At 45.5% G+C, this 69,584-nt stretch overlaps 1 protein-coding gene and 1 long non-coding RNA gene across 6 annotated transcripts; both read right to left on the reverse strand.

The window, feature by feature from the left end:
* Positions 1 to 668: 668 nt before the first annotated feature.
* On the reverse strand, positions 669 to 58,472 carry LOC142588274 (uncharacterized). 5 transcript variants are annotated; one of them, XM_075699847.1, is made up of 17 exons: positions 56,439 to 58,472; positions 56,162 to 56,361; positions 55,888 to 56,084; positions 52,980 to 53,187; positions 51,855 to 52,051; positions 51,580 to 51,779; positions 51,307 to 51,504; positions 51,030 to 51,229; positions 50,755 to 50,954; positions 50,482 to 50,679; positions 2,724 to 2,923; positions 2,451 to 2,648; positions 2,174 to 2,373; positions 1,899 to 2,098; positions 1,626 to 1,823; positions 1,365 to 1,550; positions 669 to 1,286 (listed from the first exon to the last, which is right to left on the reverse strand). In XM_075699847.1, exons 10-13 carry the CDS (start codon positions 50,498 to 50,500, stop codon positions 2,260 to 2,262), a joined length of 531 nt encoding a protein of 176 aa, XP_075555962.1. In that variant the 5' UTR covers positions 50,501 to 50,679; positions 50,755 to 50,954; positions 51,030 to 51,229; positions 51,307 to 51,504; positions 51,580 to 51,779; positions 51,855 to 52,051; positions 52,980 to 53,187; positions 55,888 to 56,084; positions 56,162 to 56,361; positions 56,439 to 58,472; the 3' UTR covers positions 669 to 1,286; positions 1,365 to 1,550; positions 1,626 to 1,823; positions 1,899 to 2,098; positions 2,174 to 2,259. The 5 variants fall into 5 exon arrangements, 3 of the variants coding, with proteins under 3 accessions (XP_075555962.1, XP_075555964.1, XP_075555963.1); XR_012829699.1 differs by lacking the exon at positions 51,307 to 51,504; XR_012829698.1 differs by lacking the exon at positions 50,482 to 50,679.
* On the reverse strand, positions 22,077 to 33,854 carry LOC142587239 (uncharacterized). Its single transcript, XR_012829407.1, has 4 exons — positions 33,371 to 33,854; positions 33,229 to 33,296; positions 32,947 to 33,146; positions 22,077 to 22,235 (listed from the first exon to the last, which is right to left on the reverse strand). It is a non-coding gene; the product is annotated as an uncharacterized LOC142587239 (long non-coding RNA).
* Positions 58,473 to 69,584: the final 11,112 nt, after the last annotated feature.

The raw sequence follows: 69,584 nt of genomic DNA on the forward strand, positions 1-69,584 counted from the left end.
AAGGACACCAAAAAAATTGAAAAGCGAGCCCGGTGACACTTACCACCAACCAGTCTTAAAGAAGAACGTCATTGTCTGCATGAGCAAATCAGGAAATTTCCGTTGGTGAGAATAACCACCCTCCCCTTTCCCATTCATTGACATTGTGTCCTTTTGTGGTGGCATGTTATTCTTTTCGAGTCAGTGATGAGCGACGTGGAAGAACCGAAAATGTGTGAAGACCGTTTCTGGCACGAGAAAGACGCCTGAACAAAACCGCTGAATGCTGAAACGAGCACAGAGATCAACCCAAGGACCAAAGCCAAAGAAACCAGCGGTTCGACCAACCCAAAAGCGGATGTCCATAGACGATAATAAACCATCAAACCAGGAATCTCTCAACAGGAATATACCGGGAAAAGTGAAGCAACTGTGACGCTGGAAACGCTACCAACATATGAAAAATTCGAAGTGCGCCAGCTAGCCGCTGAGCCCGTATCATGCGTTCTCGATCGAAAAAGAAATGGAGCACGGAGTAGGCGACACGTGTACGCAGGCAGGCAGGCAGGCAGGCAGGCAGGCATTATTATTTGTTTTGAACACATATACACATATATACAGTTAACAGGAAAGGGAAGGCGAGGAGCAGGCTGGCAACTGCCACCGGAAGGGGCACAACGCCTGCAGGCAGGCAGGCAGGCACACACACACACACACACACACACACACACACACACACACACACACACACACACACACACACACACACACACACACACTACTATAAAAGTGCACAATGCCAATGAATGTCCATTACTCTCGCCACCAAAAATTTACAGATCGGCTCATGAAAACATTGACGTCCCTTATTAAGGACTAAGTAGTGTCCACGTAACCAGACCTTTTTCTTATTGTTCTGCTTCGTATTAACCCGATTCCCGCAAGCGCCGTCATTCGCAGAGCATCGTACCCCTCTTCCAAAGCGGAAAAGCTTGCTACGCTAAACTTCCTAAATATGCCTGTGCAAAAGGCAACAACTGCAGGAGCACATCCGATGGACAGTCGCGGCACGGTGACGACACGCAGTCCTTCAGAGCATGAAAACGCCGTCCACACAGTGCAGGACACCGCCATGACAGACGCGCGACGCGTTCACGATTATGAGGAAGCTTGCTTGTTGTATAGAGGACGCGGCAGGACGCCCTTGCTGAAGATGGTTGCTCGTGAGGCAAGGCCAGGGATGTTCTGGTAAATGAGCGTGCTGGAACATTTCTCTTGCACCACAAGCGACAGCGAACACTGGGAACCTGAAACGACACAAGCCCTGTTTGTTGGTCATTCGAAAACACGTAGGTACAGTACAGACGTGTACACGCGATATTTACCGGAATTAAGTGCAAGGGCGCCAGGCTAAGTCCGATCTGCCAGCAAGACCCGTCCGCGAGAGAACGTAGAAGCAATAGCAGTCGCTCATGGAATGGCTGATGCTGGTGCCCGAAGTAAACTCTGAGTGCAGAACAGAGAGTCGATGTGCAGGGTACCCACCGCAGTCGAAAACGGGAGCGCCGCATCTGTAACGACACAGTGCCCATTTGTTAATCTCTGGAGGACAGTTCTAATACGAGTCCCGTGTAAACGAAACTTACCAGTAGTAGTGCAGGGCATGGAGACAAGTCCAGTCTACCAGCAGGACGCCACTGGCGACCCAATGTAGAAGCAGTAGTGGTCGCTCCTGTAACAGGTGACGCTCGTGGCCGAAGTAATCTTGTGGCGCTGACCGTAGAGTAGTGCAGGGGCACGCTGGGTGAGCTTGCGGACCGCAGTTGAAAACTGAAATGCAGAACCTGTAGCGGCACAGTGCTTATTTGTTAAACACTGGAGGACAGTCCTAATACGAGTCCCGTGTAAACGAAACTTACCAGTAGTAGTGCAGGGTGTGGAGACAAGTCCACTCTACCAGCAGGACGCCCCTGGCGAGCCAATGCAGAAGCAGTAGTGATCACTCCTAGTGCAGCTGATGCTCGTGGCAGACGTAATCTTTTGTCGCGCTGACCGTAGAGTAGTGCAGGGGCACGCTGGGTAGGCTTGAGGACCGCAGTTGAAAACGGCAATGCAGAACCTGTAGCGGCACAGTGCTTATTTGTTAAACACTGGAGGACAGTCCTAATACGAGTCCCGTGTAAACGAAACTTACCAGTAGTAGTGCAGGGCGTGGAGACAAGCTCAGTCTACCAGCAGGACGCCACTGGCGACCCAATGTAGAAGCAGTAGTGATCACTCCTAGTGCAGCTGATGCTCGTGGCAGACGTAATCTTTTGTCGCGCTGACCGTAGAGTAGTGCAGGGGCACGCTGGGTAGGCTTGAGGACCGCAGTTGAAAACGGCAATGCAGAACCTGTAGCGGCACAGTGCTTATTTGTTAAACACTGGAGGACAGAGTCCTAATACGAGTCCTGTGTAAACGAAACTTACAAGTAGTAGTGCAGGGCATGGAGACAAGTCCAGTCTACCAGCAGGACGCCACTGGCGACCCAATGTAGAAGCAGTAGTGGTCGCTCCTGTAACAGGTGACGCTCGTGGCCGAAGTAATCTTGTGGCGCTGACCGTAGAGTAGTGCAGGGGCACGCTGGGTAAGCTTGCGGACCGCAGTTGAAAACTGAAATGCAGAACCTGTAGCGCCACAGTGCTTATTTGTTAAACACTGGAGGACAGTCCTAATACGAGTCCCGTGTAAACGAAACTTACCAGTAGTAGTGCAGGGTGTGGAGACAAGTCCACTCTACCAGAAAGACGCCCCTGGCGAGCCAATGCAGAAGCAGTAGTGATCACTCCTAGTGCAGCTGATGCTCGTGGCAGACGTAATCTTTTGTCGCGCTGACCGTAGAGTAGTGCAGGGGCACGCTGGGTAGGCTTGAGGACCGCAGTTGAAAACGGCAATGCAGAACCTGTAGCGGCACAGTGCTTATTTGTTAAACACTGGAGGACAGTCCTAATACGAGTCCCGTGTAAACGAAACTTACCAGTAGTAGTGCAGGGCGTGGAGACAAGCTCAGTCTACCAGCAGGACGCCACTGGCGACCCAATGTAGAAGCAGTAGTGGTCGCTCCTGTAACAGGTGACGCTCGTCGCCGAAGTAATCTTTTGGGACGCAGGCCGTTGAGTCGATGTGCAGGAGCGTGCTAGATACCCACCGCAATCGAAAACGGGAGTGCAGAACCTGTAACGACACCGTGCTTATTTGGGAAACACTGGTGGAGGTAGGGGACAGAGGTGGCCGTCCATAATGGCCTAGCGATTTCCACATTGTTCATCGCGTTCCCACCACATCTAATGACAAGAAAATTATCACCGCTTGTTTCCATTAAAGAACTAAGAAAGCCGACTGTTAGTAAAGCGCGCGAAGGCAAACATTGTCTTATCGACATTAGATTTTGCGGCTCTTCCAACAGTTCAGAACCGAGCCATCACGCTTTTCTAATGCCTCTCCCTTACTGCACGAGAATAACATCCTTACTATTTCTGGGCTCACTAAATACAACCTAGGTATTTCTTCCTAAAGAGTTCTACGTAATGAGCTACCATCGATCACATTTTCACCACCTAACCTGACAATTCATAGTAACACTAGATTCACGTTGAATAACGAGTTTCACCAACAATCCGCACTAACTACGGTAAACAAACGGTGGAATTCTTCCATGTTAGTATGGAACACTTCCTCTCATTATGAAAAGCAAAAGATCTGTACACTAATTCAAAAAGGAACACGCATTTATTATTGACAGACTAATGAAAAAACTTACTGTAACCATTTTCTGTCCGTTCTTTTTTCTTTTGTTTTTGTAGATAAACTACCGGGATTTTATTCCCATACCATTCTTGCTACCGTGAGATAAACTAAACCTTGTTATTTGCAATGAATTCTGTATTTTGGCTTTGTTCATGTTCATTTCCTGTTGCTTGTATACTACATTATATGCTACTGTTTGAGATCTCAACTATCGTAACTTTTCTTGTACAGAAGGTCCCGATACAGTCTGGCTATGGGACCTCCTCGTGCATACTAAATACTTGTAATGTATCCCAACTTGTAACAATTCTGATTTAGACAGCCGTAGTGCGAGTGCCAAGCAAACGACATTTACCAGTAGTGGTGCAGGGCGATGAGACAGCCAGTCTTCCAACACGGCCGCCACTAACGAGGGAATGTAGAAGCAGTAGTAGTCGCTCCTGTAACAGGTGATGCTCGTGGCGGAAGTGATCTTTTGGAGCGCAGACCGTAGAGTAGTGCAGGGGCACGCTGGATACGCTTTGGGGCCGCAGTTGGAAACAGGATTGCAGAACCTGCAGAACCTGTAACGACACAGTGCGTATTAAACAGCCGTAAACGAGACACAGGACACAGCCGTAATACGAGTCCCGTGAGTTTTCACGTGATTCACTGTAAATATTTGTTTCTTTTTTTCATGGCCTTGCTCTACCCCGTTGACGTAAAATCTCGTCTTACCGCAAATAAACGATCACTCATTCACTTCAATGCTCGTAGCCTTCGTAAGAACATGGATGTAATTATAACTTCATTGCCTCACTTCACCATGTCTTCACTTTGATCTGTATCGGAGACCTTGCTTTCCGATTCCGAGAACAACATGAGCGGTTTTCCATCTTATCAACCCGAGTATTGTCATCGTCCAACTTAGTCATGGAGGCGCCGCCATTTTTGTTTCACAAGCGGTCACCCAGGCTCGCAGACTTGATCTGGCACTTAACGTGAATCATTGCGAGTCAGTGTGGATAGAAGTCGACCGGTCATTCCTTCAGAATAAGCACTTGATCCTTGGTTGCATTTATCGCTCACCGTCATCTTCCCTTAACGATTTCTTGCTTTCTCTTGATGCAGTGTTGTCCAAGCTAGCTTTTGAAAATAAGGATGTGGTGATTGTAGGTGATGTTAATATTAACTTACTTGACACTGAAGCTACCTCGTACACAACTTAGATTGTTTTGCTGGATTCGGTTTTGAATCACTCATTGACTGCCCAACTAGAGTAGCCTCTCGTGGGAGCAGTACGCTAATTGATCACGTGTTATCTAACATATCACCATCGCCTTGCTCCGGGGTTATTAATACTAACATAACCGATTCAGTTTCCTGTTTTTCTTACATTTAACAATGAAATACATGAGAGCGATAATAGCTGCTTCACTTCCGTATTTAGTGCAGATACCTTTATTGAAGCCATCAGTGAAACTTATTGGTCGCCAAGTAATTCTATGTCTGATCCCGAAGAAGCACTAAACAAATTCTGTACTTTATTTTTATTGACCGTTTCGACTGATACGCGCACTATAAAATGTGGGAAGAAGTATAAATATCCGCGCAACCCATGGATGACGGACGGTCTTCTAGAAAGTTGAAGAAGGAAAACATGTACAAGAAAACTAAACGTCAGCCCTTTAATACTGGACTAGCTAGACGCTATAGTAGGTACTGTAAATTACTGAATGTTACTTAAACCGGCGAAAAAGAAAAGGTACTACGAAAATAAATTTGATCAGAATAAGGATAACCCCAAAAAGCATTGGCAGTTATTGAACTCTTCTTAAAAAAATCGTCTGTTAATGCCTCTATAACCAAAATAAATTACAATAGTCTCGCTCTTTCTGAGCCCAACGAAATTGCTAATGCTTCTTCGGACTACTTTTCTTCTGTTTACACTAATAACATACATATGCGCAGTTGCATAATACTTTGAGCCGTACGACACAATCAATCTTGTTACCAGCTACACCAAATGAAGTGTGCTCCACGATCGCCAACTTTAAAACACAGGGCCTGGCTTAGACAATATTTGTGTCAGGCATTTAAAACTGGTTGCGCATTTAGTTTGCGACACGCTCTAATATTATCAACCTTATGTTTAAAGAAGGTGCATTCCCTTCATTTTTAAAGAATGCCAAGATTATTCCTGTTTTTAAAAAAGGCGACAAACACGCAGTTAATTACCGATCAATTGCAATTCTTTCCTGCCTTAGTAAACTCATTGAGAAATTATTTGTTAAACGTCTTGACAACTACTTAACAAAGTTTAACTGGCTAAAGAACAATCAATTTGGCTTCCGCCCTGGAAGTTCCACGAATCTAGCTGTTCTATCTCCGACTACATAAAAAAATTATTGATTATTACTTCGCGCGTATAATAACCGGCCTATTAATAATTTGTTCCAGTTTAACATACTCGTCTTACTTCACAAGTTGCTTCACAATAACCTTACGTTTCCGTTCATTGCAGTCGACCTTTTGCAGATGAAAAATATGACCAGATTTGCGACTAACAACAATTTCTCCTTACACATGGTTCATACCAATTACGGCAAAAAACATCTTCCTTCGCTGCATTTTCTCTTTGGAATGAATTGCCATCAACCATAAAATCCTGTACTTCTCTTGCAATGTTTAAATTAAAAAATTAAATTGTGGGGTTTTACGTGCCAAAACCACTTTCTGATTATGAGGCACGCCGTAGTGGAAATTTTGACCACCTGGGGTTCTTTAACGTGCACCTAAATGCAATTACACGGGTGTTTTCGCAATTCGCCTCCATCGAAGTGCGGCCGCCATGGCCGGGATTCGATCCCGCGACCTCGTGCTCAGCAGCCCAGCACCATAGCTACTGAGCAACCACGGCGGGTTACTCTTGCAATGTTTAAAAATCACCTTAAGCATCATCACCTGCGATAACTTGACTACGATCTGGCGGTGTACCTTTGACTTATCTCACATGTCATTTCTTGTATTACATCCATGCTTTTTTTCCGACTTTCTTTTATAACGTGAGTTTTCGTGTTTGATTGTAAATGACATGTCTAATGATGTATTTGATCTGTAGATGTTTATAATAACGCTAATTTGCTGACTATTGATATCACCATCAATGTCATTAACCGAGGGTCCTACAACAGTTCTCTCACTTTGGGACCCTCGTCTGTATATTTGTCATATAAATACTTCTTTTTTGGAACCAATAAATCTGGAATCTAAACGACACTTACCATTAGTAGTGCTAGGCGAGGAGACAAGTCCTGTCTACCAGCAGGGCTCCACTGGCGAGGGAATGTAGAAGTAGTAGTCGCTTCTATAACAGGTGATGCTCGTGGCTGAAGCAATCTTTTGGAGCGCAGACCGTAGAGTAGTGCAGGGGCACGCTGGATACCTTTGAGGACCGCAGTTGGAAACAGGATTGCAAAACCTGCAACGACACAGTGCGTATTTGTTAAACAGTGGAGGACACAGCCGTAATACGAGTCCCGTTCAAACGACACTTACCAGTAGTAGTGCAGGGCGAGGAGAGAAGTCCAGTCTACCAGCAGGACGCCACTGGCAAGGGAATGTAGAAGCAGTAGTGGTCGCTGCTGGAACAGGTGATGCTCGTAGCCGAAGTAATATTTCGAAGCGCAGACCGTAGTGTAGTGCAGGGTCACGCTGGGTACGCTTGAGGACCGCAGTTGACAACAGGATTGCAGAACCTGTAGCGGCACAATGCTTATTTGTTAAACATTGGAGTACAGAGTCTTAATACGAGTCCCGTGTAAACGACACTTACCAGTAGTGGAGGTGAGGATGAAAGCCCAGTAGGAAGACGAAACGAAGATACAATGGAAAACCGAAAATGCCCGACTGGATCGTGCCTGACCCATGTGGTGTAAACGAAAGGCTAAACTCGCCATGGTTCTTGACGCCGCAGAAGCTGGCGACTTCCATTTTGAACTTTTTGATGGTGGAATATACTGGCTTAGCTCCTCAGAAAGAAACGATGCATGAAGTGGACTATGTGGTCACAAGGACTGTACAGAAGGATACAGCAAGTTAACGTGGAAATCGACGAAGTAGCAATCGGAAGACGATCTCGAAGACAAACGAATTCAGTACCGAGATAAAAATACGGCTGTTCAATGCGAGATGTTTCACGCTTGGAATGGAAGAACGAGCGTGCTCGGAAGAATCTGAACAATAACTACCATATCACGCCATGAAGCAATTCGAAAAGACCAACTAGCAAGAAAATTAAGCGTAGTATTTGACGCATCGTGATTAAGATCAGGAATGTTCTGAATTATTATCTTCAGACAGGAGGAAATTTGAATGCAGATGTACCAACATTGTTAATGAATTGTCGAGGAAATTCTTGTGATGGCAGCAAACGTAAATGAGTTTGCGTTGATGAAGTTATGCTTGGAACATCATAAGAAAACAGACAGAAGGCGTGTACATAGAAGCGAAAAATTTCACCGAGCTGCAATGAATATTTTCAAAGGGACATCAAACGGTGATGAAATGAGAATTTATATGCGCATCAAGGTGCCGTTCTCACGTGATCAAGCCAAGCCAGTGTTCTAGGAATGAACTGGGACACGGCCGACGGTATTCTGCTATCATATCGATACGAAGACTCGAGTGAAATGCCAACGAAGGGAAGACTACTTCAAAGCCAGGGCAAAAATATTCGGTTGGTTGGAATTTCTAACGTCCTGCACTGTAACAGCTAATATCGGTATTCAATGACGGGAAAAACAGGAATCTTGGGACAACCTTCTCCCAGACGAACGTAATTGATCTATGGAGAAATATACCTTAGAAGATAAAGGACTGAATGCCTCAAGAGCGCATCGACAACAAGAAAACGGAATGTAAGCACCGACACTTATCGGATGCAAGCGCGGTGGTGTATTCAAGTGCAGCATTCATGGTACTGTTATATCAGAGTGGAGACACTGCTGGTCCTGGCAAAGAAAAGTAGCTCTAATGAACACCGTCGTCAGTCTCGCAAATTAGAACCTGCAAGCAACAGTAAAGTACTGGACCACTTGTACAATCGTGCTGCATTGGAGAAAAAATGCGTAAAGCACCCGTTGAACACAGAGAAGAAAAAAAGACTTATTCAGTAGAACAATGGGGATACGTCAATAGTAGTGAAAAATCGAGCAGGTATAACCAGGAGTGAACGCAGAAAAGATGTCGTAGTGAACAATTTTGTAGAGATCCCAGTTGCTGCAGGCAAAATAGCCGTTACAAAATGCCGGATAATAATGAAAGGAAAGGAGATGATTCTCGTGTCAGATATACGTCGAAAAGGATCTCAAGACAAGGCACTGAAGTTGACAAGTTCGGCAGTTACTTGAATATTTGGAGAGGAACAACGTGAATGTTTCGTTCCGTGAATATTAGATGACAAGTTCTACGGTCCACTAAAAGCAGAAGAAATAAATACCGACGAAACCTGTCTGATTTGGCTAGAACAAAGTGTGTATATTGAAAAATTGCAGAAATTCAGCAAGCAAGCGAATGTGCAGACAGTAGGCGAACACCAGGTATATTAAGATAAAGACCCAATGAGACTTCAAGGGCGCTTTCGGTAGGGCCCGTATCACAAGACGAGCAGCACCCCATCCCATGTAAATGGAATAGTTCGTTGACTATTAGTGCGACGCATTTATGAACAAACTTCACGGTGGAGTACGCGGTACACTGTCGCGTATACGTGAAAGATAATACGACAGTGCGTTGTGTGGCGAAGATACAATTCCAGATCGTCGTAAGAGCAAGTACTTCCTCTTGAGGGGGAGTAACGAAGACCACATTGTCTGAAATATCTGGTCTGTTTCAGCGGTGCGCTGGGAGCAACTACAAAAAAAGTAAGGAGACATAGCCATACGTTGTGTACCAGCTTTCACATTTGCCGTGACAAGAGGTGTACATTGCGAAACTGTTGGAGACGCTTCACATCTGTTTTCTGTATTATTTTCGGCGTTTCTCAGCTCTAACATAAAGGTGCTCAGCAACAATGCAAGACTTTCAGGAGAACGAATAAGGTATTCAATGCGGTCACAGTCACATCACGTCGATAACAACTGAACAATTTATGACCTATCACAAAGTAGAAATTTCTTCCACAAAACACCTTGTGGGGGAGGTTTCTGTGAAAGGCTCATCAGTAGTTTTCAAGTCTACTACGGAAAGCGATCGGTGGATGTGTACTGCATAATGGAGAACTATATACCCGAGTATGCGAAGTAGGTGGTATCACAAAACAATCGTTCACACAAGTTCACGATGGACTTGGAGAACCTATTCCTCTAACTTCTGCGGAGCCGATGGGCGGAACCAGAAAACTGGGAGGAAACATTGAATAGGACGGCAACCTTCGACAAAAGTGAAGACTACGTGGAGTTACCAAAGCATTGTGAAAAATGTGGCACTCCGAGTAGACGAAATAAATTACGGGTGAGGAAATGAAATCAGCTAAGAAATATAACCAGGAACGGAAGAAATTCAACGTCGTCTTACTGGGAGAGCGACATACAAAAGCCTTTTGAAAACTTTGTGGCGAAGTTTTCCGAAGCATAAACCTAACCTCGAAGGTCTGCGTAATACATTTGACAGCAAATTTCATCAGAAGCCCACAAAGTTTGTGTACTTGCGGAACCGGCAAGGTGTAGCAACAGGATTAAGACAAGGAGCACTGAGAGAACACTTACCATAGCCGTCAGAGGAAAACACGGCTTCATTCAAAAGCAGACGTTCGGAACCTTAAATGCCACAGGGCTTATCCGTCACACGAGAAAACAACCGTAGTTCCATTGGAGTGTATAGATATTACTTGTCAGAAGTAGTGCAGGGAGTTTAACGAATCTGCGTCTCCCAGCTGAAAGCCACCAGCGAGAAAAATGCAGGCGTAACACGCCCGGAGACTAGATGTGCAGAACCGCCCGCTGGATATGCTTGTCAATAGCCGCAATGGAAAGCACACGGTAGGAACGAATGAAGGAAAAGTGGAGAAGGAAGGCAGGGAGGTTAACCAGATTAGCTTAATCGGTTTGCTACCCTACACATGGGAGCGGGATGGGGGGGATGGAAGATGGGGAGAAGAGAGAGAGCACATAACACGGCACACACATACTTAGTCTGTCACTCTTGCGCGGTACGTGACATCCCTGTCACAGCCGCTTGTCCAAGCCCGTCTCCTTCATAAACCGAAGTAATCCCTTCGTCACCTTCAGCTGCGATGTCTTCTGTCGGCGATATGTGAAAATAGTTGCAACAACAATAGTCTATTCTCAAGGTGCGCTAGAACGGACGCCAGCGACTGTCTCTGAATATTATATTGAGGACAGTCGCCCAGAATGTGTTCCAGCGTCTCCTCGCCAAGACAGGCATAGCAGAGAGCATTGGCCATTCCAATTCGAAACGAGTAAGATTTCGTGAAGGCCACCAACAGCCATAAGCGATAAAGCAGGGTGGCCTCACTTCGGCGGAGCCCAGTTGGCATACAGTGATGCATCAAAGATAGCAGGTCGTGTTGACGATTGCTCCGGTTGGTTTGGCTGCTTGGTGTGCACCATAGAGAGCGTGATCTCGGTGCAAGCACTCGAAGTCTGCTGGCTGCGTCGGACCGTGAAGGTGGTATGGCCTCTTCCTGTGTGTTCAAGAGCTGTCCGAGCGGCTTTATCGGCGTCATTTCGTATGACGCCGCAGTGACTTGGCAGCCACTGAAACGCCACGTGCTGTCCTTTCTCATGTGATGTATGGAGTAGGCATCTAATATCAAGCACGAGCTGTTCGAATGGCCCGCGACGCAGGGCTGGTAGCACAGATTGTAGGGCTGCCTTTGAGTCACTGAAAATTGACCATTGTGGAGATTGTTCCCGATTGACGAAACAAAGTGCAGCGCGAAAAGCAGTTAGTTCCGCTGATGATGTCGTTGGGTTGTCAGTCCTAAAGCTGATGGTAATACCTCTTGCTGGGACGACCACAGCACCGGAAGAACATTGGATGTGTGTGGAACCATCAGTATAAATATGTGTACTGTCCGCGTACCTCTCGTGCAGAAGAAGCAGAGACAGTTGTTTCAGCACAGGCGACGACAGCTCAGACTTTTTCCCGATTCCTGGTACGCTGAGATGGACTGTGGGGCTGACAAGACACCAAGGGGGTATCGATGGTTTAGATGCAGAGGTGAAGCCCGAGGGAAGTTTGTCTTTGTACTTGACGATAGTTTTAGAGAAGGATGATTGGTGCCTGTCTGAAGGTAGTGTTGCAAGGTGGTGATAGGGGGCACGTGCAAAATGTCTGATGTGCGTTCTCAGGGCTTCCACCGTGATGCCAGTTTCCATTGGATGGTCCCGAGCAATCGCAATAGCCTCTGTTGACGTGTATCTGGGCAAACCAAGGCAAACTGAGTGCTTGAGCTTGTGCTGCCTGCAGAACACGAATATGTCTTGAAGGTGTTGTTCACTACAGGTATAGACTATATGTTAAAGAACCGAGAAAGAGCTCTGTAGAGTTATCATTGCGTCAACTGACATCCCCCACGTCTTTCCTGTCAAGTAGTTAAACAACTGGGAGGTTGCTGTCAGGCGCCGTTTCATGGAAGCCACGTGCGGGCTCCAACAGAGGTCTCGGTCGATAATTACGCCAAGAAATCTGGGCTCCGCCATAGGAAATGGTCCGCCCATTGATTGAGGTGACAAGGCGTCATTGGGTTGCGAGTAAATGCCACTAGGGCGCATTTTTCTGGTGATATGCTGAGACCTTGTTCACAAAAGTAGCTCGCTGTCAAAGTAGCCGCTCTTTGAAGCCGTGCACGTATCTGAGGACGTGTGACTGCCGAAGTCCAGACACAGATGTCTGCGTATATTGAAATGTTGGTGGTAGTTGGCAAATATTAAGCAAGCCCAATAAAAGCGAGGTTGAATAGCGTCGGGCTGAGAGCACCGCCTTGAGGAACGCCCCTGCTGGTATAGCGTCGCGCCGTTGGGCCATCGTCAGTTAACACATGATCTTGCAGATAAGTAACTTGCAATCCACAAAAATACTCGACCAACTAGGTCAACCGTCACAAGAGCGTCGAGAATGGCCTGATGTAATACGTTATCGTATGCCCCTTTCACATCTAAAAATAAAGTTGCAGATAAACGTTTTCGGGACCTTTCGTGCTGGACATATGAAACGAGATCAACTACATTGTCGCGGGAAGAGCGGTCATGTCGGAAACCAGCCATGGAATTCGGATAAATTTGTATTCAAGGTACTATTCCAGGCGGTCAAGGATAATCCGTTCCCTTATCTTTCCTACACAGCTGGCCAACGCTATTCGGCGGTAAGAGGTGAGCTGTAGCGGGGATTTGACCTGCTTCAAGATTGGCACCATGCGGCTGACTTTCCATTCGTCAGGAACATTTCCCTCTTGCCATGAGGTGTTGTAGAGAATGCTATCCGTGCGGATTCTCCGAGATAGCACAAGGCTCCGTAGGATATACCATCTGGACCCGCAGATGATGAGCGCCTGCAGAGAGCTAGTGCCGCCTCGAGCTCCTCCATTGTAAAAGGAAGGTCCATGCGGCAATCAGGGGAATGGGGGACGTCATCTCGGGCTGGAGGATCTATACGTGTCGCTTGGTCTGCCATCCGCGCACAAAAGTCTTCTGCGACATCGATGTCTTGCCGCCCTTGGAAAAGCGCGAGCGCCTTGAATGGAAAACGCTGCTACGGAAGGTAACGCAGATCTTGCACCCTTTTCCAAATGTGAGACAGTGGCTTGCGGGGGTCGAGTGTCTGGCAAAACGTTGCCCAACATTCCGACGCTAATCTATCCATTCGACGCTGAATCTTCTTTTGAATCCTCCTGGCTGCCCTAAGGTCATAGATTGATTTTGTACGCAGATATCGACGTTCCGCGCGGCGACGAAGTGCTCGAAGTCGCTCTAATTCTATGTCTAAGTCGTTTCACGTGTAAGAGATCGTCAGCGTGCGAGTGGGGTTTTGCATCGTATTTTTAATTGTTTGCTCTGACCCAGAGGGTAGGCCCTCGCGGCAGGCATATCTTCCATATCAGATTTGAAGTTGACCCATTGAATCGTCCGAATGGTATTCCGTGGGCCACATCTAGATGACAAGCCTTTGATGTTCAGATAGGTGGGAATGTGATCACTCCCATGTGTCTCAATATCTGGAAACCACTTCATACATCTGGCGAGAGAGTTGGAGACGAAAGCAAGGTCGATGCAGCTGCCGTATGTCACGCCTCGAAGAAAGGTGGGGTTACCATCGTTGAAGAGAGTAAGGCCATAGTTGTAGGCGATGCTTGCTAATCTTCGTCCTCTTGCATTTGTCTTTGTACTTCCCCGTGCTGGATGGTGTGCATTGAAATCTCCTATGATGACCCATGGGGTGGGACAAACACTCAAGATATCCGCTAATCTTTTAGTATGGAAATTGCTGGAAGGCGATATATACACGCCTATGAGAGTAAACAAGAGTGTTTTTAACTGCGATGCATATATATTGATTGTTGTCGTGGGGCGCAATTGGTTGCCAAACATAGTCGAGTTCACGACCAAAAAAACTGATTTTGCTGCATGCACTATTTGTTGATGACATGATACGTTCGTATCCTGACAGTTATTGGTTTCGACAAGTTTGGCTCACAAATGACGATGAGTAGAAACACATTGGTGCACACATACTGACGGAAATCTGAAATTCGTGATTTGTCGGACGCTGCCTTGACTTCTTTTCGGAAGGATGGGGTATGGGCAGCCATTTTTCTAGTTGAGGGTTTCGAGCATTGGGCTTAAGGCGTCCAGCACTTCAATTGCGCTTCGAGCAGACGGTGTCCCCATGCCCACTAAAATCATTCGGATGGCCTCCATTAGGGAACGTAGCACCGAAATGACTTGACGATCTGTCTTAGGTGACTCATCAATGGCCGGAGAAGGCTCCGGTGGGGCCGCGACCTTTTGAGGTTCCTTAGCAAGGAAGCGGCTCGGTATCATAGGCCATTCCTCTAAAGAACTAAAGAGTTATCTGATTCCCTCGTGGAAATGTTGGGCCCATTCGCGGCGCGACTAAGTGGTACCGTAGTGAAGCGGGTACTATCGCTTCGCGCATGCGCCTTCTTTGAAGACGTACGATGTCGTCGACGTCGACGCCGGACTACTTCGGCTGCCTCCCTGTGAGCCGTATTGTCTCTGGCCATTTGCTTCAGAACCACGCGCTCCCTCTTGATGTGGGGACAGTCTTTCGACGAGGCTGCGTGAGGGCCGCTACAGTTGGCGCACTTCAGAAGCAGACGGTAGGAACCTGAAATTAGGCACGGCATGTTAAACACTCGAGAGCACAGCCATACTACGATTCTAGTGTTCATGGTACTTGCCAGGAGTAGTGCCGGGCGAGGAACGAAGTCCAGTCCACCAGCAACACTTCCCCGCCGAGGGAATGCAAAAGAGTTAAGACTGTCGGTGACGGCACGAGTGGTGATCAAGGTCATCATCTGCGACGCAAGGAGGAAAGTAAACAACCAGAAAAGAACAGCGGGAACCGCAAAGAAATGGACCACTCACCGTAGCTGCTGCACGGCCGGGCTCCGCTCCAGACCGTGGGCGACGTAAGGTCGCCGCAATAGCTAATAGCTGGCGAGGCAATTTCCGAATGGCGTTTGCTTCCGTGATTCCACATTTCGCTCGATAGCACTGACGCGCCCGGGCTACCTTGTCACGAAATGGTGGGGTCGGGTCGCAAGGCCATTCGGAAGGGTCCATGTCCCTGACGCACTCGTAGAGGACGGCTATCAGCTGTAGCCTGCGCAGTATGAGCTAAGCTTTATATCCGTTAAAACCTGAAGCTATACGCTGCCACCCCGCAATACGTGGCCCGTCCTCTTCGATTCCGGCACGGAGAAGACCCATGTGGCCGCAAGCCATGCCCACGAAACCTCGGGCTTATAGCTAAGCAATTTTGTAATGTAGTTATACATTACAAAATTAAAAAACAGTTAACTTCCCTAAGGCGTGCGCCACCCTCGCCAGCTTGACCATCTACAATATGCACAAAGACCACCTGATGAGCGTTTAGGACGCCCGATGCGAAGCTCGCAGAGACGACGCTCGCCGTGACGAGGGGTTGCTGCGCAGGTCCTGGGGTTAGTGGCCACACTCAGACTTGGGTGTCCAGTTGCCGCCGATGTGCAAACTGCCACAGCCGTGGAAGGATAGTTGCTCAGAAGCATCTGATCTGGAACGTAGGCAAGAAAACACTTGGAATTTCCAGCAGGAACCAGTGCTGCCAAATAGTCACGTGTAATATTGTCACATCTGTGGGCGAACATTTTCCACACGCCAGGACCAAATATATTCAGGAAAGCATCTATACGCTGCGAGGAAGTCCCTTGCTGGTAACCTGCGCCCAAATTCTCTGCAGCTGACTTAACTAAAACCCATTCAACCAGTCCAAGTTATGTGCGTCTGAGTGGCCGGCGCTTGAAAAAAAAAATATGGAAGTTTCGAAACCAGGTACAGCGCCTTGATAAAATGCCTTTCAAACCTCGGACATCGAGTTCAAGTGTCAGCTATTCACGCGTTCAAGCAATATATAATATCAACCAAGAAAGTCATCTGTAAATAAGAAGCTACACTTCCCGCTCCTCATCGTCATGTTTCAAGCATCATATTCGGCTTTGAAAATAAAATTACACGATGTTCAGTTTGGCCACGTTCTTTCCGAACATATGATGACCCAAAACGTACGAAACTGGTGGTCATCACACCGTAGTGGAGCAATTCAGTGCCCTAACGAAAGCGCTAACCAGCTTTGCTGAAACCATCAAAATTTAGTCTTACTCGCACTGGAGACGCAAAAAGTGGCCGAGCTCGGTTACGTGAGCCTTTGGTAACGCGTGTCATTGAAACTTGCAGTCAGCTGCAGAAAGCGCAACCGGAGCTGGCCATCCATAAGATGAGATTCAGAAATCTCGCAAAATAGCATCCGTGTAATAATTCAGGCATGTCGCATTGACTTCAGCTCTCTGCTAATATAAACAACTATTGCCCATATTTGTACACTGCATTTTTTTAGGCTTGTAGCGCAGCTCAGAAAGAGCAAAAAGGAAGGTGGAAGGGGTAATGAAAGGGAACGGAGAACAGAGTGAACGTTCCCTTTCATTACCCCTTCCACCTTCCTTTTTGCTGTTTGAGCTGCGCTACAAGCGTAAAAACGTCATGATATAGCAACTCGCCCAAACTGCCACGCTTTTTTATACTGCAGCATGTCAAAGCGAAAAAGCACATCTCACGTCAAAAAAATTTCACACGTTTTTCACTGCCAGAATAATATTTCCCCCGAGATCTCGGACATATTGTCCACAATATGTAAAATTTCCCACCTTTTGGCAAAACTGCCTCGGACGTTCTCCTCGCTGACCACCATCCAGAACGATCATCTGCAAAACGAGAACAGCAGCGGGCATATTGTTGAGCACTCGAGGACAGAGCCGAAGTACGAGACGTCGGTAGGCGATACTCACCAGTAGTGGCGGGCGAGGAGCAAGGTTCCGACTGCCAGCAGGAGGCCATGGGTGAGGGAAGGTAATTTAACAAGCACGGTGCGCCAGAGTACGAGTGTTACTCTAGACTATCTCCCGAGGGGAACGTTGAGAGGATGCCAGACGGGGAGCAGCCCACTGGATAATTTATGGGCTTCAATCGAACGCAGACGTCGGGATCCTGAAAAGACAAGATTCCGTACTGAGCATTTCCACTAAAACATCCCAAAGCGTTTTGCACAGAAAAGATTTCTCGGTTTCTTGAAAAAGCACGAAAGTGGTCTCGCGACACCAGTGGAGTTTTGAGCGGGACAAGTTAACTGAGCTACCAATGTTGCAAACAAAGGAAGCAATAATAAAATATTGAACGGTAGCTAGAATGCAGTATGAATATAAATTTATAAATATAAATAAAATAAAATATATATAATATATAATATAAATATATATATATAATATATATATATATATAATATATAATATAAATATATATATATAATGTATTAATATAAATATAAATATATATATAAATATAAACTTATAAAATGAAGTCAAATAATAAGCACTCTTCAGGGAGTTTTCTTACAGAATTAGTGGGTGGGGGCTTAACCTAATTAGAAGCTATCTCCGTAATTGTAGCAATGTGTTTCACAGGTGCATCTATCTCCAAGCTAATGTCAGTGAATAAAGGTGTATCACAAGGGCATTTTAGGCCAGGTTTTATTTTTGCTTTATTGTAAATAATAACGCTAACATTGCACCAATAGAAAAAAAAGTTTTGTACGCGGATGATATGAGGCCTCATGCTAACCTTCAATCTTCATCAGATCGTTTCACGCCCCACCCGCTCACAGGGAAATACTCGGAACATATTAGATCTAATGTTTTTCAGTAACCACTTCGACATAAATCGCATAAAAACTGATGTAATTCATGGTATATCAGACCACGACGTACCAGTGTGCACCGTGCTTCTTGGTGGCAGCATAACCACTCATTCTTCTGTATCTGCAGTAACAGACTTCGAAAACCCTGACGATAATAGCATACTAATGCACCTCGCTCATGAATTCCAGCAGTTTTCAGAAATTGGCTCCGATGCTTCAGTAGATGTAAATTCCCTTTGGTTTCACTTCAAACCGGTTGTACTTTAATGCATTACTCATTACGCAACCAGAAAAACAAAGCGTCCTCCAAAAAATAATCCATGGATCACGCGAGAAGTTATTCAAGCAAAGCGAGGTTTGAAAACATTACGTAAGGCAATAAAAACAAAAGGCAGTGGAGAATCCAGAAATTACCGGACGCCATCGCGGAATTCAAGCTTAAAGCTAAACGTGCAAAACAGCAATACTTTGATGTAACACTGCCTAATTTTCTTGTTGATAACCCTCAGAGGTTCTGGAATTACTTTCGTACTAATAAAAATGCTACATCACATTCTCTTCCCGAAGAAAAAACTGCCAAGGCTAACGCATATAACGATTTTTTTTTCGGTCAGTGTTTAATATAGATAACATTATTCCGCCACTTGCAACGCAACATCACGCGAAAATCGCTAAACTAGACATGACGGCTGCCGGTATTTTCAATCTACTGCTTAAACTTGACCCTAAGAAAGGTAGTGGCCCCGACGACGTACCTAATACTTTCCTCAAAAGATATGCAGAGTGGGGCAGTAAATATCTTGGCCTAGTTTTCCGGAAATCACTTAAGACTTCACAACTACCTCATGATTGGAAAATTGCAAAGGTAATCCCGATCCACAAGGAAGGTGACACATTACCTTCAAATTTCAGACTCATTTCACTAACTAGCACGCCATGTAAACTTCTAGAACACAATACTGAAGCACATGACCGTATTCCTAGAGCACATTAATTTTTTTCTCACCCAACCAACACGATTTTCGCAGTGGTCTATCGACAGTAACTTAACCAACGGAACTAGTCCACGATCTTGCTGTTACAGTTAATAACCGCGGTCAAACTGACTTGATTCTACTCGATTTGTCCAAGGCTTTCGACTATGTATGTCACAGCAAATTAATAGCTAAAGTTGAAAAGGTTTTCGGTATAGGAGAACTTTCTGCTTGGATAAAAGGTTTTTTAAGTAACCGCTCGCAATTTGTGGTTTACGAAAAAACGCTTCCTAACACAGTCGCAGTAACATCAGGAGTCCCCCAAGGGTCTGTGCTCCGAATATTAGTTTTCTTACTCTATATTAGCGATATCACAGCTAACATCGATTGCAATATAAAGCTATTCGCAGACGACTGCGTCATATACAGAGAAATTAACAATTACAATGATATTAAATGATTCTGTAGCTGACATAGCTGATTGGTGCTCCAAATGGCAGGTACAAATAAACATACGAAAGTCCGCGACCATGACTAACCAGGAAAATGGTATCATCAATTTTTGTTTACGCAATTAACGGCACTCCACTTCACAAAGTTGAAGAACACAAATATCTAGGCGTTACATTAACCTCGGAGCTCAAATAGGACAAACATATTAGTAATATAATCTCAAAGGCACTGCGCAAACTATTTTGCTTAACAAGAAGCCTGGCGCTCGCAACCAAGTTAACGAAGGCGCTAGACTACACATCATTTGTAAGGCCTGTTCTTGAATACGCTAACACAGGCTGGTTCCCGCATACACTGACTAACATAAGTAAGCTAGAATCAATACAAAGGAAAGCTGCGAGGTTCATCCATAAGAAATATAGACGTACCTGACTCGCCAACACATCTTTTAACCCAGTCCGTTTGCAAACGATATCCACAAGAGCGAAACACGCTGGCTCAAAATTCTTGTTTCAACTACTAACTATAATTACTATAGAATAGATACCTCCCAATACATTTCATTCTCCGAGGCTCGACCTTCACGTAACAAGCATGCGCACACATTGACTGAATACGCATGCAAAAATGACACATTTAAGCATTCTTTTTTCCCGCTCGCGATAGCACAATGGAACCAACTTGATCCTACTATCACCAACATCGAATCATTATCCGGATTTATCTCACAAATAGAAAAAACTGAATAACAGTACCTTTTATGCATGCAGGGACACCTATCTGTGCTATTATAATATCTGTGCAATATCTGTAACATCTGCAATATCTGTGATTGTTATAAAGCAGCTTGCTCTTTTACATTTCTTTTTTATTATTATTTATTATTTCGTTTAATCTTAACATCGTTTAATTGTATAGTACTATGTATAACTTGCACTGCCTATGTCTGTTTTTTTTACTTTTTGTATAATCTATACTTTGATTTCCTTGCATTGTACAGCTGAATTATTGTACTGCCCAACTGCCACGCTCTCGAAGGAGAGCAGCGGTATTGAAAAAAAAATTGTTTATAAATGATAAAATCAAACAGGCAGTTAAGGGAGTTGTCAAAGTTGTCAGATGTGACCGAGCTTCAATTGAAGCACATGAAGTAAGCAACGTGAGCATTTTTGTAAACGTATCGAAGCACGGGAGTAAACCCTTTATGCCTAGCGGCATTGATAATACAGAGCGGACATGCAGTACACTATTATTGAATGCTTTTCATGACTACGTTGGAATGACCACGTTGGCATTTTAAACATGAAGCGATCTGGTAGAATAGGTGCTTTAGGAAGGACGAGACCAAATGCCACTGAGATGCAGGTCAAGCCCATCTTCGATACGATCACAGATCCAGGATGTATCGTCATGTGGGGCACAACTTCTAGCACTAAAATTAAAAGGCGAACGACGAAATAAAGCATTTCCTTTCGCTTCAATACTGCCGAAGAACAGACTACTAGGGATTCCAGAGTTCGTTACAAAACGAACCACACAAGTGCATACTGGCGACATTAATACTGAGGTTAAGAGATCTACAAAAAACTTGAACCAAGGACAAATTACGGCAGACAGCCTTGACTTCTTGAACCCCGCTGTCGGGAATGGTTGCAATATTGAAACTGAAATTCAGCAAGCGCAGTCCTAGAAACATTTCAGAAAGCTAACAATCCTTGTTTTTTTTTTTTTTTTGCCTACGCTTAGGTAGTATAAAGCATTTTCTTTTTTTTTTTTTTTTGCTTTTTAGATGCCACGTTTCCCGGGGCTATCCAAGTTCACGCTACAAACTGTTAGTAGTGTTTTCCTCGCCTAAAAAAGTTTTGTATTGCCTTATCGTTGTTACAGACTTGTTCTTTCATCTTTACTCGCTAACGGTGCATACTATCTTCGTACTCCTTTTTGCTAATTCCCTGTATCCTCCCCTCACGCAATACTCCTTCGGGAGCCTGTGAGGTAACTTAATAAGTAATTGCTGACAGAACGTTAAGCTTTGTTTAGTCATGTGATGAATTATAATTACTACATAGTTATTGCATTTCATACTTGCTTATGAAATGGTAGTCCAGAGAAGTGAATTTTGATGAAGTGCATAAAAATTTACATTTCTTCCTATTTTAGTGACAATTTTTTGCTGGAATACAAAATTTTGGTGACAGGGACTTAAGTCAGCTACCGACAAGCACTTGTATTCTCTGGTATTCCTCATTCCATTTCCTTCGTCGTATATTTGTTTAAGCGATCAAACAACTTTATGTAACGAAAGGGAAGGTGAATCTGAAACGAACTGAAGCAATAAGGCTCATTTTTCAACCACTCGTGGACACAGCCGTACTACGAGTGGCCTGTGCATGGTACTTGCCCGTAGCTAAGAAGGGCGACGAGCGATCTCGTCTGCCGGCGAGACCACACCGGCGAAGGGGAACGGTCGGTCACGGTAGGAGCGGTGCTCGAGGCCATCTCCTGAGGGGGACGTTGGGAGGATGGCAAACGTGGAGCAGCGCGCTGGATATCCATCTTACACGTGGGCTGCAATCGAAAGCACAGGTCAAGATTCTGGAACAATAAGGCATGGATGCAGTAAGGCTAAGTGCTGGGGGAGTTGGTGCATACCGAACGAGGAATTAAACCAGTTAAACAGGCGCATACAATGCAAAGAAGAGCATAGGAAGGTGCTTTATTTTTTTACTATCAAGCGACTCAACAAGCATCGTGCTGTGCACTTATTTGTACTGTATATGCATCTTGAGGGCTGGTTGCTTGTTTAATAATGCATGGGCATGGCAGTGCTACCAGCACTCACCTCGTAATTCACAAGTTCTACGTCCTGCAGCTAACGTTCGCGCCGGATCTGCCGGCGCGCGTGAAACAAGCGGTGCGGTTCAATGAGACTTTGGCTGCGCAGGAGCACATCGCCACATGCTGCTCCCTGCTACATCTTTCGTCGGATTAAATGGCATGACTGAACGGCTAAACGTGTGGACGGCTCTGCACATATCGACATAGCGCAACGATACCTCCGAACTTGAAAACGCCGCACCGTCAACGCCTTGGTGACCGGGCATGGCAGCGCTACCTGAACTCTGGTCTCAAATTAACCCCTCACCTACATTGTGCAGGTGGGTAAACGTTGTGGTACGTGTGTTAGCGCGAGCAGTACCTTTTTAGTAGCGCTGGCTTTCCCACGACCATTCTTTGGGATCGACACGGTTGTGTACTTCAGCTAGTTTATGCGAGGGCACATTGAAACCAACCCAAGACTAGAGCTGGAGGTGATCGCTAAGGAGCTTGAGGAAATTGCTGTCGATATTAAGGACATTTAGTAAAAGAGACTGGTTGAATAAAAGAAACTCGTTAAGAATGTCGCAAAAAAAATTTAATGCTTGCGAAATCTAGGTTATTAGTATGAATGGAATGATTGAAACAATAACAAGACCATCTAGAAAACGTCGATAGGTTATCAAATTATATCGGTTTACGGCATACGGTGTCTATAGCAAACGAGTACGCAAGCAGAATATACCGTTGCTACGGGGTTTGACAGTTGGAAGCCAGGTTACGTGGAATCGTGCGCAGAGCACCCGAGTCATTCCCAACAGACGCAAGCGGGTGTTGGAGCGCCGAACTTTGCATCATCTCGGCAGTAAAGAGGCCGGCGTGACACACGAGCTCTCTTCGGCTTACACAATCGGGACGTGCTCGGTCCGGAAGCGGCAACTATCGAAAGCATCCACGGTTAATGCAAGGTAAGACGAAAGGCAAAGCAAACCGTCTTATATGCAAGCTCTCCAATTATCGAAGGATATTTCGATGAGGTTACAAATTGAAAAATACGGGATATGGTTTATCGAGGAAGACGGCAAGAAAAGCACGAAAAAAAAACAGAAGCTCGGGACGGGACTAAAGAATCCGTACGAGACACGAGAAAGCGTCGCTCGCGTTCGACAAGCTATGCAACAGCAATCGGCCATGCTTGTGTGGTGCGACCGTAAAAAACAAAGGGCCATTGGAGACAAATGTGGGGTCATCGAACATGTTGGAATTTCTGTGAAACGAAGCTTTCTTAAAGCTGTTCATACCGGCGTGTTTGTCGGAAAAAAAACAGGTGAGTGCAAGTTCTATCGCGTAATTAACCGCGCTACACAATTACACATCTTAAGCAGGCTTGTATTGGTTCGTGTCTTATTTTAATTGCACCGGCTGCGTCCTCGGCAATGACCCGTTATGTGCATGTGCCATTGCACCACCCACTTTTTGGCAGCTCCCCCGCTGAGGCTATGAGCCACAGTATTAAAATCTATTGTAAAATGTCATGGAAGCACTCGAACAATGAGCAAGAGAGCAATTTCTTGTCGCGAGCACGTGCTACTTTAATAAACCGCTCATACTTGAAGCAGTCATCGGTCTATCGTTTTCATCAATGGTGCTGTGAACCAGCCTACTACCTCTCCGCCCATAAGGAAGGTCAACCTGCTAAGAAGCAGAATAGGAAACGGTGGTGGAGCAGTGGATCGGGCAACATGACCGAAGAGAAGACCATATATAAGCATCGGACCAGCTCACTGAGAAGCAAGACGCCATTGTTACACGACTAGAAATGAGCGAAGCATATATTTACGAAGAAAAGCAAAGCGATTCACCCTAGATCACGAAGCTGATCAACGCAATTACCAGACAAAAGTTGCACACAACGCAAGAGAATAAGCGAAAGCCTCAACAGCGCCAAAGAACAAATGGAGGAATTTGTAAGAGAAAATACTTCCGAAGCAGCATTTGAATTATAGAGTGCGACATGAAAATAACGACTATCTTGCCTAGAATAGAGTTCAGAATTCAAGAGGCCATACAGTTAGATTTGGACAATGGAACGCAGGTGGCATCACAGTTCAGAAGACGCAAGTGAAATACATGAGCTTCCAATTCTGGAAATAAAGTTTGGCGGAAGAGCCCTGGAGTGGAATCGCTTCTGGACTCAATACAAGTGAGCAGTTCACTTCAGACCTAACATGAGCAAGGGACAAGTTTATTAGCACCTCTAACCGGAAACACAGCGTATGCTCTAGAAGGGCTTCATTGCTTTATCTGGATATGAAAGTTCCGATGAAGCGATAAAAATACTGCGAACAACGTTCGGAAATCGTGAGCAATCACTGGAGCTGCGCATGAGTGCGCTCTGCAGTCTAGAGAAAGTGAGGTCTGTGCAAGAAACTGATTAACTACGCAAGATAGTGCCCCGAGAGCAGTTGAAGAGATTGTCGGTATGCGCCTTCAGTGATTCCAGTGCCAGTTTCGCGTCGATGCTGACAGCGTTGAAGAGAGCAATTCCACCGGAGTTATCAGTGCAGTTCAGGTCAAACGAAGCAATGAAAAACAGCTCAGCCATGAAAGCTAGCGCGCAAAGCAACAGGAAAGCAATGCAAGGAAAAGCTGGGCAGGCTTAAGTTATTCCAGCGAATGACACGCAGAAAGGCATGTCATTAAACGACTATCTGGAGGCAGGACATCAACTCTAAGGAAAAAGTGGCCCTATTTGGAGACGTTTAAAAGGCATTTCTGCAAATTTCGATGCACTAAGAGGACAGATGCCATGAGATTTCTGTGGTGGGTGCATGATGATGAGAGAAAAAGCTGCGGAATGAAGTACAAACCTGCCGCATGACGAGTGACTTCCGGTAAAACTCCGAGCCCGTTACTTCTGGCAGCTACAATCAAGCACCATTTAAAACAAGTGGCTGAGTGATTTGAAGATGCGAGAACCAGTGCAGAAAGATTTACGTGGATGATGTAATCCTAGGGGCAGCAATGTTTTAAGGTGCTGTCAAGTTATACAAAAAGGCAAAACAACTGATCAAAGAGGTGGCGATAAACTTCGGGTAATGGACAGCTAATGAAGAGAGCCTAAACAAGATAGACGAAAACGAAAGGGACGACGATGACATAGGGATGCGATCGAAAGGATACACCATGCTTCTTGCCATTTTATGGGAGTACTCAAAAGACGTGCTATCCTTTGAACAAGTATGCATCCTTACCAGCAACAACGTACTTAATCGAAAGGACAGTGCAGCACAAGCAGCAGGAAAGATATTTGATGCGCTTAGCTTGTCACCTTTTACGATACGCGCAGAGATAGCCTTTCAAAAATTAGAGAAGGGAGGATGCGCGAGATGAGCCACTCCTTAAATCGGAACGCGACAAGTGGAGGGACCCGATTTCTAAAACGAAGGAGCTGCTGGTTTCAGTTCTCCAATACTACGCAAGCAAGGATCAAATAGAACAAGCATACAATCTGTACGTCGACGGAAGTGCAACAGCATACGAAGCGGCACTATACTTGGCAGTCATGTAAACCGATGGAACAAAGTCAAGCCTACCGACAGCGAAAAGCGACGCAGTTCAAATCAAAGAGCCAAGTTTCACGAGACTTGAGCTAATGGCAGCGGTGATGGCATCAAGGCTAGGCGTCTAAATCAAAAGTCATTTCACCACAAGAATTGAAGCGGCCTGCTTGACCGACTCAATGATTGTACTTCATTCTATCACAGGAACAAGCAAAGGGGATACATTTGTTAATAGTCGCAGAAGCAAGAGGAAACACAAACGAGCGAATCGTGCATTCAAGTTGAGGACAATCTGGGGGATCTACACACACGTGGTGTAAGCGCAAAGACGTTGACGGACTCGAAAAATAGGGTGGCATGTACCCGAATGAGTTACATCTGTGGAGCCGCAAAGAGCAAGCGTAATTCACGCGAATGTAGAGGTGGACGATGAAAACGAATCACATTGTCGCACCCGCACAGGAACAAGAGAATAAACTAATCTTGGAAATCAAATTAGTCATACGGGCGGCATCTAACAGCATGTGTCTGCAAGTTCATAGACAACGCAAGATCACAAAGGCCGTTTACAGGCCGTTTAATTGCAGAGACATAGGATACGACGAAAGTACTACTCAGGCAGGCAAGTGAAAATGTCGATTCCAGCTCTGAGTAAATTAAAATAAATGGTCAAGTATTGTCACAACAAAGGACTCTCAAGACAAAAGACTTGCACCACAGCCGAGAATCAAAGCCGGCACGTCATCGCATTTCCAAAGGACGGGTATTTCACTGAACCGCCAATACGTCACGTTGATCAAATATTGCTTGGCGAATTTCAAGCAAAGCTAGCGCAAGTGCGGGTTAAGTTGCGAATATTGCAGGGCCGCCAAGATGTGAAGAGTGCTTTAAATAAATGCATAGTCTGCAAGGGCCGTAACACATCATCAGCATGGTTACGCCCACTGCAGGGCAAAGGCTTCTCCCATACTTCAACTACCCCGGTCATGTACTAATTGTGGCCATGTTGTCCCTGCGAACTTCTCAATCTCATCCGCCCACCTGACTTTCTGCCGCTCTCTGCTACGCTTCTCTTCTCTTGGAATCCAGTACGTAACCCTTAATGACCATCGGTTATCTTCCCTCATTCTTTTTTTTCCCTCCCTTTTTCTTGATTTCAACTAAGATATCATTAACTCGCGTTTGTTCCCTCACCCAATGTGCTCTTTTCTTATCCCTTAACGTTCAATTCAATTCTATTTTATTTCCCAGAAGCACCTGGATGGCTTGTTGGCTAAAAGCTGCTAGAGCAGCTTGACAAAAGGCGCAGGAAGCCGTTACAAGGCATAGCGGACAAGACACAAAAAAAAGTGTTATAATCGCAAGCAATGGAATCAAACACGATTTCAGTTTGAGAAATCAGTTTTACAAGATACGCCAAAGATCAGCAAATTAAGTATTGAAAGAAAGAAACAATATTGAGAACAGGTAACGAAAAGACACAAAGTTGTAGTTCATTCTCAAATAACAAATTCAAGTGCACTGTACGCAATCAGTACGCATGAAAACACGAAATAAGAAAACAATATGAATTACAACACGATACATAAGCAATCGCAAACACTCTGTACATAAATACACAATAGGCCAGAAACACTTGTGTCAAACCTAAAGGTCACTCACATTACGCTGGATCTTTTATTTAGTTACAATTGCACAACATATGTTCAAAGCTGCCTTCTACTATATCCAGCATTATTTTGGTGCTTATCAAGTGTTAGGGGAACATTGTGAGCCAGTGACTGAAATATAATTCGTACGAAAATGTGGTATCGCCCACATATCAGTACATCGCGTTTTAACAGTCGACCAGTAACGTTGTAACGATGCCAGAGAAGAGAGGTAATTAACGATTTTAGTTGATGAAAAATTAAAATTAAACCAACAACGTTACACCTATGATTCTTTCCATAGCTCATTGCGTCATCCTCAATTTAAGTAGAACCCTTTTCGTAAGCCTCCAGGTTTCTGCCCCGTGCGTGAGTTCTGGTAAGACACAGCTGTTATACTTTTCTCTTGAGGGATAATGGCAACCTGCTCTTCATGATCTGAGAATGCCTGCCAAACGCACCCCAGCCCATTCTTATTCTTCTGGTTATTTCAGTCTCATGATCCGGATCCGTGGTCACTACCTGCCCTAAGTGGATGTATTCCCTTACCACTTCCAGTGCCTCGCTACCTATCGTAAACTGCTGTTCTCTTCCGAGACTGTTAAACATTACTTTAGTTTTCTGCAGATTGATTTTCAGACCCACCCTTCGGCTTTGCCTCTCCAGGTCAATGAGCATGCATAGCAATTCGTCCCCCGAGTTACTAAGCAAGGCAATATCAGCGAATCACGAGTTACTAAGGTATTCTTCATTAACTCTTATCCCCAATTCTTCCCAATCCAGCTCTCTGAATACCTCCTGTAAACACGCTATGAATAGCATTGGAGAGATCGTATCTCCCTGCCTGACACCTTTATTGGGATTTTGGTGCTTTCTCTATGGAGGACTACGGTGGCTGTGGAGCCGCTATAGATCTCAGTATTTTTACATACGGTTCATCTACACCCCGATTCCGTAATGCCTCCATGACTGCTGAGGTTTCGATTGAATCAAACGCTTTCTCGTAATCAATGAAAGCTATATATAAGGGTTGGTTATATCCCGCACATTTCTCTGTCACCTGAAAGTGTGAATATGGTCTTGTATGTAACCTTTACGAAATCCAGCCTGGTGCTTTGGTTGACAGAATCAGAAACACCTTAGACTTGCATATGTAATTAATACTTTGTAGGCAACGGACAGTAAGCTGATCGGTCTATAATTTTTAAAGTCTGGCGTCCCCTTTCTTATGGATTAGGATTATGTTAGCGTTTTTCCAAGATTCCGGTACGCTCGAAGTCATGAGGCATTGCGTATACAGGGTGGCCAGTTTTTCTAGAGCAATCTGCCCGCCATCCTTCAACAAATCTGCCGTTACCTGATCCTCCCCGGCTGCCTTCCCCCTTCGCATAGCTCCCAAGGCTTTTTTTACTTCTTCCGGCGTTACCTGTGGGATTTCGAATTCCTCTAGACTATTTTCTCTTCCATTATCGTCGTGGGTGCCACTGGTACTGTATAAATCTATAGAACTAGCCACTTGAACTATCTCATCCATATTAGTAATGATATTGCCGGCTTTGTCTCTTAACGCATACATCTGATTCTTGCCAATTCCTAGTTTCTTCTTCACTGCTTTTAGGCTTCCTCGGTATTCATTATCCGCATCTTATTTTGTTCTGCAAAGTCTACTAATAGCTCTCCCCTGCTATTCCTAGTGCATATGCCATATTCCCTCACTGCCTTGTCTCCAGCCTGCTTCTTGCCTACCTTGGCATTGAAGTCTCCCATCAGTACAGTGTATTTTGTTTTGACCTGACCCATCGCTGATTCCACGTCTTCATAGAAGCTTTCGACTTCCTGGTCATCATGACTGGATGTAAGAGCGTACACCTGTACGACCTTCAAATTGTACCTCTTATTAAGGTTCTCAACAAGACCTGCCACCCTCTCGTTAATGCTATAGCATTCCTGTACGTTACCAGCTATAGTCTTAATCAGGAATCCGACTCCTATTTCTCGCCTCTCCGCTAAGCCCCGGTAACAGAGGCCGTGCCCGCTTTTTAGCACTGTATATGCTTCACTTGTCCTAACTTCAATGAGCCCTATTATATCCCATTTACTGGCCTCTAATTCCTCCAATAGCACTGCTACACTCGCCTCACTAGATAACGTTCTAGCGTTAAACGTCGCCAGGTTCAGATTCCAATGGTGGCCTGCCCGGATTGGACAGGCCGCCAATCCGACAAGACAGAGTCAACGAATCGGGGTAATTGCAAGTCACAGGAGCTGACCTCACCGGAAGACTTTATGCGAAAAACAAATACGACATTGTGGAACAATACGTTTTCCCCTGCGCGGTAACGAGAGGAGTACACTTGCAGATGACCAATGAGATGTCGATGTGCAGTTTTCTTTTTGAAGCTTTCCGGCAATTCACCGCACGACTGGGTATACCTGCCGTAATCTGTTCGTACAACGCCAGCACCTTTACTAAGGCCGAGAAGGAAATGCTTGAAGCTGTTGGGCACGAATGAGCGAAGGATTACTGCAGTACCCACCAATGGAAAACAATAGCCGAGTGTGCCCCGTGGAGGTGTGGGAGGATTTTTCGAGTGCCTCACACGAAGCCTGAAGACATTGATGCGAAAAATATTCTCAGTGGAGCAGCCACGCACAAATGTAGCAGAAGTTGAAGGAGCGCTCAACAATTGACCGTTAACATACGTGCATGGCGAACCTAATGAGCCCATGCCTCTGATACCTGCCAACATAGGCGGACGCCAACAACTTCAAAGTGGACAAACAAGGCTATACAACGGAGACGTTGAAGAAACACGGCGAAGCAGATGCGAACTCGTAAAAGCTTGGTGGATGAGATGGCATCGCGAATATTTTAAGTAAATAGGTGCTAATGTTCTGGTGTTAAGACCGAGTCAGGCGTTTTTTCATCATTCATCATTAGTACAGAAGGAGGTCCCGGAGTTACAAGAACTGTCAGGGGGACCTCCTATTAGTAATTTAACATTGCATGATTTAATACATTTTGGCAACATAGCAGCGACAGACATCAGAAAACACGAAGTTAATGAAAAAATAAACAAATACAAAAAGTTGCTTACAATAACTGAAGTTCAAAACATAAGCAAATGAAACCGATACAGCGTATGAATAAATAAATAGGTAGTAATTGACACGTTATGGAAACATAGGAATGACATATGTCAAAGGACACGGGGTTAATTAACAGATAATTAGAAATAGATATATGCTTACAATACACAAAGTACAAATGTTATATAGACTATGCGACAAAAAAATTGAAATGCCTAAGAAAGGATAAAAAAGAAGACAAAGGAAGATATAGAATAACCAATAAATAAAGGCTGTCGATAAAATAGGTATGTACAGAATCATTGAAAACTGGGGAATAGATTTGTACACAATATATACTTCTAGCAATGAATCAGTAGCCAGTAGTGTCGTTAGTAAATATTTCTTCGTCTCTCTCCTGAATGTTAATGTGCGGCAGGCTTTAATATGGGGTGCTGGTTTGTTCCAGTATTTAATGGCCGTAAAAAGGGAAGTAAACATTCCATAATTAGTGTTTATTCGAGGGAGCAAAAAATTGTTAGAGGAAAATCTCGTATTGTTAGTGTTGGTAAGAGCAGAGTTATTAAATGCATCTAAAATTATTTCATGATTTAGTGTGCGGTATATTAGTAAAACCAATTTGAGCTGGAGCATGTAACGTAATGGTAGTATTTTTAAGGAACTGAAAATTGGTACTGCATGTGACATGTAACTAGATAAATTAATGATCCTCAAGGCTTGATTTTGTAAATGTTGTAGATGTATTATGTGCGAACAATATGTGTTTCCCCAAACTGAGATTCAGTATTACAAGTGACACTGAATAAATGCGTAATAAAGTGAAGTTCTAACGTTTTGTGGAAAATACGAGCGCGTTAGGATTAGTACTCTTATTCCAAAGACAATTTTTTTTTAGACCATGTCAGCATGCAAGTTAAATTTAAGTTGGGGGTCAAGTTTGACGCCAAGGAAGACAACTTCATGTGCAGGTGACAGAACATGAGTTTGTAAGACGAGCGATGGCGCGGGCGTGATGAAGCGTTTATGTGCATGAAAAAGCATAACCGAGTTTTCGAAGGGTTGACGTGAAGTTTGTTACTTGTGCACCACGCAGATAAGTTGCTTAGGTCAGAATTTAGTCGTTTTATTACAGTATTTATGCATCGAAGAACATATTGGGAAATGTGCCGAATTGAAAGAAGTTACCCTGGTCGCGACGAAATAACAAGGGCTTGTCTAATTCAGAAAGGCAACAAATAATTTCTAGGAACATCTGCGAACATCTTTGAAGGGTGCCTCAAACATCCCGCCATAGCCTATCTCATGCAAGTTGGAAGGCGGGAGCCTGTAAAATATCTTCACAAAGTACTCGAAGACGAGAAAGGCTCCTTGTCGCTAGCTACTGCAATAAACCATTCACGTTCGAAGCAGTCACCGGTCTCCATCGTTCTAACATGCGTCATCAACACGCCGCGGTCATCCGAGAGCTAGTTACGTTGTGCGCAGTGGGGCATATCCCGCTTCTCGGTCCGATACCTCGCTCTGGAAAAGTGCCACACGTATTATTGGTTTGGCAAGTAAATACACGTAATTTATTTAGAGTTTACCACTTCTATCACTCGCCGTGTGAGGGAATGACAGTGTCGACCCTTCTCCCCAACTATGAGCAATGGTGCACAAGCAAAGCCTGCATCGCTGTATGTCCTGTACTACGTAGACAAATCGTGTACGCAAGGCAACATATCACACTAACTCGGCGCTAGAGTGCATACGACGTGAAAAATCACCAATTGCCGTCAATTAACGGAAACAGTACAGAAAGCTTCGCTTATATGGATTCGAACAGCACGTGGGAGCCGCGTAATTTATTTTTCATGCGCTATGGCGTCCAGTACCACCTACGACATGCGAGCAACTGGCAAAGCGGCCACACGTTGCGGCTCTTACTAAGGGCGTTTGTGCCTGAAGTAGTCCCACCTGCTGTGCTCAGAGTCAAGAGCGGCAGTATTGGGAAAAGCACTAACAACTAAATATTAATAACAATGAATAATAATATTACCAATTAACAATAATAATAACAATAATAATAACAATAATAATAACAATAATAATAATAATGACAATAATAACAATAATAATAGGACATAGCGATAGTACGAATAATGTTTAAGCGATATTTACCAGTAGTAGCAAACGAAGTTCCCCGGAGCAGAAGGACGCCATGAACGTGGAAATGCAAAGGAGCCAACGCGGTCAGCCACGGTAAGGGGTGCTCAAGGCCATCTCCGGTGGAGGACGTTGGGAGGATGGCAAACGTGGAGCAGCACGCTGGATATCCTTCTGACTCGTGGTCCGCAATCTCGAAAGCGGACCTCGGGATCCTGGAACGACAACAAGGCTTTTTTTAAGCACTCGAGAAAACCAGATGTACTCCTATTCATCTGTACTGTACGCGGTATTTACCCGGTACAGGGCCACAAGGCAACACCGACGAGGGAACACGGTAGACCGGGCGCGGTGCGAGTGATGCTCTGGAAAATAGCGAGGACACTAAGCCCACATCGAAAAACGAACAGCAACAACGGCAACGAAACGGGCCGCTTACTGTAGCTGCTGCCCGGCCCAGCTCCGACGAGAACAGCAGGCGACGTCCGGCGTCGAGGTGCTGCGTAGAGCGGGTTAGTGCCTAATAGCTGGCGAGGTTATGTCCGAAGGCCGTTTGCTTCCGTCATTCCCACATTTCGCTCGATAGCACGCGCACTGACGCGCGCGGGCTATCTATGTCACGAAATAGTGGGGTCGGGTCGCAAGGCCGTTCGGATGGGTCCATGTCCCTGACGCAGTCGTAAGAGGACGGCTATCAGCTGTAGCCTGCCTAGTGTTAGCTAAGCCTGTGTGCCAGCTAAATCCTGAAGCTATACACCGCCACCCCGCAACACGTGGCCCATCCTCTTCGATTCCGGCACGGAGAAGACCCGTGTGGCCGCAAGCCATGCCCACGAAACCTCGGGCTTACAGCTAAGCAAGAACACTAACTTTACGCAATTCTGTAGTGCAGCTATACAACCCTAGTGAGCGCTAGCTAGTGCAACTGAACAGTTAACTTCTCTAAGGCATGCGCCACCCTCGCCAGCTAGACCATCTAGAAATAAATGCACAAAGTGCACACACAGGCCTTTTGAGCGTTTAGGACGCTCGATGCGAAGCTCGTAGAGACGACGCTCGCCGTGACGAGGGGTTGTCGCGCAGGTCCTGGGGTTAGTGGCCACGCTCAGAGTTCATCCACAGTTCAATAGTCCCGGCGCCGTCGGGGGGTGGGAACGCGCACAAACAAAAGAACGAGTACTCCGCAGGAACGACTTGCGGCTCATATACGCTGCGCCGGCTCGACCGGAGTGTCGTCGGCGTTTAGTAACGTAGTTACGCCGGCTGGCGGTCACTTACACTCCGGGAGCTCGAAAGCGGGGCCAGGAATTGCCGAGACGGAAAAGGCAGGCGGGTCGGGCAACAAGTCTCTCGAGGAGTGCCTCACGTTTTTCAGGTCCGGTGCATGAAGCCAGTGCTTCCAGAGTCAGCCGAAGGCGGGAAGATGCGCAGCGTGTAACTTCGACAAGCGCTGCCACTGTTAGCGCGTAATTAAGACCAGCAGGAGCTCGAGGTATGGTGCGACGCAGAAGGCAGCAGACACGACGCACGCCGAAGCAGACGGAAAAGGCAAAATGGCGGCCCAAGCCCCCGGATGCTCGCTATGTGCCCTCGACGACCGCGATGCCAAGCTCTTCGGCGCATGCGTTGATACACCCGGGCAATTTCTTTTCTTCTCTCATTGGTCTAATGTCGAACTACGTCACCGGCTCGCTAGCCGCCGTGCCGCTGTTATCACCGCGACTGACGCGAGGCCGATGGTTAAACCAAAGGAATAAAAAAAAAAGTTGCAGCCTGCGTACAACTGCCGACCTCGGAATGTTCTAGAAGCTTCCACATGCTTCCACTGTGTTCTTGGACATGCAATGGCGTTAGCGCTATCGGCGTAGTTTCATGGATATTATAACCCGTGGACGGAATCTTCGCGGTTCCGCCATACAGGTTCCGTGGCCGCCTTCGCAGTCGTGTTGGGCTCCGGCAGCGAGCATGACTTGCAACTCGTGAGCGCGCGCCGCGACATGTGTCGAGTTGTCTGTACGCGCAGTCGTCTGCTCCTGCCGCATCGTTTCTCTTGGAACAAAAAAATTGAAATTATATACCTTCAATTACGTGCCCGAACAACGCGATCTTATTTTGAGAAATACCGTAGCAGCGGCACTAACGGGCTAATTTTGACCACCTGGGGTTCTTTCACGCGCACCTAAGACCAAGCAGACGAGCGTTTTTGCATTTCGGCCGTTATCGAAGTGCGACTGCCGCGGCTGTCATCAAACTCTCGACCTGGAGTTGAGCAGCGGAACCCCACAGTCACTCCACTTGCGCCACTTGTGCTTTTTCCGGATGTAGGTGTCCCAAAACGCTAGCATTCGGTCTTTGTTGGTAACGTAATAGAGAGGCGAAGAACGAAGAGCTCAGTTAATAGAAAGCCATTCTTCCTCTACTCTGAATGATTCGGCGCAAAAGACATCGCGAAAGATTTGGGACGAGAAAAATCACACGCATGAAGAGTTCATAACCGCAAGAAATATCATGACCAAATTATTCTATGAAGCACCTAATCACAAATAACACTTTTCAATAAATTTCGATTCCTTGTTGAAAACTTCATTTACTAAAGATTAGTGCATCTGATCCCACCACCCGTTTCCTTCGCGTTGGTATGGTCGATAGTATATAGAGTTAATTTTCTTTACTTCCTAATTTTTTTTCATAACCTTACTTAAATATTGTTTTGCTTTTGCTTTGCGCAGCGACCTCTCTACAGTGGCCTCATTGAGCTATGACCTTCTCGTGCTAAGCGCGAGTTGTCGTCGGTTCGATGCCTTTGGCCAAGGAAGGCAGCTGCTGCTTAGCATGGGTGCCAGTTTAGCGCAGGGTAAAAGAACCTTCCATTTTGGGTTCAGAACTGTACGTAAATAATGTAGGGAATGAAGTAGCTGCGTCTCTAATCAACAAAACGTTTATAGCCATGACAACTTCAATGAATACTGCACGATTCACCGCGAGAGAGAGAGAGAGAGAAATAAACTTTATTGCTAGACCAGGCTTCTGTAGCCCAAAGGTGGGTGGCCTCCTCAGTCCAGGTAGCCATGGCTCGCCATCGGCGCCCGAGCCCTGTTCACCAACCGTAGCTGGTTGTCAGGGTCTTGCAAAAATAATAATAATAATAATAATGATAATGACAATAATAATTGTCAACGCGGGTATGTTTTCTGTTCTTTTGCGTAGAGGTCCGAAATGCCAAGAGGCACTTTACATCCTAGAAAAATAATTATAGGCATGTACAGTCGCGGACAGATTAAAACGGACCACGGCGAAGGCGGCCGGAGCGGCTGCGGGGCCGGCGCTGCTATCGCGCTTGGCGAGCTCACGACCAGAGCACGCCGTGTGACGTCAAACTTCTCATTCGCACCATCGCCCTCGCGCTGGTGCTTGTCATGCTCGGGAAATTTCAAGTGCAGCGTTCGGCTGCTCTGCTGCTGACGGTCGGGACCATCGAGTTTCTAGATAAGTACCCTAGAGGGAAATGTGGCGCTAGTGTCTACGGGGCTCTCCTGAGCGTTGCCTCAACCTACATGGGAATGACGGGAAGTACAGGCTTCGGATTGACTTCGATCTTTAGAGTAGTGCCGTTTGATTTCGGCGCAGTAAACGAAGCTATACGCAAATATTATCGCGAAGGATCTAATTTTATTTATTTTTTTTGTATGTTATATAATGTACAACAAGCTACATAAACTTTGTATGACTTTGAGATGGAAGCATGGTTTACTATGGCTTATCACCAGGACACACCAGTGTATGCATTCTGGTGCGATTTTGTTCCCGATTTAACGCCACAGAATAATTATTTATTTATTTTGCAACTGTAATAACAACCGTGCATGTACGTATATAAAAATACTCTTGAAGTATTTATGGAAATAATTTTTTTTTTTATTGTGAGAAAGTGTTGCGCCCTTGAGAGGGATGCTAGAAGTGTCGTCTGCTACGAGCCTGCTCGCTACAAACGCGAGAGTTTTCCCCCCGAAGACAGGCGCTTGCGAAGTCTCTCGCTCTTTCGAAAGGCTGCGTCGGCTGTCACGATTGCTGAACGTCTTCAAGTACTTTTAAGCACATCTGCTGCAGTGCAAGCTAGGACGCTTGTGGCCTCCTACGAGTATGCTTCATTATACTTTATATTGACGTACCGCTTCCGAAGCATTATGGCGTGGCTTTGCACTTACCCGTCTTGCGACGCTAGGCTACAGCCAGGAAGCAGCAACCTTTACTACCACAAGTAAGTTTGTGTTCTCCAAGTCTTAAAAAACGCATTTCAATGAGCACATAAACGAGCAATGCATAATGAAGCCCTCAATAAAATTTGATTGTCAAGCCACTGGAAGTACAACTGTCTATGTCTTGTATCAGTAGTACCGTCTTTTCCTATTCTGAAGTTTCATAAAGCATGTGACGCTACAGCGCCAACCTAACACACTTAACAAACCAAAGTCCAAACGCTCAAAACATGTTCTTTCAACGTTTACGATGCCGTCGCTTTCTCTTCAGGGCTTCGACACCACACCGCGACACAAACATCGTCCCAGCCGCTGGCCCAGCGCGCTATCGCCACTTCGAGCAACATAACAAAGGCAGAGAGCTTTGCGTTGCACTGTCCCACTGAAAGTTATAGCAATTGCGCTTGGAGCGAAACCAAAACTGCCAAAAAAATACTTGTAGACTAGTTCGCCAGTCAATAGAATGCCAATCCGTAGCCTTCATTCTCATCATGGTTGAACGATCGCAGCGCTAGATTTCCCTCTAGGTGTACTAATATGAAACTCTATGGTCGGAACGAATGGGCACGTGAATCGCCAGTAGTTCACCACTAGCGCTGTCGCGCAGTACGGACGGCCGCAGGCCATCAAACCACCGCGCTGTGAAGGAACCAAAACCAGATGTTTTTTTTTTCCTTTTTTTGTCGGCGACTTGCAGTCGCGGACAAAAATTCTTCTCTGCGCCCAGCTCAAGCTGCAGCTGACGGCTGCCACCTTAAAGCCGCAGGCTCTATACATTTTTTTTTTTTTTCTGTCGCGTGACCACGATACCGCGGAGGCAAAGGATCGCTGCGGCGTCTCGTATGCTAGACTCGGAATTATCCGTGCGCGATAGGTTGTTGGAATGACGGTGCGCGACCCATTTTTTTTATATTTGCCCATGCTATCTCGCACTGCTGGGTTTATTCGCAGTAGATGAAGCGTCTTCGGTAGGCTTTCTCCAATAGTAACTGCCATCATCGAATCTTGGATTTTTTTTTCTTTTTGCTGGAACGTGGAGCGCTTGACGCCGTGCAAACCGTGTGCCTTGATGCTCTACCGCCGGCGACTCGTTATTAGCTGACTGCTTGGCCGGTGTCGTGAGCTTGCTGGCGGACAGTTCTTACGCCAGCATGTTCCTGGTGACAGTTGCACTGAGGGGTCCTTGTTGGGGTGGCGACCACGTTAAATGGAATTATCTCTGTTTCTGGCGCATGGTATTAAAATGTGTTCGTTCAAGATTCGGCGATAGCAGTGCTTATCGGAGAAAGCCTGCCGAAGCCGCCTTCGCCGTGGTCCATTTTATTCTGTCCGCGACTGTAGAATTAGCATTGATTATGGCGGAATAGTCAAGAAAGAAATGTCCAATCTTTTTTATTTTATTTCTTTTTTTATGTACAACACTGAAACGTCATGAAACATGTTTACAAGGGCATCCATATCTCAGAGGTGTGCGACGACCTTAAGTTTGAATTTTCGCTTTCCCAAGAAAACACGCCGTGGGAACCGCGTAATATCTCCTTAATCGCGTGTCGCCTCGGATAAGCGCAGCGATAATCTGGACCGCAGACGAAACGATACGGAAGATATCGTCTGCTCTGTATGTTACGTATTCTTCGGCAGTTCACGTTTAGAAGACCAACGCCATAGTCTCCCGTGTGTCTTTTGCAGGCGGGACAATCAGCTGTTTACCGAAGCTAAGCTCCTGGGAGAGTAATTTCGATGATAGAGTGATCAGTACCGAGGTTGTGTTGGGTGTTGCGCCAATGGGCGTTGTCTGAGTTTTTGGTTAAAGTGAGGTCTGGTGTCGTGACTTGTTCAGTAGAAGTGCCGAGGCGAGTGGGGAAAGCTGGGTCAATAATTCAATTCAATTCAATTCAATTCAGTCTTTATTTTTCTCTTGGACAGAGAAGGAGACAGGACTAAAAGCTCGTAAGCTTGACAGAGGTCCTGCCCCCTGAATGTAAGCCCGAGATCATGGGAGTCTTGCCATAAGTTACGACCTGCCGCAGAGCAGTGTCTGTAACGCCATCCTGTGTGCGGGAGATTGAAGTCGCCCCCGATGATAAGGGGGCTGCTGCCTGCGATGTTAAGGGCCTTTTCGAAGAGGGTTAGAAATCCGCTATGGCGTTGAGATGTAGTATTGTAGATATTGAGGATAAATATTCCTTCCTTTCGTTTTCTGTGCGGGATGAACTCAATAAGGAGGTGTTCGATGCGCCGATCGTGGAGATCGCGTTCGATTGCAGTAATTCGTTTTCGAACGAGCGTGGAGACTCCGTGTGGAGCGTTGTTCGCGGTGAAAGCTTGATATCCGGGAAGGTTGACCGGAGTGTCGTGCGTTTCCTGGAGCAAGATTGCGTCGGGTTGACATGAAGTAGTACGGAGGTGTTGATGGAGAACGGGTTGTTTATGGAGGTATACCTCCATAAACAACCCGTTCTGACGAGGATATAGCCTCGGCAGTTCCACTGCCTGAACGTTGTGTCAGTGTTAGTGTGGGCCATGTTGAAGGATAGGGGATGCCACAGGTGGCAGGGTGGCGGCGACGGTTCCTGTTGTGTCCATGGCTACGGCTTGAGCGGTGGAAGCGGTTTGTGTGAAAACGGTTTGAATATTAGCTTCCATGGCGGTGACTCTGTGCATAAGGGTGATCAGAGAATTCTGTGAAGTTTCTACCGTGCTTTGGAGTTGTATGAAATTCAACTCGGAGCAGTGCATCTCCCACCTGCACGCACTGCTGCGCTCGCAAAGTCCATTGTCACAACAGCAATCGACTGGAAGCACTTACCCGCCGACGCCGTGCACCACTCCAGTCCCGATGATTTCAAGAAATACATCGAATAACTCATCCATTGTTTCTAAAGGCCCACCCATCAGGTAGCACCCCAAATGCAGGGGCATTAGTGGCAGAAGAAAGAAAGAAAGAAAGAAAGAAAGAAAGAAAGAAAGAAGGAAAGAAAGAAAGAAAGAAAGAAAGAAAGAAAGAAAGAAAGAAAGAAAGAGAAAGAAAGAAAGAAAGACACGTAGTGTTAGCTAGAGAAGCTCAGCTCATTGTGTACGGCAACAGCAGTTTCTGAGGACTGGATTGATGCAAACAAATAATTTTAATATATCGTACCAGGGCGGCCTGAATATTAACTCCTTCGCGATTGTCTTAATCTCGCCTACTATACGGTGGCATCTCAATTTCCTTCACCGCAGCAAGCGTGAACAAACCCACGCGCCCAGTAGCTCGCGCTGTGGCTCACATTGATGAAGCGGACGTTTCGGCCCTCTTGCCATTTGCTCTCCTTCGCGGTTGTCGTGGGCAAGCGATTAAGAAGCGGCTGCGAGAGTGCGTTGCTGAAATATCCGTCCCGGGTCACCTCGCGCGTATCGTGATCGTGATATGCAAAATAGTGGGAGGACAGCCTGTGGTAAGACGCCTGACGGACGACGCTGTAACATAGCCTGCGTCGTCTGCGTAAGCGTGGCGACATGTCGGGAGAAGTTCTTCAATTCCTTAGAAATACTAGTGGGCGTCTCGAAAGGAGCTCGGCGCCTCTGCATTGTAGGCGCCAGACAAATGACGTCAGACGCACAAGACATGACTTTGCATGCGCAAATCCACGGCACGTTGACAGTGAAAAATACTTCGGGGGTAAATAGGCACGCCAGGAGAATGCGCATCTCTTCGTGTTTGCAAAGCGTAATACAGTTATTGGTGTTATGAGGAAGCTTTAGCTCGCGCCCAACTCCGACGCGGCCTATTCAAATATATGTAAAAGCGCAAAAACTTTTTTTCCGAGATAACCCCTGCACCGATATTAATGAAATTTGTTGCATTTGAGAGGGAAAGAACTTCTAGTGACCGTTGGAAGCGGAATTTTGATTTAGGTCTTGAATATTGTTAAAAAGGTATTGAAAAACTCAGAAGCTTGAAAAAAATAGAAGCATGAAGTTTACTAATAGCTCTGCATCGATAGCAGATATCGCGGTTCTGAAAACGGCATCTAATAGATCATCAAAGCGGACAAATTTCAAATGTCATTTCACATCTTACGCGAATTTGTTACGTTGTTTACGAGGGTTCTGCAAAAGTTGTAATTACATATTAATGAATTTTTCGACATTCATGTGCAAGATTTCAAATTTCTCCGTGTTAGATGTGCTATCAGATATACACAGAATTGAGATATCATTTTTTCTTGTGGAGTTACGGAGTTGTAAACATTATAGTTCCGCTTTCTGAAAATTTGCGATTTTTGCCAATTTTTTTATGACAGATTGACGACCTAAATCGAAAATTCGAAACCAACAGTCACTAGATGTTAAGTTTTTCTTTCAATTGCAACAAACCCCATTAAATTTGGGGCAGTCTTTGAAACGAAAAACGAATTCTCCGTTTACATGCATGTAGAGATGTTTACAAAAACGTGACAGATATTACCTGCGCTAGCTGAGTATCAGAAAGTCACAGTGGTAATGTTACAGAGGCTGTTATTAGAGTGGTGACATTAGATAGGCTGTTTTATGGCACACAATATAGCGAGGAAACGGAACTAATTCTGAGACACAAGGCATCACGAAGTTCTCGAAATTATGGTACGTATCTTGGCGGAAACGTTCTCTTGTAGATCATGTTCTTATCACCCCAACCTGACTAAATGCGAAGATACTATATGCTCTTAAAATTTTCACACCCTTACGAGTGTAATGGGGGTGTTTCGGTTTTTTTCCGCTTTGTAAACACCCATGAAGCGCCCTTTTTCTCCCAGAAAAGCGTGTTCCACAAGGGAACACCCTTGGAACAACCCAGTCCTATTTTATACCCCAATTTTATCGGTGTAAATTAACAAGGCTATGCTGTGATAAACGATAAGTAGGCAGCTTACGCATTTATATTGGATATACGTGAAACGCACGCTACCTGGCTGCCCCCGGGCCACAAACATTGTACAGTGCCAATTACCAGCTGCATTTCCCTTTAGATATGAATACTGATCCATAAATCCTCCTATATGGATCAGTATTCATATCTAAAAGGAAATGCAGCTGGTAATTGGCACTGTACAATGTTTCTGGCCCGGGGGCAGCCAGGTAGCGTGCGTTTCACGTATATCCAATATAAATGCGTAAGCTGCCTACTTATCGTTTATCACAGCATAGCCTTGTTAATTTACACCGATAAAATTGGAGTGTAAAATAGGACTGGGTTGTTCCAAGGGTGTTCCCTTGTGGAACACGCTTTTCTGGGAGAAAAAGGGCGCTTCATGGGTGTTTACAAAGCGGAAAAAAACCGAAACACCCCCATTGCACTCGTAAGGGTGTGAAAATTTTAAGAGCATATAGTATCTTCGCATTTAGTCAGGTTGGGGTGATAAGAACATGATCTACAAGAGAACGTTTCCGCCAAGATACGTACCATAATTTCGAGAACTTCGTGATGACTTGTGTCTCAGAATTAGTTCCGTTTCCTCGCTATAATGTGTGCCATAAAACAGCCTATCTAATGTCACCACTCTAATAACAGCCTCTCTAACATTACCACTGTGACTTTCTGATACTCAGCTAGCGCAGGTAATATCTGTCACGTTTTTGTAAACATCTCTACATGCATGTAAACGGAGAATTCGTTTTTCGTTTCAAAGACTGCCCCAAATTTAATGGGGTTTAATGGGGTAATGGGCCGGACAGGCCGCCATTGGAATCTGAACCTGGCAACGTTTAACGTTAGAACGCTATCTAGTGAGGCGAGTCTAGCAGTTATTGGAGGAATTAGAGGGTAGTAAATGGGATATAATAGGGCTCAGTGAGGTTAGGAGGACAAAAGAAGCATATACAGTGCTAAAAAGCGGGCATGTACTGTGTTACCGGGGCTTAGCAGAGAGACGAGAACTAGGAGTCGGATTCCTGATTAATAAGGAAATAGCTGGTAACATACAGGAATTCTATAGCATTAACGAGAGGGTGGCAGGTCTTGTTGTGAAACTTAATAAGAGGTACAAATTGAAGGTGGTACAAGTCTATGCCCCTACATGTAGCCATGATGACCAGGAAGTCGAAAGCTTTTATGAAGACGTGGAATCGGCGATGGGTAAAGTCAAAATACACTATACTGATGGGCGACTTCAATGCCAGGGTAGGCAAGAAGCAGGCTGGAGACAAGTCAGTGGGGGAATATGGCATAGGCTCTAGGAATAGCAGAGGAGAATTATTAGTAGAGTTTGCAGAACAGAATAATATGCGGATAATGAACACCTTTTTCCGCAAGCGGGTTAGTCGGAAGTGGACGTGGAGGAGCCCGAATGGTGAGACTAGAAATGAAATCGACTTCATACTCTGCGCGAACCCTGGCATCATACAAGATGTAGACGTACTCAGCAAGGTACGCTGCAGTGACCATAGGATGGTAAGAACTCGAATTAGCCTATACTTGAGGAGGGAACGGAAGAAACTGGTACACAAGAAGCCAATCAATGAGTTAGCGGTAAGAGGGAAACTAGAGGAATTCCGGATCAAGCTACAGAACAGGTACTCGGCTTTAACTCAGGAAGAGGACCTTAGTGTTGCAGCAATGCACGACAATCTCATGGGCATCATTAAGGAGTGCGCAATAGAAGTCGGTGGTAACGCCGTTATACAGAAAACCAGTAAGCTATCGCAGGAGACGAAAGATCTGATCAAGAAACGCCAATGTATGAAAGCCTCTAACACTACAGCTAGGATAGAACTGGCAGAACTTTCTAAGTTAATCAACAAGCGTAAGACAGCGGACATCAGAAACTATAATATGGATAGAATTGAACAGGCTCTCAGGAACGGAGGAAGCCTAAAAACAGTGAAGAAGAAACTAGGAATAGGCAAGAATCAGATGTGTGCGTTAAGAGACAAAGCCGGCAATATCGTTACTAATATGGATGAGATAGTTCAAGTGGCTGAGGAGTTCTATAGAGATTTACGCAGTACCAGTGGCACCCACGACGATAGTGGAAGAGAGAATAGCCTAGAGGAATTCGAAATCCCACAGATAACGCCAGAAGTAAAGAAAGCCTTAGGAGCTATGCAAAGGGGGAAGGCAGCTGGGGAGGATCAGGTAACAGCAGATTTGTTGAAGGATGGTGGTCAGATTGTTCTAGAGAAACTGGCCACCCTGTATACGCAATGCCTCATAACCTCGAGCGTACAGGAATCTTGGAAGAACGCTAACATAATCCTAATCCATAAGAAAGGAGACGCCAGAGACTTGAAAAATTATAGACCGATCAGCTTACTGTCCGTTGCCTACAAAGTATTTACTAAGGTAATCGCAAATAGAATCAGGAACACCTTAGACTTCTGTCAACCAAAGGACCAGGCAGGATTCCGTAAAGGCTACTTAACAATAGACCATATTCACACTGTCAATCAAGTGATAGAGAAATGTGCAGAATATAACCAACCCTTATATATAGCTGTCATTGATTACGAGAAAGCGTTTGATTCAGTCGAAACCTCAGCAGTCATGGAGGCATTACGGAATCAGGGTGTAGATGAGCCATATTTAAAAATACTGGAAGATATATCTACAGCGGCTCCACAGCCACCATAGTACTCCACAAAGAAAGCAACAAAATCCCTATAAAGAAAGGCGTCAGACAGGGAGATACGATATCTCCAATGCTATTCACAGCATGTTTACAGGAGGTATTCAGAGGCCTGGAGTGGGAAGAATTGGGGATAGAAGTTGATGGAGAATACCTTAGCAACTTGCGATTCGCTGATATTGCCTTGCTTAGTAACTCAGGAGACCAATTGCAATGCATGCTCACTGACCTGGAGAGGCAAAGCAGAAGGGTGGGTCTGAAAATTAATCTGCAGAAAACTAAAGTATTGTTTAACAGTCTCGGAAGAGAACAGCAGTTTACGATAGGTAGCGAAGCACTGGAAGTGGTAAGGGAATACATCTACTTAGGGCAGGTAGTGACCACGGATCCGGATCATGAGACTGAAATAATCAGCAGAATAAGAATGGGCTGGGGTGCGTTTGGCAGGCATTCTCAAATCATGAACGGCAGGTTGCCACTATCCCTCAAAAGGAAAGTGTATAACAGCTGTGTGTTACCAGTACTCACATATGGGGCAGAAACCTGGAGGCTTACGAAAAGGGTTCTGCTGAAATTGAGGACGACGCAACGAGCTATGGAAAGAAGAATGATGGGTGTAACGTTAAGGGATAAGAAAAGAGCAGATTGGGTGAGGCAACAAACGCGGGTAAACGACATCTTAGTTGAAATCAAGAAAAAGAAATGGGCATGGGCAGGACATGTAATGAGGAAGGAAGAACCGATGGTCATTAAGGGTTACGGACTGGATTCCAAGGGAAGGGAAGCGTAGCAGGGGGCGGCAGAAAGTTAGGTGGGCGGATGAAATTAAGACGTTTGCAGGGACAACATGGCCACAATTAGTACATGACCGGGGTAGTTGGAGAAGTATGGGAGAGGCCTTTGCCCTGCAGTGGGCGTAACTAGGCTGATGCCTGATCCAATCTTTGTAGATGTGCAAGTACAGCAGGACTTACTGCAGTTCCCGGGCACTGAAAAAGAAACCTGCACAAAGCCACCAGAAAGCCTTAGTTTCAGCAGGTCTCTGCGAGCTGCATCTGAAACTAACTAACCAAGCATTTTTTTTTTCATTTCGGCCGTTATCAACGTGCTACCCCCGCGGCCGAGGTCGAACCCCCGACTTGGAGCTGAGCAGCGGACGCCCACAGCGACTCTGCTACTGCGACGGGTTAACTGCTTCGGACTGTTACAGTGACACGGGTTTTGCCGTCCATTAAAGACATACGCATTACCAACGTTTCGATCTCTGTATCACTTGCAGCACATTACACTTAAAATTCCTGATGTTAGTGCCCTCAAACGCCAGCATCCTGTCTTTGGTAGCAACGCAACGAAGAGGTGGAGAACGAAGAGAGTTCACAGAAAGCCAGTCTTCCTATACTCTGAATGGCTCCCAGCGGTGCTCCCATTCAGCCGGTGTAGCTTGACCAGTTGCAGACAGCGGATGTGCCATTACGGTTGGCTGGCACGTCACAGTCTGCACTACATGAAGTGAGTGAGACGGGCAACAATAAGGAGTTTTATTCTGACAGATGATTTGGGTAAGGTGCAGTTTAATGCAATGCATGCTCAGTACAACCAGCGCAAAACACAACTGTTGAATAAACGGAATTAAAAGATTCAATGCTACTTCACTAGAGTTAATCCCAGATGCTGCGAACAGCAGCATATATACAGTACATTAACATACATTTATGCATTTGAACAGGAATGCATGTCAAATACATACCGAAATTTACATAGCACCGATAATTTCAGCTTCACGATACGTCGATGTATAAAAATGTAAAACAGACAAGTTTTCTTAGATCAATAAACGAAAATAACAGCTCAAGTCAAGGTGCAGTAACAGACTTTGCATACATTAAAGTTCACATAGCTTCAAGCTGTAAAATTTGAAATGGGTAAGCGTTGTAGAGCGCCTTCGCTGGGAGACCTAAAAACGTTTCCGGCATTTGCTTTCAGACAACAGTACAGCTCGTATGTATGCGAACTTTCCCAGTTAGATGCGAAACGCACGGAAGGGATTACAACACATTTCTAGGCGACGATCTATATATACCACGTCACATCCTCTAATAATATGACCTCAATGTGCAGTTATTTCGTGCATCGCTGTCGTATTGCGAACTATTCAGTGCTGTGTGGGTGTGTCTTTCCTCTGCTTCCACGTACCAGTTGCATTATACAAAAACAACGAAAAGCCTCCAAGATGACAGATTAACAAAAATTACGAGGTTTTACGTGCAAAAACCACGATCTGATGATGCAGGCCACAGTGGGAAACTGCAGAAATTTGTACCACCTGGGCTGCTTTAATCCGCACCTAAATTGCAGTGCACTGGTGTTTTCGCATTTCAGCCCCATCGAAATGCGGCCGCCGTGGCCGGGATTCGATAGCGCGACCTCGTGCTTAGCAGCCCAACAGCACAGCCATTAAGCAACCACGCGGACGCATAGCAAGAAGTCAAAATCTTCACACTGGTCCTATCGTAAACCGATTGCGAGCATCGTGTGGCGCAATTGCAGGACTGTCGTGTGACTGAAGATGGAAAATAAAAAGACAATTCCTACAGTAAGGCGACATTGCGCTGTCTATGTTCGAGGTTAAAGGGACACTAAAGGCAAATATTAAGTCGAGCTAAGGTGATAAATTATGGTTCGGGAATATCTAAGGCGTCAATATTATGGCGAACAGAGCCTTGAGAAATTGAGGTAAATACCGGACATGATTAGAGACAAGTATAGTTGCCCGATGACGAAAGCACTCCTCAGTTAAGTTCTGTCACTAGTACTCAACCACTCGTTGCACAAAATGTCCTTGCATTGTATTGCAAGACGGAATAAAATCCTGCTTGACCTGTTCTATTTCACTGTTCAAAAAAAAAAGCTCATTGACATAACACTGACAACGACGCGGGCGGTCGAAAGGTTTCGTTATCTCTCGACTCCGTGCCACCCACGCTTTCGCGTTTCATTAGTTATGGCGCAGTGCTGAGCTGGTGTTTGCCGGATCGCGATACTCGCACAAACTGCAAGTAGCTTAGAATTCAGTTTCAATGTGATGACGCGGGATGCCCGAACGGTCTACGCCACTTGAAGCAGCTGCAGCGGCGAATCCGCCCATCTGTCTTGGCTCGGTACCGCCGTCTGTCGGGCTCCGCTTTGCTCCCCGACGGCAGGAAAGGGTGGCGACGGCGTATGCAACGTCACCACTCCCCGGGCTCGGTGGCGGGAAACTTCAATTTCGAAACAGGTATTCAGGCCCTTCAGATGCAATTTTCTGGTAAAGAGTGTTTTCTTAGCACGAAACAGGCGTTGCGAGGTTTATATAATGATGTTTAAACAGACCACGTCAACTTATCTGCCTTTAGTGTCCCTTTAAGAAAAATGCATTTGAGTGAGCACAATCGCGCATGCATGGTTGCCCGACTTTTTAATCACAGCAGATGAAAGCAGCGAAAAAATAGGCAAAGTAATGCGGCACACGCAACCATTTACCAAGAACAGTGCTCCTATTTTCGTTATGAAGCAACGCAGAGGTAAGGTTATTACAGGTTGAGAACAATGAAAGTAATTCCTAATAAATCAAGTGTGGGTTCTTATATCGAGATTAGCATAATAGCTGTAGCATGTGCAAATTCAAACACTATTCACAGCAAACGCATTCATATGCTTTCGAAGAGCAATGGAGATCAACATAGCGTACATAAAAAAAAAATTACGGGGGAAACTCCGGTAAGCTTAACTCCAACACAAAAAATACAAGTAAAGCGGACATTTTCTAATGAAGATTTCTTTGAGCGTGCTCGTGCCCGTCACTTGTCTGGACGCGTTCGCACACGAGTTGGCATAATGGGAGTGCATGCAGCCCCTTCGCAGCAGCTGTTTGACAATGGCTCACGCGATGCATTTTAATCACGAAATTGCACAAGTGTTCGTAATCTGAACTACAGTCAGCAGGCAACGACGGTACAGCCGCCTGAAGGGTGCCATGGCACTTCAGTATGAGTACCGATCTTGCAGGGTACGCGATAGTTGTGGACACATGAAACTACGGCGAAGTATACGCGGTGAACAAGCGACGACAGCAGGTAGTACTATCCGATAAACAAACGACAGGTAATACATAGGTTCCACCATGTAGATCCATAACAGCATTTGATGAGTCAAGGACACCAAAAAAATTGAAAAGCGAGCCCGGTGACACTTACCACCAACCAGTCTTAAAGAGCGACGTCATTGTCTGCATGAGCAAATCAGGAAATTTCCGTTGGTGAGAATAACCACCCTCCCCTTTCCCATTCATTGACATTGTGTCCTTTTGTAGTGGCATGTTATTCTTTTCGAGTCAGTGATGAGCGACGTGGAAGAACCGAAAATGTGTGAAGACTGTTTCTGGCGCGAGAAAGACGCCTCAATACAACTGCTGAATGCTGGAACGAGCACAGAGATCAACCCAAGGAACAAAGCCAAAGAAACCAGTGGTTCGACCAACCCAAAAGCGGATGTCCATAGACGATAATAAACCATCAAACCAGGAATCTCTCAACAGGAATATACCGGGAAAAAGTGAAGCAACTGTGACGCTGGAAATGCTACCAACATATGAAAAATTCGAAGTGCGCCAGCTAGCAGCTGAGCTCGTATCATGCGTTCTCGATCGAAAAAGAAATGGAGCACGGAGTAGGCGACACGTGTACGCAGGCAGGCAGGCACGCAGGCAGGCACACACACACACACACACACACACACACACACACACACACACACACACACACACACACACACACACACACACACACACACACACACACACACACTACAATAAAAGTGCACAATGCCAATGAATGTCCATTACTCTCGCCACCAAAAATTTACAGATCGGCTCATGAAAACATTGACGTCCCTTATTAAGGACTAAGTAGTGTCCACGTAACCAGACCTTTTTCTTATTGTTCTGCTTCGTATTAACCCGATTCCCGCAAGCGCCGTCATTCGCAGAGCATCGTACCCCTCTTCCAAAGCGGAAAAGCTTGCTACGCTAAACTTCCTAAATATGCCTGTGCAAAAGGCAACAACTGCAGGAGCACATCCGATGGACAGTCGCGGCACGGTGACGACACGCAGTCCTTCAGAGCATGAAAACGCCGTCCACACAGTGCAGGACACCGCCATGACAGACGCGCGACGCGTTCACGATTATGAGGAAGCTTGCTTGTTGTATAGAGGACGCGGCAGGACGCCCTTGCTGAAGATGGTTGCTCGTGAGGCAAGGCCAGGGATGTTCTGGTAAATGAGCGTGCTGGAACATTTCTCTTGCACCACAAGCGACAGCGAACACTGGGAACCTGAAACGACACAAGCCCTGTTTGTTGGTCATTCGAAAACACGTAGGTACAGTACAGACGTGTACACGCGATATTTACCGGAATTAAGTGCAAGGGCGCCAGGCTAAGTCCGATCTGCCAGCAAGACCCGTCCGCGAGAGAACGTAGAAGCAATAGCAGTCGCTCATGGAATGGCTGATGCTGGTGCCCGAAGTAAACTCTGAGTGCAGAACAGAGAGTCGATGTGCAGGGTACCCACCGCAGTCGAAAACGGGAGCGCCGCATCTGTAACGACACAGTGCCCATTTGTTAATCTCTGGAGGACAGTTCTAATACGAGTCCCGTGTAAACGAAACTTACCAGTAGTAGTGCAGGGCATGGAGACAAGTCCAGTCTACCAGCAGGACGCCACTGGCGACCCAATGTAGAAGCAGTAGTGGTCGCTCCTGTAACAGGTGACGCTCGTGGCCGAAGTAATCTTGTGGCGCTGACCGTAGAGTAGTGCAGGGGCACGCTGGGTAAGCTTGCGGACCGCAGTTGAAAACTGAAATGCAGAACCTGTAGCGGCACAGTGCTTATTTGTTAAACACTGGAGGACAGTCCTAATACGAGTCCCGTGTAAACGAAACTTACCAGTAGTAGTGCAGGGTGTGGAGACAAGTCCACTCTACCAGCAGGACGCCCCTGGCGAGCCAATGCAGAAGCAGTAGTGATCACTCCTAGTGCAGCTGATGCTCGTGGCAGACGTAATCTTTTGTCGCGCTGACCGTAGAGTAGTGCAGGGGCACGCTGGGTAGGCTTGAGGACCGCAGTTGAAAACGGCAATGCAGAACCTGTAGCGGCACAGTGCTTATTTGTTAAACACTGGAGGACAGTCCTAATACGAGTCCCGTGTAAACGAAACTTACCAGTAGTAGTGCAGGGCGTGGAGACAAGCTCAGTCTACCAGCAGGACGCCACTGGCGACCCAATGTAGAAGCAGTAGTGATCACTCCTAGTGCAGCTGATGCTCGTGGCAGACGTAATCTTTTGTCGCGCTGACCGTAGAGTAGTGCAGGGGCACGCTGGGTAGGCTTGAGGACCGCAGTTGAAAACGGCAATGCAGAACCTGTAGCGGCACAGTGCTTATTTGTTAAACACTGGAGGACAGAGTCCTAATACGAGTCCTGTGTAAACGAAACTTACAAGTAGTAGTGCAGGGCATGGAGACAAGTCCAGTCTACCAGCAGGACGCCACTGGCGACCCAATGTAGAAGCAGTAGTGGTCGCTCCTGTAACAGGTGACGCTCGTGGCCGAAGTAATCTTGTGGCGCTGACCGTAGAGTAGTGCAGGGGCACGCTGGGTAAGCTTGCGGACCGCAGTTGAAAACTGAAATGCAGAACCTGTAGCGCCACAGTGCTTATTTGTTAAACACTGGAGGACAGTCCTAATACGAGTCCCGTGTAAACGAAACTTACCAGTAGTAGTGCAGGGTGTGGAGACAAGTCCACTCTACCAGAAAGACGCCCCTGGCGAGCCAATGCAGAAGCAGTAGTGATCACTCCTAGTGCAGCTGATGCTCGTGGCAGACGTAATCTTTTGTCGCGCTGACCGTAGAGTAGTGCAGGGGCACGCTGGGTAGGCTTGAGGACCGCAGTTGAAAACGGCAATGCAGAACCTGTAGCGGCACAGTGCTTATTTGTTAAACACTGGAGGACAGTCCTAATACGAGTCCCGTGTAAACGAAACTTACCAGTAGTAGTGCAGGGCGTGGAGACAAGCTCAGTCTACCAGCAGGACGCCACTGGCGACCCAATGTAGAAGCAGTAGTGGTCGCTCCTGTAACAGGTGACGCTCGTCGCCGAAGTAATCTTTTGGGACGCAGGCCGTTGAGTCGATGTGCAGGAGCGTGCTAGATACCCACCGCAATCGAAAACGGGAGTGCAGAACCTGTAACGACACCGTGCTTATTTGGGAAACACTGGTGGAGGTAGGGGACAGAGGTGGCCGTCCATAATGGCCTAGCGATTTCCACATTGTTCATCGCGTTCCCACCACATCTAATGACAAGAAAATTATCACCGCTTGTTTCCATTAAAGAACTAAGAAAGCCGACTGTTAGTAAAGCGCGCGAAGGCAAACATTGTCTTATCGACATTAGATTTTGCGGCTCTTCCAACAGTTCAGAACCGAGCCATCACGCTTTTCTAATGCCTCTCCCTTACTGCACGAGAATAACATCCTTACTATTTCTGGGCTCACTAAATACAACCTAGGTATTTCTTCCTAAAGAGTTCTACGTAATGAGCTACCATCGATCACATTTTCACCACCTAACCTGACAATTCATAGTAACACTAGATTCACGTTGAATAACGAGTTTCACCAACAATCCGCACTAACTACGGTAAACAAACGGTGGAATTCTTCCATGTTAGTATGGAACACTTCCTCTCATTATGAAAAGCAAAAGATCTGTACACTAATTCAAAAAGGAACACGCATTTATTATTGACAGACTAATGAGAAAACTTACTGTAACCATTTTCTGTCCGTTCTTTTTTCTTTTGTTTTTGTAGATAAACTACCGGGATTTTATTCCCATACCATTCTTGCTACCGTGAGATAAACTAAACCTTGTTATTTGCAATGAATTCTGTATTTTGGCTTTGTTCATGTTCATTTCCTGTTGCTTGTATACTACATTATATGCTACTGTTTGAGATCTCAACTATCGTAACTTTTCTTGTACAGAAGGTCCCGATACAGTCTGGCTATGGGACCTCCTCGTGCATACTAAATACTTGTAATGTATCCCAACTTGTAACAATTCTGATTTAGACAGCCGTAGTGCGAGTGCCAAGCAAACGACATTTACCAGTAGTGGTGCAGGGCGATGAGACAGCCAGTCTTCCAACACGGCCGCCACTAACGAGGGAATGTAGAAGCAGTAGTAGTCGCTCCTGTAACAGGTGATGCTCGTGGCGGAAGTGATCTTTTGGAGCGCAGACCGTAGAGTAGTGCAGGGGCACGCTGGATACGCTTTGGGGCCGCAGTTGGAAACAGGATTGCAGAACCTGCAGAACCTGTAACGACACAGTGCGTATTAAACAGCCGTAAACGAGACACAGGACACAGCCGTAATACGAGTCCCGTGAGTTTTCACGTGATTCACTGTAAATATTTGTTTCTTTTTTTCATGGCCTTGCTCTACCCCGTTGACGTAAAATCTCGTCTTACCGCAAATAAACGATCACTCATTCACTTCAATGCTCGTAGCCTTCGTAAGAACATGGATGTAATTATAACTTCATTGCCTCACTTCACCATGTCTTCACTTTGATCTGTATCGGAGACCTTGCTTTCCGATTCCGAGAACAACATGAGCGGTTTTCCATCTTATCAACCCGAGTATTGTCATCGTCCAACTTAGTCATGGAGGCGCCGCCATTTTTGTTTCACAAGCGGTCACCCAGGCTCGCAGACTTGATCTGGCACTTAACGTGAATCATTGCGAGTCAGTGTGGATAGAAGTCGACCGGTCATTCCTTCAGAATAAGCACTTGATCCTTGGTTGCATTTATCGCTCACCGTCATCTTCCCTTAACGATTTCTTGCTTTCTCTTGATGCAGTGTTGTCCAAGCTAGCTTTTGAAAATAAGGATGTGGTGATTGTAGGTGATGTTAATATTAACTTACTTGACACTGAAGCTACCTCGTACACAACTTAGATTGTTTTGCTGGATTCGGTTTTGAATCACTCATTGACTGCCCAACTAGAGTAGCCTCTCGTGGGAGCAGTACGCTAATTGATCACGTGTTATCTAACATATCACCATCGCCTTGCTCCGGGGTTATTAATACTAACATAACCGATTCAGTTTCCTGTTTTTCTTACATTTAACAATGAAATACATGAGAGCGATAATAGCTGCTTCACTTCCGTATTTAGTGCAGATACCTTTATTGAAGCCATCAGTGAAACTTATTGGTCGCCAAGTAATTCTATGTCTGATCCCGAAGAAGCACTAAACAAATTCTGTACTTTATTTTTATTGACCGTTTCGACTGATACGCGCACTATAAAATGTGGGAAGAAGTATAAATATCCGCGCAACCCATGGATGACGGACGGTCTTCTAGAAAGTTGAAGAAGGAAAACATGTACAAGAAAACTAAACGTCAGCCCTTTAATACTGGACTAGCTAGACGCTATAGTAGGTACTGTAAATTACTGAATGTTACTTAAACCGGCGAAAAAGAAAAGGTACTACGAAAATAAATTTGATCAGAATAAGGATAACCCCAAAAAGCATTGGCAGTTATTGAACTCTTCTTAAAAAAATCGTCTGTTAATGCCTCTATAACCAAAATAAATTACAATAGTCTCGCTCTTTCTGAGCCCAACGAAATTGCTAATGCTTCTTCGGACTACTTTTCTTCTGTTTACACTAATAACATACATATGCGCAGTTGCATAATACTTTGAGCCGTACGACACAATCAATCTTGTTACCAGCTACACCAAATGAAGTGTGCTCCACGATCGCCAACTTTAAAACACAGGGCCTGGCTTAGACAATATTTGTGTCAGGCATTTAAAACTGGTTGCGCATTTAGTTTGCGACACGCTCTAATATTATCAACCTTATGTTTAAAGAAGGTGCATTCCCTTCATTTTTAAAGAATGCCAAGATTATTCCTGTTTTTAAAAAAGGCGACAAACACGCAGTTAATTACCGATCAATTGCAATTCTTTCCTGCCTTAGTAAACTCATTGAGAAATTATTTGTTAAACGTCTTGACAACTACTTAACAAAGTTTAACTGGCTAAAGAACAATCAATTTGGCTTCCGCCCTGGAAGTTCCACGAATCTAGCTGTTCTATCTCCGACTACATAAAAAAATTATTGATTATTACTTCGCGCGTATAATAACCGGCCTATTAATAATTTGTTCCAGTTTAACATACTCGTCTTACTTCACAAGTTGCTTCACAATAACCTTACGTTTCCGTTCATTGCAGTCGACCTTTTGCAGATGAAAAATATGACCAGATTTGCGACTAACAACAATTTCTCCTTACACATGGTTCATACCAATTACGGCAAAAAACATCTTCCTTCGCTGCATTTTCTCTTTGGAATGAATTGCCATCAACCATAAAATCCTGTACTTCTCTTGCAATGTTTAAATTAAAAAATTAAATTGTGGGGTTTTACGTGCCAAAACCACTTTCTGATTATGAGGCACGCCGTAGTGGAAATTTTGACCACCTGGGGTTCTTTAACGTGCACCTAAATGCAATTACACGGGTGTTTTCGCAATTCGCCTCCATCGAAGTGCGGCCGCCATGGCCGGGATTCGATCCCGCGACCTCGTGCTCAGCAGCCCAGCACCATAGCTACTGAGCAACCACGGCGGGTTACTCTTGCAATGTTTAAAAATCACCTTAAGCATCATCACCTGCGATAACTTGACTACGATCTGGCGGTGTACCTTTGACTTATCTCACATGTCATTTCTTGTATTACATCCATGCTTTTTTTCCGACTTTCTTTTATAACGTGAGTTTTCGTGTTTGATTGTAAATGACATGTCTAATGATGTATTTGATCTGTAGATGTTTATAATAACGCTAATTTGCTGACTATTGATATCACCATCAATGTCATTAACCGAGGGTCCTACAACAGTTCTCTCACTTTGGGACCCTCGTCTGTATATTTGTCATATAAATACTTCTTTTTTGGAACCAATAAATCTGGAATCTAAACGACACTTACCATTAGTAGTGCTAGGCGAGGAGACAAGTCCTGTCTACCAGCAGGGCTCCACTGGCGAGGGAATGTAGAAGTAGTAGTCGCTTCTATAACAGGTGATGCTCGTGGCTGAAGCAATCTTTTGGAGCGCAGACCGTAGAGTAGTGCAGGGGCACGCTGGATACCTTTGAGGACCGCAGTTGGAAACAGGATTGCAAAACCTGCAACGACACAGTGCGTATTTGTTAAACAGTGGAGGACACAGCCGTAATACGAGTCCCGTTCAAACGACACTTACCAGTAGTAGTGCAGGGCGAGGAGAGAAGTCCAGTCTACCAGCAGGACGCCACTGGCAAGGGAATGTAGAAGCAGTAGTGGTCGCTGCTGGAACAGGTGATGCTCGTAGCCGAAGTAATATTTCGAAGCGCAGACCGTAGTGTAGTGCAGGGTCACGCTGGGTACGCTTGAGGACCGCAGTTGACAACAGGATTGCAGAACCTGTAGCGGCACAATGCTTATTTGTTAAACATTGGAGTACAGAGTCTTAATACGAGTCCCGTGTAAACGACACTTACCAGTAGTGGAGGTGAGGATGAAAGCCCAGTAGGAAGACGAAACGAAGATACAATGGAAAACCGAAAATGCCCGACTGGATCGTGCCTGACCCATGTGGTGTAAACGAAAGGCTAAACTCGCCATGGTTCTTGACGCCGCAGAAGCTGGCGACTTCCATTTTGAACTTTTTGATGGTGGAATATACTGGCTTAGCTCCTCAGAAAGAAACGATGCATGAAGTGGACTATGTGGTCACAAGGACTGTACAGAAGGATACAGCAAGTTAACGTGGAAATCGACGAAGTAGCAATCGGAAGACGATCTCGAAGACAAACGAATTCAGTACCGAGATAAAAATACGGCTGTTCAATGCGAGATGTTTCACGCTTGGAATGGAAGAACGAGCGTGCTCGGAAGAATCTGAACAATAACTACCATATCACGCCATGAAGCAATTCGAAAAGACCAACTAGCAAGAAAATTAAGCGTAGTATTTGACGCCTCGTGATTAAGATCAGGAATGTTCTGAATTATTATCTTCAGACAGGAGGAAATTTGAATGCAGATGTACCAACATTGTTAATGAATTGTCGAGGAAATTCTTGTGATGGCAGCAAACGTAAATGAGTTTGCGTTGATGAAGTTATGCTTGGAACATCATAAGAAAACAGACAGAAGGCGTGTACATAGAAGCGAAAAATTTCACCGAGCTGCAATGAATATTTTCAAAGGGACATCAAACGGTGATGAAATGAGAATTTATATGCGCATCAAGGTGCCGTTCTCACGTGATCAAGCCAAGCCAGTGTTCTAGGAATGAACTGGGACACGGCCGACGGTATTCTGCTATCATATCGATACGAAGACTCGAGTGAAATGCCAACGAAGGGAAGACTACTTCAAAGCCAGGGCAAAAATATTCGGTTGGTTGGAATTTCTAACGTCCTGCACTGTAACAGCTAATATCGGTATTCAATGACGGGAAAAACAGGAATCTTGGGACAACCTTCTCCCAGACGAACGTAATTGATCTATGGAGAAATATACCTTAGAAGATAAAGGACTGAATGCCTCAAGAGCGCATCGACAACAAGAAAACGGAATGTAAGCACCGACACTTATCGGATGCAAGCGCGGTGGTGTATTCAAGTGCAGCATTCATGGTACTGTTATATCAGAGTGGAGACACTGCTGGTCCTGGCAAAGAAAAGTAGCTCTAATGAACACCGTCGTCAGTCTCGCAAATTAGAACCTGCAAGCAACAGTAAAGTACTGGACCACTTGTACAATCGTGCTGCATTGGAGAAAAAATGCGTAAAGCACCCGTTGAACACAGAGAAGAAAAAAAGACTTATTCAGTAGAACAATGGGGATACGTCAATAGTAGTGAAAAATCGAGCAGGTATAACCAGGAGTGAACGCAGAAAAGATGTCGTAGTGAACAATTTTGTAGAGATCCCAGTTGCTGCAGGCAAAATAGCCGTTACAAAATGCCGGATAATAATGAAAGGAAAGGAGATGATTCTCGTGTCAGATATACGTCGAAAAGGATCTCAAGACAAGGCACTGAAGTTGACAAGTTCGGCAGTTACTTGAATATTTGGAGAGGAACAACGTGAATGTTTCGTTCCGTGAATATTAGATGACAAGTTCTACGGTCCACTAAAAGCAGAAGAAATAAATACCGACGAAACCTGTCTGATTTGGCTAGAACAAAGTGTGTATATTGAAAAATTGCAGAAATTCAGCAAGCAAGCGAATGTGCAGACAGTAGGCGAACACCAGGTATATTAAGATAAAGACCCAATGAGACTTCAAGGGCGCTTTCGGTAGGGCCCGTATCACAAGACGAGCAGCACCCCATCCCATGTAAATGGAATAGTTCGTTGACTATTAGTGCGACGCATTTATGAACAAACTTCACGGTGGAGTACGCGGTACACTGTCGCGTATACGTGAAAGATAATACGACAGTGCGTTGTGTGGCGAAGATACAATTCCAGATCGTCGTAAGAGCAAGTACTTCCTCTTGAGGGGGAGTAACGAAGACCACATTGTCTGAAATATCTGGTCTGTTTCAGCGGTGCGCTGGGAGCAACTACAAAAAAAGTAAGGAGACATAGCCATACGTTGTGTACCAGCTTTCACATTTGCCGTGACAAGAGGTGTACATTGCGAAACTGTTGGAGACGCTTCACATCTGTTTTCTGTATTATTTTCGGCGTTTCTCAGCTCTAACATAAAGGTGCTCAGCAACAATGCAAGACTTTCAGGAGAACGAATAAGGTATTCAATGCGGTCACAGTCACATCACGTCGATAACAACTGAACAATTTATGACCTATCACAAAGTAGAAATTTCTTCCACAAAACACCTTGTGGGGGAGGTTTCTGTGAAAGGCTCATCAGTAGTTTTCAAGTCTACTACGGAAAGCGATCGGTGGATGTGTACTGCATAATGGAGAACTATATACCCGAGTATGCGAAGTAGGTGGTATCACAAAACAATCGTTCACACAAGTTCACGATGGACTTGGAGAACCTATTCCTCTAACTTCTGCGGAGCCGATGGGCGGAACCAGAAAACTGGGAGGAAACATTGAATAGGACGGCAACCTTCGACAAAAGTGAAGACTACGTGGAGTTACCAAAGCATTGTGAAAAATGTGGCACTCCGAGTAGACGAAATAAATTACGGGTGAGGAAATGAAATCAGCTAAGAAATATAACCAGGAACGGAAGAAATTCAACGTCGTCTTACTGGGAGAGCGACATACAAAAGCCTTTTGAAAACTTTGTGGCGAAGTTTTCCGAAGCATAAACCTAACCTCGAAGGTCTGCGTAATACATTTGACAGCAAATTTCATCAGAAGCCCACAAAGTTTGTGTACTTGCGGAACCGGCAAGGTGTAGCAACAGGATTAAGACAAGGAGCACTGAGAGAACACTTACCATAGCCGTCAGAGGAAAACACGGCTTCATTCAAAAGCAGACGTTCGGAACCTTAAATGCCACAGGGCTTATCCGTCACACGAGAAAACAACCGTAGTTCCATTGGAGTGTATAGATATTACTTGTCAGAAGTAGTGCAGGGAGTTTAACGAATCTGCGTCTCCCAGCTGAAAGCCACCAGCGAGAAAAATGCAGGCGTAACACGCCCGGAGACTAGATGTGCAGAACCGCCCGCTGGATATGCTTGTCAATAGCCGCAATGGAAAGCACACGGTAGGAACGAATGAAGGAAAAGTGGAGAAGGAAGGCAGGGAGGTTAACCAGATTAGCTTAATCGGTTTGCTACCCTACACATGGGAGCGGGATGGGGGGGATGGAAGATGGGGAGAAGAGAGAGAGCACATAACACGGCACACACATACTTAGTCTGTCACTCTTGCGCGGTACGTGACATCCCTGTCACAGCCGCTTGTCCAAGCCCGTCTCCTTCATAAACCGAAGTAATCCCTTCGTCACCTTCAGCTGCGATGTCTTCTGTCGGCGATATGTGAAAATAGTTGCAACAACAATAGTCTATTCTCAAGGTGCGCTAGAACGGACGCCAGCGACTGTCTCTGAATATTATATTGAGGACAGTCGCCCAGAATGTGTTCCAGCGTCTCCTCGCCAAGACAGGCATAGCAGAGAGCATTGGCCATTCCAATTCGAAACGAGTAAGATTTCGTGAAGGCCACCAACAGCCATAAGCGATAAAGCAGGGTGGCCTCACTTCGGCGGAGCCCAGTTGGCATACAGTGATGCATCAAAGATAGCAGGTCGTGTTGACGATTGCTCCGGTTGGTTTGGCTGCTTGGTGTGCACCATAGAGAGCGTGATCTCGGTGCAAGCACTCGAAGTCTGCTGGCTGCGTCGGACCGTGAAGGTGGTATGGCCTCTTCCTGTGTGTTCAAGAGCTGTCCGAGCGGCTTTATCGGCGTCATTTCGTATGACGCCGCAGTGACTTGGCAGCCACTGAAACGCCACGTGCTGTCCTTTCTCATGTGATGTATGGAGTAGGCATCTAATATCAAGCACGAGCTGTTCGAATGGCCCGCGACGCAGGGCTGGTAGCACAGATTGTAGGGCTGCCTTTGAGTCACTGAAAATTGACCATTGTGGAGATTGTTCCCGATTGACGAAACAAAGTGCAGCGCGAAAAGCAGTTAGTTCCGCTGATGATGTCGTTGGGTTGTCAGTCCTAAAGCTGATGGTAATACCTCTTGCTGGGACGACCACAGCACCGGAAGAACATTGGATGTGTGTGGAACCATCAGTATAAATATGTGTACTGTCCGCGTACCTCTCGTGCAGAAGAAGCAGAGACAGTTGTTTCAGCACAGGCGACGACAGCTCAGACTTTTTCCCGATTCCTGGTACGCTGAGATGGACTGTGGGGCTGACAAGACACCAAGGGGGTATCGATGGTTTAGATGCAGAGGTGAAGCCCGAGGGAAGTTTGTCTTTGTACTTGACGATAGTTTTAGAGAAGGATGATTGGTGCCTGTCTGAAGGTAGTGTTGCAAGGTGGTGATAGGGGGCACGTGCAAAATGTCTGATGTGCGTTCTCAGGGCTTCCACCGTGATGCCAGTTTCCATTGGATGGTCCCGAGCAATCGCAATAGCCTCTGTTGACGTGTATCTGGGCAAACCAAGGCAAACTGAGTGCTTGAGCTTGTGCTGCCTGCAGAACACGAATATGTCTTGAAGGTGTTGTTCACTACAGGTATAGACTATATGTTAAAGAACCGAGAAAGAGCTCTGTAGAGTTATCATTGCGTCAACTGACATCCCCCACGTCTTTCCTGTCAAGTAGTTAAACAACTGGGAGGTTGCTGTCAGGCGCCGTTTCATGGAAGCCACGTGCGGGCTCCAACAGAGGTCTCGGTCGATAATTACGCCAAGAAATCTGGGCTCCGCCATAGGAAATGGTCCGCCCATTGATTGAGGTGACAAGGCGTCATTGGGTTGCGAGTAAATGCCACTAGGGCGCATTTTTCTGGTGATATGCTGAGACCTTGTTCACAAAAGTAGCTCGCTGTCAAAGTAGCCGCTCTTTGAAGCCGTGCACGTATCTGAGGACGTGTGACTGCCGAAGTCCAGACACAGATGTCTGCGTATATTGAAATGTTGGTGGTAGTTGGCAAATATTAAGCAAGCCCAATAAAAGCGAGGTTGAATAGCGTCGGGCTGAGAGCACCGCCTTGAGGAACGCCCCTGCTGGTATAGCGTCGCGCCGTTGGGCCATCGTCAGTTAACACATGATCTTGCAGATAAGTAACTTGCAATCCACAAAAATACTCGACCAACTAGGTCAACCGTCACAAGAGCGTCGAGAATGGCCTGATGTAATACGTTATCGTATGCCCCTTTCACATCTAAAAATAAAGTTGCAGATAAACGTTTTCGGGACCTTTCGTGCTGGACATATGAAACGAGATCAACTACATTGTCGCGGGAAGAGCGGTCATGTCGGAAACCAGCCATGGAATTCGGATAAATTTGTATTCAAGGTACTATTCCAGGCGGTCAAGGATAATCCGTTCCCTTATCTTTCCTACACAGCTGGCCAACGCTATTCGGCGGTAAGAGGTGAGCTGTAGCGGGGATTTGACCTGCTTCAAGATTGGCACCATGCGGCTGACTTTCCATTCGTCAGGAACATTTCCCTCTTGCCATGAGGTGTTGTAGAGAATGCTATCCGTGCGGATTCTCCGAGATAGCACAAGGCTCCGTAGGATATACCATCTGGACCCGCAGATGATGAGCGCCTGCAGAGAGCTAGTGCCGCCTCGAGCTCCTCCATTGTAAAAGGAAGGTCCATGCGGCAATCAGGGGAATGGGGGACGTCATCTCGGGCTGGAGGATCTATACGTGTCGCTTGGTCTGCCATCCGCGCACAAAAGTCTTCTGCGACATTGATGTCTTGCCGCCCTTGGAAAAGCGCGAGCGCCTTGAATGGAAAACGCTGCTACGGAAGGTAACGCAGACCTTGCACCCTTTTCCAAATGTGAGACAGTGGCTTGCGGGGGTCGAGTGTCTGGCAAAACGTTGCCCAACATTCCGACGCTAATCTATCCATTCGACGCTGAATCTTCTTTTGAATCCTCCTGGCTGCCCTAAGGTCATGGATTGATTTTGTACGCCGATATCGACGTTCCTCCCGGCGACGAAGTGCTCGAAGTCGCTCTAATTCTATGTCTAAGTCGTTTCACGTGTAAGAGATCGTCAGCGTGCGAGTGGGGTTTTGCATCGTATTTTTAATTGTTTGCTCTGACCCAGAGGGTAGGCCCTCGCGGCAGGCATATCTTCCATATCAGATTTGAAGTTGACCCATTGAATCGTCCGAATGGTATTCCGTGGGCCACATCTAGATGACAAGCCTTTGATGTTCAGATAGGTGGGAATGTGATCACTCCCATGTGTCTCAATATCTGGAAACCACTTCATACATCTGGCGAGAGAGTTGGAGACGAAAGCAAGGTCGATGCAGCTGCCGTATGTCACGCCTCGAAGAAAGGTGGGGTTACCATCGTTGAAGAGAGTAAGGCCATAGTTGTAGGCGATGCTTGCTAATCTTCGTCCTCTTGCATTTGTCTTTGTACTTCCCCGTGCTGGATGGTGTGCATTGAAATCTCCTATGCTGACCCATGGGGTGGGACAAACACTCAAGATATCCGCTAATCTTTTAGTATGGAAATTGCTGGAAGGCGATATATACACGCCTATGAGAGTAAACAAGAGTGTTTTTAACTGCGATGCATATATATTGATTGTTGTCGTGGGGCGCAATTGGTTGCCAAACATAGTCGAGTTCACGACCAAAAAAACTGATTTTGCTGCATGCACTATTTGTTGATGACATGATACGTTCGTATCCTGACAGTTATTGGTTTCGACAAGTTTGGCTCACAAATGACGATGAGTAGAAACACATTGGTGCACACATACTGACGGAAATCTGAAATTCGTGATTTGTCGGACGCTGCCTTGACTTCTTTTCGGAAGGATGGGGTATGGGCAGCCATTTTTCTAGTTGAGGGTTTCGAGCATTGGGCTTAAGGCGTCCAGCACTTCAATTGCGCTTCGAGCAGACGGTGTCCCCATGCCCACTAAAATCATTCGGATGGCCTCCATTAGGGAACGTAGCACCGAAATGACTTGACGATCTGTCTTAGGTGACTCATCAATGGCCGGAGAAGGCTCCGGTGGGGCCGCGACCTTTTGAGGTTCCTTAGCAAGGAAGCGGCTCGGTATCATAGGCCATTCCTCTAAAGAACTAAAGAGTTATCTGATTCCCTCGTGGAAATGTTGGGCCCATTCGCGGCGCGACTAAGTGGTACCGTAGTGAAGCGGGTACTATCGCTTCGCGCATGCGCCTTCTTTGAAGACGTACGATGTCGTCGACGTCGACGCCGGACTACTTCGGCTGCCTCCCTGTGAGCCGTATTGTCTCTGGCCATTTGCTTCAGAACCACGCGCTCCCTCTTGATGTGGGGACAGTCTTTCGACGAGGCTGCGTGAGGGCCGCTACAGTTGGCGCACTTCAGAAGCAGACGGTAGGAACCTGAAATTAGGCACGGCATGTTAAACACTCGAGAGCACAGCCATACTACGATTCTAGTGTTCATGGTACTTGCCAGGAGTAGTGCCGGGCGAGGAACGAAGTCCAGTCCACCAGCAACACTTCCCCGCCGAGGGAATGCAAAAGAGTTAAGACTGTCGGTGACGGCACGAGTGGTGATCAAGGTCATCATCTGCGACGCAAGGAGGAAAGTAAACAACCAGAAAAGAACAGCGGGAACCGCAAAGAAATGGACCACTCACCGTAGCTGCTGCACGGCCGGGCTCCGCTCCAGACCGTGGGCGACGTAAGGTCGCCGCAATAGCTAATAGCTGGCGAGGCAATTTCCGAATGGCGTTTGCTTCCGTGATTCCACATTTCGCTCGATAGCACTGACGCGCCCGGGCTACCTTGTCACGAAATGGTGGGGTCGGGTCGCAAGGCCATTCGGAAGGGTCCATGTCCCTGACGCACTCGTAGAGGACGGCTATCAGCTGTAGCCTGCGCAGTATGAGCTAAGCTTTATATCCGTTAAAACCTGAAGCTATACGCTGCCACCCCGCAATACGTGGCCCGTCCTCTTCGATTCCGGCACGGAGAAGACCCATGTGGCCGCAAGCCATGCCCACGAAACCTCGGGCTTATAGCTAAGCAATTTTGTAATGTAGTTATACATTACAAAATTAAAAAACAGTTAACTTCCCTAAGGCGTGCGCCACCCTCGCCAGCTTGACCATCTACAATATGCACAAAGACCACCTGATGAGCGTTTAGGACGCCCGATGCGAAGCTCGCAGAGACGACGCTCGCCGTGACGAGGGGTTGCTGCGCAGGTCCTGGGGTTAGTGGCCACACTCAGACTTGGGTGTCCAGTTGCCGCCGATGTGCAAACTGCCACAGCCGTGGAAGGATAGTTGCTCAGAAGCATCTGATCTGGAACGTAGGCAAGAAAACACTTGGAATTTCCAGCAGGAACCAGTGCTGCCAAATAGTCACGTGTAATATTGTCACATCTGTGGGCGAACATTTTCCACACGCCAGGACCAAATATATTCAGGAAAGCATCTATACGCTGCGAGGAAGTCCCTTGCTGGTAACCTGCGCCCAAATTCTCTGCAGCTGACTTAACTAAAACCCATTCAACCAGTCCAAGTTATGTGCGTCTGAGTGGCCGGCGCTTGAAAAAAAAAATATGGAAGTTTCGAAACCAGGTACAGCGCCTTGATAAAATGCCTTTCAAACCTCGGACATCGAGTTCAAGTGTCAGCTATTCACGCGTTCAAGCAATATATAATATCAACCAAGAAAGTCATCTGTAAATAAGAAGCTACACTTCCCGCTCCTCATCGTCATGTTTCAAGCATCATATTCGGCTTTGAAAATAAAATTACACGATGTTCAGTTTGGCCACGTTCTTTCCGAACATATGATGACCCAAAACGTACGAAACTGGTGGTCATCACACCGTAGTGGAGCAATTCAGTGCCCTAACGAAAGCGCTAACCAGCTTTGCTGAAACCATCAAAATTTAGTCTTACTCGCACTGGAGACGCAAAAAGTGGCCGAGCTCGGTTACGTGAGCCTTTGGTAACGCGTGTCATTGAAACTTGCAGTCAGCTGCAGAAAGCGCAACCGGAGCTGGCCATCCATAAGATGAGATTCAGAAATCTCGCAAAATAGCATCCGTGTAATAATTCAGGCATGTCGCATTGACTTCAGCTCTCTGCTAATATAAACAACTATTGCCCATATTTGTACACTGCATTTTTTTAGGCTTGTAGCGCAGCTCAGAAAGAGCAAAAAGGAAGGTGGAAGGGGTAATGAAAGGGAACGGAGAACAGAGTGAACGTTCCCTTTCATTACCCCTTCCACCTTCCTTTTTGCTGTTTGAGCTGCGCTACAAGCGTAAAAACGTCATGATATAGCAACTCGCCCAAACTGCCACGCTTTTTTATACTGCAGCATGTCAAAGCGAAAAAGCACATCTCACGTCAAAAAAATTTCACACGTTTTTCACTGCCAGAATAATATTTCCCCCGAGATCTCGGACATATTGTCCACAATATGTAAAATTTCCCACCTTTTGGCAAAACTGCCTCGGACGTTCTCCTCGCTGACCACCATCCAGAACGATCATCTGCAAAACGAGAACAGCAGCGGGCATATTGTTGAGCACTCGAGGACAGAGCCGAAGTACGAGACGTCGGTAGGCGATACTCACCAGTAGTGGCGGGCGAGGAGCAAGGTTCCGACTGCCAGCAGGAGGCCATGGGTGAGGGAAGGTAATTTAACAAGCACGGTGCGCCAGAGTACGAGTGTTACTCTAGACTATCTCCCGAGGGGAACGTTGAGAGGATGCCAGACGGGGAGCAGCCCACTGGATAATTTATGGGCTTCAATCGAACGCAGACGTCGGGATCCTGAAAAGACAAGATTCCGTACTGAGCATTTCCACTAAAACATCCCAAAGCGTTTTGCACAGAAAAGATTTCTCGGTTTCTTGAAAAAGCACGAAAGTGGTCTCGCGACACCAGTGGAGTTTTGAGCGGGACAAGTTAACTGAGCTACCAATGTTGCAAACAAAGGAAGCAATAATAAAATATTGAACGGTAGCTAGAATGCAGTATGAATATAAATTTATAAATATAAATAAAATAAAATATATATAATATATAATATAAATATATATATATAATATATATATATATATAATATATAATATAAATATATATATATAATGTATTAATATAAATATAAATATATATATAAATATAAACTTATAAAATGAAGTCAAATAATAAGCACTCTTCAGGGAGTTTTCTTACAGAATTAGTGGGTGGGGGCTTAACCTAATTAGAAGCTATCTCCGTAATTGTAGCAATGTGTTTCACAGGTGCATCTATCTCCAAGCTAATGTCAGTGAATAAAGGTGTATCACAAGGGCATTTTAGGCCAGGTTTTATTTTTGCTTTATTGTAAATAATAACGCTAACATTGCACCAATAGAAAAAAAAGTTTTGTACGCGGATGATATGAGGCCTCATGCTAACCTTCAATCTTCATCAGATCGTTTCACGCCCCACCCGCTCACAGGGAAATACTCGGAACATATTAGATCTAATGTTTTTCAGTAACCACTTCGACATAAATCGCATAAAAACTGATGTAATTCATGGTATATCAGACCACGACGTACCAGTGTGCACCGTGCTTCTTGGTGGCAGCATAACCACTCATTCTTCTGTATCTGCAGTAACAGACTTCGAAAACCCTGACGATAATAGCATACTAATGCACCTCGCTCATGAATTCCAGCAGTTTTCAGAAATTGGCTCCGATGCTTCAGTAGATGTAAATTCCCTTTGGTTTCACTTCAAACCGGTTGTACTTTAATGCATTACTCATTACGCAACCAGAAAAACAAAGCGTCCTCCAAAAAATAATCCATGGATCACGCGAGAAGTTATTCAAGCAAAGCGAGGTTTGAAAACATTACGTAAGGCAATAAAAACAAAAGGCAGTGGAGAATCCAGAAATTACCGGACGCCATCGCGGAATTCAAGCTTAAAGCTAAACGTGCAAAACAGCAATACTTTGATGTAACACTGCCTAATTTTCTTGTTGATAACCCTCAGAGGTTCTGGAATTACTTTCGTACTAATAAAAATGCTACATCACATTCTCTTCCCGAAGAAAAAACTGCCAAGGCTAACGCATATAACGATTTTTTTTTCGGTCAGTGTTTAATATAGATAACATTATTCCGCCACTTGCAACGCAACATCACGCGAAAATCGCTAAACTAGACATGACGGCTGCCGGTATTTTCAATCTACTGCTTAAACTTGACCCTAAGAAAGGTAGTGGCCCCGACGACGTACCTAATACTTTCCTCAAAAGATATGCAGAGTGGGGCAGTAAATATCTTGGCCTAGTTTTCCGGAAATCACTTAAGACTTCACAACTACCTCATGATTGGAAAATTGCAAAGGTAATCCCGATCCACAAGGAAGGTGACACATTACCTTCAAATTTCAGACTCATTTCACTAACTAGCACGCCATGTAAACTTCTAGAACACAATACTGAAGCACATGACCGTATTCCTAGAGCACATTAATTTTTTTCTCACCCAACCAACACGATTTTCGCAGTGGTCTATCGACAGTAACTTAACCAACGGAACTAGTCCACGATCTTGCTGTTACAGTTAATAACCGCGGTCAAACTGACTTGATTCTACTCGATTTGTCCAAGGCTTTCGACTATGTATGTCACAGCAAATTAATAGCTAAAGTTGAAAAGGTTTTCGGTATAGGAGAACTTTCTGCTTGGATAAAAGGTTTTTTAAGTAACCGCTCGCAATTTGTGGTTTACGAAAAAACGCTTCCTAACACAGTCGCAGTAACATCAGGAGTCCCCCAAGGGTCTGTGCTCCGAATATTAGTTTTCTTACTCTATATTAGCGATATCACAGCTAACATCGATTGCAATATAAAGCTATTCGCAGACGACTGCGTCATATACAGAGAAATTAACAATTACAATGATATTAAATGATTCTGTAGCTGACATAGCTGATTGGTGCTCCAAATGGCAGGTACAAATAAACATACGAAAGTCCGCGACCATGACTAACCAGGAAAATGGTATCATCAATTTTTGTTTACGCAATTAACGGCACTCCACTTCACAAAGTTGAAGAACACAAATATCTAGGCGTTACATTAACCTCGGAGCTCAAATAGGACAAACATATTAGTAATATAATCTCAAAGGCACTGCGCAAACTATTTTGCTTAACAAGAAGCCTGGCGCTCGCAACCAAGTTAACGAAGGCGCTAGACTACACATCATTTGTAAGGCCTGTTCTTGAATACGCTAACACAGGCTGGTTCCCGCATACACTGACTAACATAAGTAAGCTAGAATCAATACAAAGGAAAGCTGCGAGGTTCATCCATAAGAAATATAGACGTACCTGACTCGCCAACACATCTTTTAACCCAGTCCGTTTGCAAACGATATCCACAAGAGCGAAACACGCTGGCTCAAAATTCTTGTTTCAACTACTAACTATAATTACTATAGAATAGATACCTCCCAATACATTTCATTCTCCGAGGCTCGACCTTCACGTAACAAGCATGCGCACACATTGACTGAATACGCATGCAAAAATGACACATTTAAGCATTCTTTTTTCCCGCTCGCGATAGCACAATGGAACCAACTTGATCCTACTATCACCAACATCGAATCATTATCCGGATTTATCTCACAAATAGAAAAAACTGAATAACAGTACCTTTTATGCATGCAGGGACACCTATCTGTGCTATTATAATATCTGTGCAATATCTGTAACATCTGCAATATCTGTGATTGTTATAAAGCAGCTTGCTCTTTTACATTTCTTTTTTATTATTATTTATTATTTCGTTTAATCTTAACATCGTTTAATTGTATAGTACTATGTATAACTTGCACTGCCTATGTCTGTTTTTTTTACTTTTTGTATAATCTATACTTTGATTTCCTTGCATTGTACAGCTGAATTATTGTACTGCCCAACTGCCACGCTCTCGAAGGAGAGCAGCGGTATTGAAAAAAA

This window comes from Dermacentor variabilis, chromosome 7, assembly GCF_050947875.1.
Source record: "Dermacentor variabilis isolate Ectoservices chromosome 7, ASM5094787v1, whole genome shotgun sequence".
NCBI classification, from domain to species: Eukaryota; Metazoa; Arthropoda; class Arachnida; order Ixodida; family Ixodidae; genus Dermacentor; species Dermacentor variabilis.

What these genes read in the sequence shown, in the direction of transcription:
- LOC142588274 (XM_075699847.1), bottom strand. An exon ending in CACACCCTGCACTACTACTG is followed by an intron (nt 2,649 to 2,723) that starts GTAAGTTTCGTT and finishes GTGGCGCTACAG; the next exon opens with GTTCTGCATTTCAGTTTTCA. An exon ending in CATGCCCTGCACTACTACTT is followed by an intron (nt 2,374 to 2,450) that starts GTAAGTTTCGTT and finishes GTGCCGCTACAG; the next exon opens with GTTCTGCATTGCCGTTTTCA.